This window comes from Mytilus trossulus, chromosome 14, assembly GCF_036588685.1.
Source record: "Mytilus trossulus isolate FHL-02 chromosome 14, PNRI_Mtr1.1.1.hap1, whole genome shotgun sequence".
Taxonomy (NCBI): domain Eukaryota; kingdom Metazoa; phylum Mollusca; class Bivalvia; order Mytilida; family Mytilidae; genus Mytilus; species Mytilus trossulus.
This window is the reverse complement of record NC_086386.1, coordinates 38299556-38353341: the sequence shown is the minus strand read 5'-3', so window position 1 is coordinate 38353341 and position 53786 is coordinate 38299556. Positions and strand designations below refer to the sequence as shown.

The window sequence follows — 53786 nt, the reverse complement described above, 5'->3', positions numbered from 1 at the left end:
TATGCATAACATATAATATACTTTGTTTAAACTAAACCATACAAATGTTCATACACTTCTAATATAAATAATCCAGTACGTATATGAAACATATATTATTTTAACTTGTATTATATTTTATATGCATCATCGATGTCTTTCATATAATTGTAGTTCAATTAAGTAAAACAAAGATTTGCGGTTACAACAAAAATAACCAAAATCCATGCAAGCTTAAGGTGGTAGACATTGGTTCAGGGAGATAACTCTTTACATCAGTAATGTGTTTGTAAAAGTCAAGTTTCATCAACGTATTTTAAGCATTTACCTGAAACAGATTGAAAATAATCTATGTAACATAGAAGCTTAGAATATATTAATGAAAATGGTTGACACAAACGTACTGATGATTTTAAGAGTTATTTCCTTTTAACAAGGTCTACCTCCTTAAAGGGCGATAAGCCAATACGCAATTCATTAAACAGTCAAAATTAGAAGTATAAATAGCTATATCATGTAAACTACACTTCTAGACCTTGTCAGATAATACTGATCAATAAAATACCACAAGTCGACAATAGTTATTGTTCTTTTGAAATGTTCATAACGTGATAAATAATTATTATCAAAATAAAATTTGAAATTCAAACAATATTTTCTTTCTTTTTAAATTCCATAAATAGGAAAGTTTGTACCTCTACAGTTACTGGTATGACTTTAGTATACATTTTGTCCCGTATAAATTCTGATTATTTTTGGCTTTCTCTAGTAACATTTAGAGCAATTCGTAATCTAACAGCTTCTCTTAGCTGTTCTAGTTTGTCAAATCCCTTGAAAAACTTCCTATCTGTCTTTGACTTCATTCTCAATTTTGTGATACGTCTCTGATACTCTTTATGCTTTATTGTCAATTCCCTGTAAGAAAAAGTATAATGGTCATATTTCAGACAACGAGAAGTGTCTGGGTATTTTCAAAGAATATTTGTGGTGGCCAAAGTATTAAATCTGTTTTTAATTAATTAATTAATTGTTATTGATTTAACCTAGCAAAATGCATTCCCCTCATTAACAATAAATACTTCTTTTACAATTCAAACCAAAATACATTGCAGTCTCACTGACTAATTCTTACACCTCTCTATCATAGTAAACAATAAGTAAATTTATGCTCTACCTGATGTTCATTTTGCTAGATTATTTATAAATTCAGAATATATATATTAATTGAATATGAAAACTGTGTTATTATGTCTTAAAAGTGTACATTTTACTGTTTAGTTGATCTCAGCAATTTGAATGCTGAATTTGTCTAAGTTACCATTCTCGTAATATCATTCTCTCATATATATAAATTTTGATTAATGGCTTTTATGTGGTTTGTTTTAATATGTGTCTACCTAAATATTCCATCAGTTTTGTCTTGAATCAATAAGGATTATATTGAGCTTTCTCGTGTAACATTTATTTAAATACTTACTCAAAATCTACCTGTCCGTCCTGATTTATGTCAAGTTTCTTCATTAATATATCAAGTGCTCTACTACTAAGGGGGAGATCAATGCTCTAAAAATCAAAAGATTAAAAAGTAAAATACCAAAAATACCAAACGCCCAGGTGAATTCAAAACCAAAAGTCCCTAAGTTAACGGCAAAACCAAAGGCTGAAACATATCAAACGAAAGGATAACAACTGTCATATTCCCGCCTTGGTACAGGCATTTCCATGTAGAAAATGAAGGACTAAACCTGGGTTTATAGCTATATTTCTATGAATTTAATACACTAGTGACCATTCAAAGATAGTATACCATTCACAGTTAAGGAGTTCCAAAAGAAGACAACTTAATATTGATGCTAAAACAATATTATTGGCTAGAACTTCGCTTGGGGCGTGATCATGTCATGTTATTCGAAAATCACCGGTCGTTACACGAATTAAAAGTCATACAATTCATACTATGAACAACGGAATAGCTTTAATCTAGATTTATGTTTCAACGCAGACTGTCTATACGTAACAGCTGTTTTGTTTGGTACTTAAATTGAAAAAAAATTCTTACAATTACACTAGAAACATAATAATCTTTTGTGTTGTACAATTTGATAACGTTTGCCTTTTTGTGTTCTTGTTATAATATTCTTCATGAAACAATAACAATGATCGTTTCATCGAATTTGCATCTTTTTGTACTCTTTGACGTCGCAAGTTTTACTAGAACAACTACAAATGTATCAAATCGCATTTCATTATTAGACCGACATATCTTATTCACCATATACTTGTAGTTCAGGTAAAGGTGTTTTCTTTTTCCAATTTGCATTGCTATCTTAGTTTATAAAATTTTTCACAATATGCACAAACTTGCAGTTTTAATTTTAGTATATGTGATAGCATTGTGTAAGATTGTCAAAATTTCAACAAAATCTACAAGTTCACTTAGCTGTCGATTAAAACACAACGAGAATGCAACGTTAGAACTGAACTATATATACACCAAGTTACCGTCATTCCTCTCTGAAATTCATCTCTCGTCAGTGTATCACTATGGTCTCTATCAAGATTGTGTAATAAGTCAATTAATCTCAGATTCTTTTGCTTCATATACTCAAACAGTATTGTCATTGGATCATCTGTATCCAGTACACTCGTATGTTCTCCTTTCGTGATTTCATCGTGACGCAATACAACACCGTGTTTAACGCGTATATTTCTCTTTTCTTTCACTTCAGTAAGTAATTTCATAAAACTGTCATCAACTAAAATGTCCTGTAAATATACACCATATTTGAACAACAGTTATCGAAGGCACCAGACCTACAACAACGAAAATAATTTGAATACGATATTTGTCGATTAAATTTATTTTAAAAAGTAATCCAGATGATTTAATAGTATTTCTACATGATGAGTTGCATCATTGGTTTTCATACCGCATCTTCTTGATTTTATTGTTATTAATTTATTTCTTAATGTCGTTTTACAGTTTGAAAGAAATGTATCCAATAACATTTACATGACGAAAAGCTCAAATTGGTTGTATTTGATAACAATGTTATTATTCAATTTCAATGTTATAGGCAACATGTACTTACAGATAAGTCTAAATCTTCAATTGCCGATTCGGAAATAAATATAGAGCGTAAGACATCTATTGCACCATCTGTTGTTAATGGGTTGAACCCAATCTGTAAAAGAAATTTTAAGTATTCAAAATTAAAGGTTTTACACAGCTTAAATTGGGAGGATTCACACACGTTTTTCAATAACACTACCTATACTATCTAATTTGATAAACGTATTTATTGTATCGAGCAAGATCGATGTAGGAAGAGAAAACGTGCAGAGAATTCTACTGAAACTTTTCATCTTATCTATTATCCTTGCTAAATGAAATTATTTCTACAAATGTGCATGTGCAGCCGTAATCTACGTTTTAGAAGATTATTCAGTGGAACGAATATACATATGCTCCTAAATCTTGAACACTCACCTATTTATTGTAATTTTACTAGCCGACATTATTTGGTTATGGACACAAATAATTATCTCCATTATTTCGATTTCAATATTGAAAAATAGTTGGATTGCCAATGACTTACCCTAAGTATCTTGAGAGTTTTATTTTTGCCTACTCCTGGGAGCAGTTGTCTAAATGCATCTAGAGAAATTCTGTTCGAAGTCAAATCTAGTTCTGTTATTGTCCTATTGTTTAACAGTGTTTTGCCCATCTCGTAACAACCTTCCATACCAAAACCATTCCATGCTAGGTTTATAGACTCAATTGTATTATTTATCTGAAATTGAAATAAAGGCAATACTGTTCTTATGCTGAATTTACTTGTTCATTGCATAGAATAACGAAGGAGCAGTTGAGAAAAGCAGATGATTGAATACTCAAATAGGAAGATGTGGTATGATTGCCAATACGACATCTATCCACCAAAGTTCAAATGAATGAAATGTAATCAGTTATAGGCAACTATACGGCCTTCAACAATTAGAAAAAAAACCATGTCGTATAGCCGGCTACAAAAGGCCCCGACATTACAAATATCAAACTATAAAAATGTGAAAATATTCGTCAAAATAGACATGATAAATGAAAGTTATTAACGAAAAACAAATATGACAGACATGAACCAACGACAATCACTGAACGACATGCTCCTACTTTGCAATAGTCACATGAAAATTGAGGCATCTTTAATCATTTTTGTTAACGCTCAACCCACCCCTATTCTAGGAAAATGGTGTATCAGTACAACATAAGATCAAACTATAAAAAAAAACATGAAAAAAGTTTTACTTATTAATCAGATTAAACAGATCGATACAAAGAAAAATAATTAATAAAAACTGAGATCGGACGTTGCAAGGTATTTATAGAACCCTTACAATAAAAAAAAACAACACGAGGTAGAGATCTGAAAGTACTCGCAGTACTGACAGCTATGTCAGAGCCAATAACAACTTATACAAAAATCATGAATTGAAGAGTAGAATATCAATTAGTACAATTCCAGCAGTTACAGAAATAAATGACCTTGTGTAATACTAAAATATATGTATCGACAGATTGTAGTACTGTGGAAGTGCATATGTGTATAACAAAGATCCAACTACGCTGGTGAATTGATAACTCTTAATGCTAAGTTTTTTCAAACATGTTAAAAGTTTGATTAGTTTACCCGGATCATATCTAAATTTCTGGGCTTGGTAAATAAACTCATCATAGATACCAGGACTAAAAATTTTATATACGGCAGACGCGCGTTTCGTCTACAAAAGACTCATCAGTGACGCTCGAATCCAAAAAAGTTAAAAAGGCCAAAAAAGTACGAAGTTGAAGAGCTTTGAGGACCAAAATTCCTAAAAGTTTTGCCAAATACAGCTCAGGTAATCTATGCCTGAGGAAGGAAAGCCTTAGTATTTCAAAAAAATCGAAATTTTGCAAACAGTAAATTAATAAATATAACCATATCAATGACAATTCATGTCAGCACAAAAAATGCTGACTACTGGGCTTGTGATACCTTCGGGGAAATAAATCTCCACCAGCAGTGGCATCGACCCAGTGGCTGTAAATAAACTCATCATAGATACTAGGACTAAAATTTGTATATACAGTTGAAGAGCTTTGAGGACCAAAATTCCTAAAAGTGTTGCCAAATACAGCTAAGGTAAATTATGCCTTAGGTAGAAAAGCCTTAGTTTTCATGAAATTCAAAATTTTGTAAACAGTAAATTAATAAATATAACCATATCAATCACAATTCATGTCAGCACAAAAAGTGCTGACTACTGGGCTTGTGAAATCCTCGGGGAAATAAATCTCCACCAGCAGTGGCATCGACCCAGTGGTTGTAAATAAACTCATCATAAACCAGGACTAAAATTTGTATATAGGCCAGACGCGCGTTTCGTCTACACACGACTCATCAGTGACGCTCGAATTCAAAAAAGTTAAAAACACCATCCCCGTAAAAAAAGTTAAATGACCATCCCCGTAAAAAATTAAGACGTGCTTTTTTTTAGTTTGAAATAATTCGTATACAGGTACAGCAAAACTTGCAAATCAAATCTGTGTATCTAGCGACGAATTTAGGTTGCATATAAATTGTTGTAAAGAAATAACATAAGTGACATGTCAATACGTAGGGCTTAACAAGTAAACTGCGAGCTACTGCTCACTGATGATACCCACGCCGCAAGTGGATAATATTAATAGTGTAAAAATATGCAAGTGTTCGGTAAACAGGAAGTTGTCAAGTGATCAATCATAAAACGCATCACATGGTATAGCTGACTTATATAAATCCTGAAACAAAATTTCAGAAATCCTTGTATTGTAGTTCCTGAGAAAAATGTGACGAAAATTTTCGACTTGGCTATCATGTGTAAAATCGTACAAGTGTTCGGTAAACAGGAAGTTGTCAAGTGATCAATCTGAAAACGCATCACACCGTATAGCTGACTTAGATAAACCCTGAAACCAAATTTCAGAAATCCTTGTATTGTAGTTCCTGAGAAAAATGTGACGAAAATTTTCAACTTGGCTATCAAGTGTAAAATCATACAAGTGTTTGGTAAACAGGAAGTAGTCAAGTGATCAATCTGAAAACGCATCACACGGTATAGCTGACTTATATAAATCCTGAAACCAAATTTCAGAAATCCTTGTATTGTAGTTCCTGAGAAAAATGTGACGAAAATTTTCAACTTGGCTATCATGTGTAAAATCATACAAGTGTTCGGTAAACAGGAAGTTGTCAAGTGATCAATCTGAAAACGCATCACACGGTATAGCTGACTTAGATAAACCATGAAACCAAATTTCAGAAATCCTTGTATTGTAGTTCCTGAGAAAAATGTGACGAAAGTTTCATGGGACGGACTGACTGACGGACGGACTGAAGGACTGACGGACTGACGGACAGACAGAGGTAAAACAGTAAACCCCCCCTTTTTTAAAGCGGGGGTATAATAAGGGAAACAGTAGAATACCGCTTATTGAAAGTCATAAATCAATTTAGAGAGAAAAAATCCGGGTTACAAACTGAAACCGAGGAAAACACATTAACTATCAGAAGTAAACAACAAAACAACAGAAACACTGTAGAGGAATTAAAAACAGAGGACATTGATGAACAAAGGAATTGTTTTGTTGTGAGTTATGCATCAACTTAGACTTGAAATAAGCTTGATTTTTAACTAATAAAACATTTGCTATCATTAAACATTGTTATCACATGTAGAATGTGCGCTTTTGTAGATTTCATACCATAAAATGAACAGGAAAAAAGGAGTTCCATGTATACTGTTTTTGCCACCAGAAAACTTGGGTGTACACTACATACAAGGAATAGCCCACTTTTCTTAAATTAAAATATAAAACTTAACCTTTACAAATAACAGAATATATTTAATATTCGTAGTCATTTTCAGTTAAAGTTTTTGTTGATGAAATGTCTTATCTCCATGACAATTTTTGGCGGTAATTTGTTAAGTATTCCATGTATTTGTTAAAACATTTTACCTGTAAACAGTAACATAAAGAGACAGCCCCTCGTTGTCGAAGATGATTCCAGCTTAGGTCCAGATATGTTATTGTATCATTGCACTCTGAAATCAAGAATAAAAGTTAAAAATCTGAATTTGTACAATATAAATGAGGATATTCAGGATATCTAAAAATAATTCCCTAAAAAATATCATATGCAATTAACAGACATACGATTCATCGGCAAATGATATCACTTGAAATAGGGGAGGAAGATGGTGGATTTAACTAACTCTCTCAATTTATGAAAATAGGTTAGCAATATCGGTCGTTACATTAAATAGTGAATATACCAGATAATAATAACACATGTGAGGATGGAGAAAGTATTGTCAATATTTTATTTTTATTATAGACAGAATAGCATATAGAAAATCTGCCACCGATTTTAGACATGAGTCACAAACACATTGGATTGGTGAATCAATTTAAGTTTGTGATTGTAATTAGTTATCAAAGGTACCAGGATTATAATTTAGTACGCCAGACGCGCGTTTCGTAAAACCTATGTTGTGTCGATTCATTCGTTCTTCCTCACAATAGAGTTCGATAAGTTTTTGCGTAAGGAGTAATCCCACTGATACTGAAGACCGCATAAGGATTGATAACATACAGGAACATGTCGGATTAAACGGATATAAAAAGACCAAATGATATGTTACTTCTGAGAAACCCCATGTGTTAAGTACAAAAAAAAATATTGAGTTCAAAAGCCAGAATTCTTTATTTTCGGCCGTACTTTTTATATCAAGTTCAATTGGATATGTGATTTGTGAGCACTCATGGAAATTTGATTTATTGAGTGATAGCACATTAATAAATATAAAAACACATTGCCAGATAACTTTTCGTTATGCATTAAACAACTTTCACTGTAGAAGAAAAGACAGTAAGATTTGTTATCGAATATCTTAACGACCCATCTATGTATATATGTCGTGTACAAGTTGCGATTTTGTACAGGTTATAACATGTACAAAAAAGTTGTACATGTTATAACTTGTATAATGCAAAAATACAAGTTATAACATGTACAAAAGTACCTCATACATGTTATAACCTGTACAAAATATTGCTTAAAAATGGGTTTAACTTGTACAAAATTTAAGATAAATCTTAATGAAGTAAAATATACATTTAAATTCACCAATGCATAAAGAACAACAATAAAAAGGCCAGAACGTGTCTTTTTCCGTAGAGGAGAATGATCACAAAGTTTCAGGAATATTTGTTTCATGACTTATATTGGCAAAATGTGTTTTCATGTAATTGTATGTTTTATGCAGTCCATCATGGCTTAAATAAGTGTGACACTATTTACTATAAGCTTGCATTTCCTAAATGACAATTACATTAAATACTAGTTCTAGTAACTAAATTCTTCCCAAAAATTTAAGAACAATGCCTAATAATTTTGGGAAATATTCCTCCCTCTCGTTGTATAGCATGCAAAGACTTAAACAATGTCTTTTATGCTTAATCTGTAAAAGCAAGAGAGAGCTGAAATAGTTTTTATTGGACCACGCTTCATTATCAATGTCTTTGGATCTACTCAAACATTTTTGGCCTGCAGCATGTCACTTATGTAAATTTATAACTCATTTTTTTTATAAACTATAAGATCATTGCATGAGGCGAATGTCATTTTGATGTTTTAAATATATATCCTCTACTTTGAAAACATGTTTTTGTGGCCTTTGGATGTTGTCTGCTTCATAGGAGGGTTGTTATCTTTTAGACACATACCCCATTTGCATTCCAAATTTTATTTGTAGACACATCTGTCCTGGCTATCCTCTTATGTCTTTTAGTGTCAACTAGAATGAAAGTATTTTACTATTGCCCTCAAAGTGGGCACTCATAATTATAATTCATCAAATAAAGATATGACCATAGATAGACATAACAGGATCATAAGACATGTTCTAAGATATATCATAAGATATGTCCTAAGATATATTTTATGACAGGTCTTAGGAATGCTTCGTAATACCGACCCTGGCCATTAACTATATCAAAAAAGGACAAAATACACCAACATGAAGGAATCATAAAAAAGTTATGAAAATATTATTGAGGTTAATAACGTCTGTTACGATAATAGAAACATATCCTTATTTTTCGATTTTGTACAAGTTAAAACCATTTTTAAGCAATATTTTGTACAGGTTATAACATGTACGAGGTACTTTTGTACATGTTATAACTTGTATTTTTGCATTATACAAGTTATGACATGTACAATATTTTTGTACACGTTATAACCTGTACAAAATTGCAACTTGTACACGACATATACATATAAGTCTGAAAATTACACCAATATATGTATATCCCGTTCTGATTAAGGATTGTTCTATCAAAACAAAAGAACATCTTCATAGGCTTTGTATTTTCTGAACATTTTATTAACTGGTAAAGTACGTGTTTTATTATCGTATTGCTACTGGGTAATTGTAATCGCTTATAATAAATGTGAAAAATAAAACGTAAACACTATTTATGTCCTTAGCACTCACACAATTATTTTCTGAAGGGTAATGCATTTGGAATACCATACTCATTGACCATGTTTGCATGAGAAGTTTACTCACCTAAAGCTTTACCAAGAACAATTCCTCCTTCCTCTCGAAAACAATTTTTACTTAAAGATAAAGTTCGTATAGACTGATTTTTCTGCAAATAAAGATAATATATGTTATTTATAATGCAACTATTTGTACCCATTGCTTACAAAACAATAACCGTTATTGACATTATTATTATTGTTATTATCTTATTCAGATTATTACTACTTTGTAAAATATTTAGTGTGTCCTCGTTGAATATATATACGACTTCGAATTAATTTCACTAACTTGCAATCATAAATGCTGTTTTTGCAAACATAAAAACATAGAAAAGCTATGATACATCACTTAATTATTGTTTCTAATTTTGTTTTTGTTTAATGAGATCGTTAAACAAACATATAAAATTCTCTACTTACTTTTACTAAATTTGAAAGATGTACAGCATCACCTTCAGTAAATCCGTTAGCTTGAAATATACAATTAAAATGTTATGTGAATTTTGAGACAGCGTAAATACAGAAAGTCTTTACGCTTAATCTGTTGGATGTTTACTGATTGATACTATATATTATGAAAGACTATGTTCTCATATTGTGCTGTTACATCTGTGCTGAGTTGGACTAGGGGTGAGTGCTCGCATAAACTTTGAGGTGTAACACGCCACACAAATAATGTGCCTTTGCCAAGTCAGGAGCAAGTATTTCAACATGACAGACACGAGTTACCTTTCATACCAATTTGGCTCAGTGTAATTTTTTGTGTAAAGGCCTGAATGTGTTTTTTTTTATCACTTTAAAAAAATAAAGGTCACTGCTCACATATGAAAAGTGCAATCCCATAATGTTTTAGTACTTTACACGATTTAACAAACAATTTCAGCAAGTAATAAAACAATTTTAAGTATTATAATAAAAGCGGTAAAGTGGATTAATCAGATGTTATAATCACTTTGTACTGTCTATTTTACCTTCAAGCGTTCCGTGAAATAAACTTTTAGTACTATGATAATGGTGCCGTTTTAATTTTAATATGTCTTTTTGTATCAATATAAAATTGATAAAACATTATAGTTTGGTTTGGAAATCAAACGCTTTTAAATCTTCCATGTTGTTATTTATTAAACAGCTAAGAAATTAATATTTCGGTCGTTATATGATGTCAAACGTAACGCGCTTGTAGATTGATATATTCGATGTATTAACAATTGTTAATCGAATTGTAAATTTTGAACAGCAGTGCACTAATGTTGTCATTGTTTATCTGATGTAACAATTTGTATGTAAATGTTAAACTTTTTCAACAGTCTTTTGAATTGAAAACAAGTTCAAATGCATTGAATGGATGCAAAATACATTAAAACATGAAATCCTGGAACATAATCAGAATATTAGAGAAATGGCAGTTATTTTGTCCTTTTAAACATTTTGTTGGCAGATTTAGGATAGAAGAAGCATTTACTGCAAAACTTAATTGTTAATGTCAAATAAATTTCTAGAAAACATACCAAACCACGCTGATAAATTTGTGTTACCTATGAAGTTTAAAACTTTTTAGCAAATAGTATGTCCGTCCAAAGCAAAAGTCACACAGAATTTATTGAAAGATTGTTTTTTTTCTAAACAAGAGTTACTTCCAAAATATAGAAGGACTTGTAAATGTAATGCGAATGAATAAAACATAATCACTTGAACAGAACAACATTCTTCAACAGCTTATTTTAATATATGTATTTGCGGTCTACGCATGATTTATTGACAGTGCTTGACTTTGTCAGTTTTTATAAACCCCGTAGTTTTTAATTTGCCTATGCTATTTCTAGTTCGATGTCTCAAAATCAAATTTGGCAATAATTTTCATTTTTAAATTGTCATTTAATTTGTATGCTTCTTTTTCAGTTCATCCTTTAATTTACAAACTGGCATTCGTTACAGTTGTCATTTTAAATTGCCTGGGATTTAAATTCAAAAGTACCTCCCAGATTTTCTATGAAATATTTTGAGTAAATGAATATTTAATTATCGTTTACATTATACCAATTATGGTATGAGATTGAGGATTGTATAATTATAGTGGTTGGGAACTTTTGTGCGAATTTATTATACACTAAATTCAACTGCTGAGGTGGTTAATAGCTTCACTTCCTGTGGGTTTCATTTACATTGTACATACACTTCAGTGTACGTAATGCACGATTTTAACAATGGGTGTCATTTTAATTATACAAGCACTTAGTCAAATTATGCAGGATTAAAACAAACAGCGAACCTGGTTAAATAAAATGTAACGCGCAAGTCCTTAACTGATGTAATTTTTGTCGTACATATCCAACAATCCTCATTGAAATCAGTAGAACGTAATGCATATTTAAATGTAGTATTTTTATCGTAATGCTCCTTCCTTTGACTGAACATTATGCATAACTATTTGCTACAATTGATTGTCTGTAATATATGATTAATTAAAACAATTAGATAAAACATCAGTGACAGGTAAATATGCCCAATTGTCTCATCACTTTACAGATAAATAATAATGATACATTGCTTTGATCAATCAACTAGGTAGCAATGAAAATGTATTTTCATTTAAGTTCCATTAAATTTTAACTAATATAATGCAAAAATTGATTGGTTTTAAATGACATTATGTGTTTATGGTGTTTGTATTTACATGTATGAACCATGCTTCAGCCCGCCACTTTTCTTAGCTGCCGGTTCTAAGTCCAAGTGTAGAGCCTGTGATTAAGTTGTCATTGTTTCATGTCTGTCATTTTGTATTTCTTAATAGTATTGTATAAATCTGGCCGTTAGATTTCTCGTATGAACGTTTTACACATTTCATTACGAATTTGTATTGCTGACATCACTTTAAGAATTTTTCTCATTGTAGAAGGTCGTACGGAAACCTTTAATTGATTATATTTTGTCATTTAATCTCAGGTGGAGTATAGGTATCTCATTTGCAATACAAGCAATTGTTTTTATCTGTATAAGGGACGAAACATCACGTTTAAGATACACCATAGTTGATAAATTCGGTAATATACTAAAATAATTGAGAATGAAAATGGGGAACATGCCAAAGAGACAACAACCCAACCATAGAGCAGCCAACAGCAGAAGGTCACCAACAGGTCTTTAATGCAACGAGAAATTCCCGTACCCGGAGGCGTCCTTCAGCTGGCCCCTAAACAAATATAAACTAGTTCAGTGATAATGAACGCCATACTAAACTCCAAATTGTACACTAGAAACTAAAAGTTAAAATATTGAAACACTAACAAAGGCATGTTTTGCGTTTGTTGCAAGACGATAACCGCATCTTATCTTTTTAATGTAAAAGCAACACCTAAGAAAATGATTATGAGATGATCCTCAATGACTTATCAACATCGTTTTTACACTGTTACGCTATTGTTAACGTATTATTAATGTTGAAGACAACAATTATATTTTATATTGTAAATATGATTAATTATTGTTTTATAACATATCATAATTGTTAAAGTGATGACTTATCTACTTTCCCAATAACATATATAACTACTAACACAAAATGCAGGCGTCACCTAAAACACTTCAATATTCGCAAACCATATAACTACTATATTGACAAAGTCATAGACAGGTCATTTCGGTCCACTTAATGCTAAAAGTAGCACTTTCATTTTTTAAGAGGTAAAGGACAAGGGTTTACAGGTTTAACAGTTTAAGAGGTGTTTTTTTTAATAAATCTCAAGGTATAAATATGCAAAGAAACATTCTTGACAAAATTGTTAAAAGCAATAATGACTTTCCTTTTATATATAATATAACTATAAAAGATTACGTGATATAAATAGTTAATCCATTCTTGAAACAGAAAGTTTTTAGCTATTAAAGTTTATTAGGGACTACCAATATAAGTCTGAAAACTATTGAACATACCGGGGCAAGCGAATTTATCAATTACTTTAATTTTGAAATTGAAAATATCAATTACCGTACATCAACTAAGTGCGATAACTTTATAGTTTAAATGAATTTCTCATTATAATGAATAATGAATAAGACTTCTATATCCTAGTTATCAGAAAACAAAGCGTGCTAATGGAAAATATTAATTTGAAAAAACACTCTAATTTCACGTCTGACATGAAAATGAGTTGTATTTTAGCTATAATATGCAATTAGCGATAGATATTAGATTTTTTCCCACAGAAAGTAACCAAAGTTACCGTGCAATAAATTCCAATATTGCACTAAATCTTCAAAATTCATGACGTCATCAACGACAAAATCTTAGTTCAAACCCGTTTTTACTTTCAAATATTATATTGTTATACAATAAAAGGGTAATTGCATGAAAATTTGGGAATATTGTCCCTCGTAGAACATATATTTGCACTCGCAAGCTCGTGCAATATAAAGTTCTACTCGGGACAATATTCCCCAATATTCATGCAATAACCCTATAGTATACCAATACAGTAATAATCTAATGGAAATAAAGTTGCGTATAGTCAAACGGAACTTACTTTCCAAGAGTTCATTGACAAAATATACAGAAACGAGTTTTAAATCATGATATGAACCATTTGACGGTCGAATAAATCTTCATGCATGTCAAGGTTCAATCACCAATATCATGAGCAAGTACATTAACGTTACCAATTTTTATTGCACGAGATGAATATTTTGATAACTGTAGTCTTTTTTTACTGACCCAAAGAAACAGAATGTGATCCCGAGAAGCTGAACGTACACGTTATTATTGCCTGCTTCAGTGTGTAACGGTTTAAAAAAAAACTAGGAAGGTTTCATGTTATTCGTGGCTATTAATAGGTACCAGGGTTATGATTTAATACGCCAGACGCGCGTTTCATCTACATAAGACTCATCGGTGACGCTCAAATCAAAATAATTATGAAGCCAAACAAGTATTTAACAAAAGAATTGCAAGTAGGTCTCATGATGATATGTGACAAGTATATCTATCTAAATTATAATCCTGATATCTTTGATAACTATTGTACTATAATGTCAGAGCTGCAAATTTCAGCGGAAAGTTTTAAGTATCTTAAATATCAATATACTCTAGTACATAAACTAAATCAGGCAGTAAACGTTATGTGTAATCAAAGTCAAGTTAGCCTTTTTCCGGAGAACTTACTGCTACGGTGAATTAGATTACTAGTATATGATGAATATTTCTTAAAGCAAACCTCTACATCAGTTTTTGCTCTTATTATCGATATGGTGTTTTCTTCTACTCAAAGAGTTATTAGGTACAAGCAGCAATGTCACCATGTTTAACTGTAATCGGCGTTATAAGGTCACCATAACTATCTTTTGAAATTGGGTTGCAATTTCAATTATTTTCTAAGAAGTTACTTTTAAATAGTGTAAATGATTAGACTTGTATATACCATATCGATTTATTAAAAATTCTATTATTCGAAATTTACAAAACATGTTTGCATATACATTGCTAAATCATGTATGCCAACAAACCTTTCAATATCAGAGCAAAATCAATATAAGGCTAGTTCGTTTACAAACAAATATTATGTTTTTGCATTTCGATACCAATCAAATAGTTGGGGCTTCATTAAATAAGATGTAAACATTTCTCTACATCTTCGGTTTACAAAGCTAATTAATACTGGAACTAGTTCCATATGAATGTTATTCATTCGAGTCCAGGAAGTGTTATAGCATTAGTAAATTAAAAGAATCAAGGCAAAAATTTCACACGAAATTTTACAACTGAACAAATGCAAGAATTAATATTCAGAATAAAATCTCATTCCATTCCATACACCTGAATAATATCTAAAAAAAGATAAAACGAAGTTCCGTTTATCTATAATCTGACTTGAGTATAATTTATAATGCACAGTCAAGCATGAGGAAAGTTTCGACGACGTCAAACTTCAATCATATATAGGATACATGTTAACGTTACAAGACGTTTCTGAATCTTTCATTTAGATATAGGAAGCAAAATATAAATTAAACATATATGTTCAGACAGAAACAGTGTGCATTTTATCTACACATACATTGTTCCCATATAAAGATTGAATAGATACCGGTGCTGGTGGGCTGAGTATCATCATTCTACGGCACGGAATTCATGAAAAACACACCTTTCATATCCTTTAACAAATTTTGTTATTATTTACATACTTAGTTTCCAGTTTCATCTGGAATAAATCATTGTAGATGTCTTTGGCACTTCTTTTGCCGATGGTTTTGGTTATGAGTGTTTTCGATTAAGGTAGTAAAGAAAATTTCGTTTTTGTTCATTTGTATTGTTAGGTTTTAGAACAATTGCTTGTTTCTGAATCCTTTATATTAGTTCATTGTATAATATCGTTTAATGTTGATTTATTAGAATATTAAACTAATGAAAGTTTATCTGTATCAAGCTTTTTTTTTCATCATGAATACATCTTAAATAAACGAGTTATCGAAACCTATTAAAAGGAGTTTAATTATCTTTGTCAACATTTTATGTGCTGCAGGGATCTCATTTATCTTTTCGATCTAATCAATTTAATTCTCACGGCATTTTGAAATTACTTTTATTTAGAAAAAAATATACAAAAAATCCATTGGTCCTTAAATTTAAAACAAAAAAAACGTTATCTTCTGTTTTGATTTTTCTGATATTGAACTTGTAAGCTCGAATCTCTAATTTGGTATTGAATTTAACATTTCTAACTTAAGACATTGAATCTGGAACTATCCTTCTATGATTTATCATTTTTTTTCTCCATGGCGTATGCTTGAACTTCTCAAAAATATATGTTTAGCCATAAAATATAGTCTAGTTAATCGTGAAATGATAAATGATTGAGCAATGACATTGTACAAAGAAAACCCTCCAAATAACAATATTGATAACTAAATTGTTTTAAATGCTCGTAATTACGGCAACATAACGAAACATATATTGCTGGATGTAATATCCTGCACATGTATTGAATAACACTTCAAATTTGGAACTAAATCAATATCACTATGTACTTTCAACAATAAAATCATGTTTATTAAATGTTAATTTTCATGCCAAATAAGATTTCATTAAAATTGGAAACATGTAACACCACTTCCCTCGAAGTTCGTTCTTTATACAAGTCTAACTAGCGTGAAATGTATTGTTACATACATACCTCGGTCTACTGACCGAGAAATCATCAGTTTTCAAAATGTAATTGTATTTTCTAATGTTGACGGGTTAAAAACGATAGTGATCTAAGGCTAAATAAAAGTATTGGCTAAAATCGAAGTTAATCGATCCTTTCCCTTTTAACTAGATACAAAGGTACGAAGGAAACCGTGATGAGCAACGTATGCTTGAAAATATTGTTTAAACTACGAATACTCCACACATATAGGGATTCTGTCTTTTGATAAAAAATAATTTAAATGATTAGAGGGAAAGGTATGTCTTGAACAAAACTAAACAAGGACATTCAATTTACCTAATTTTAGGGAAAACAATACAATTAAACCGTAGTGCACTCAATATTGCATTTATCAAATAACTATTAAGCGATATAAACCGGTCGCGATACGGTGTAGATGAAAACAACGGTTCTTGCAGGTTAAGTAGTTTGTATAATATTAAAAAAATATTTGGACTGTATTCTAATCAAATAAAGGCAAAAGTAGTATACCGGTATCCAACAGTCATAAATCGATTGAGAGAGAGAAAAAATCCGGGTTACAAATTAAAACCTATGGAAACGCATCAAATATCAGAGGAAAACAAAGGAACAAAAGAACACTAAAATGCAACAGAAACAAACGCCAACAGCCATTGAAATGAACTTTTTGATATAAACTACCATATTCTTTACTTGGAAGAGGAAATTTTAAGAAATACAAATGGTTTCATGGCTAGGCAAACCTCTCGTTTATATAAAAATGTTTAAAAATATCGCTAAAATGACTACACTATTAAGTGACAAAAATACAGAGCAAACACACACAGGAAAACTTATTATAGAGAAACGCAAAAACAAATAATGCAATAATCGATAAAATTTACAAACCACAGAACATCTACGTACTTCTTCCTTAAACGAGAGACACACTGGAACATCACAAACAGAGAGGCACTTACGTAACGAACATGTAATCTCGAAGATTATACAACTATTTTTTACAATACCAGTCTTTTTTTTGTCTTGGTAATGGTGATATTGAAAGGCAATTTTATAATTATTTGGACTACAACGATAAGACATTACACGTTATCCAACCGAAACCATAACAGAAAACTTCAAAAATAAATACATGATTGTTGGGTGTACAAATTACTGAAACACGTCGTATAACAACGCAAATGCAGACACGGTATAACAGTCATTCTCAATTTTACAGACATATCGTATATATTAACCAATTCGAGATGGTGTACATAAAATGTACGGAATGTCATTTTTAAACTATCCTCCTCATAACACTGTTGGAACCGTCTCTACGTAACAAGCACACCCCTGTATGTCAGCCTGTATAGTTTCGACCATAACGTATCAATTGAAATATGAAAATATCATACGACGGATCAGAGGGTATGTTACTGCTGAGAAATTTGAATTTTGTAAGTTGAAATCATCTCGATTGCTAGGGATTTTAGTGTGAAGTCGACAATAACTGCTATATAATATAAAACTCACTCAAACATTCGATTTACCCTTGGTTATAAATCGATTGTGTTTAAATTTTGTAATCTCTAATTTTTCTTTGAACTGGTTTGTTGACAGATGTATGTATTTTCACTGTTCTTTATTTGTAAAGGTTTGTCTGTATTTCTACAAATTTTGATATATGTTCTGGAAATACTACTTCATTTTTATATGGTTGTTTAGATATCATTCCAACTTTTTATGGTTGGGGTTGGAAGCATCATTCCAATTTTTTCATCATGAGCTTGTCAGTTGCGAAAAGCATAATTTTGTGCAAACAACATAAACAGGGCTGAATTCAGATGTGAATGGTTTCACGATGTTCAAATCTGGCATATTGGCATAGAAATCCTTTTAGTTAAAAGGCCGAAACTGAGTTAATCGGATAAACGCCAGTGATGTCTCGGTTTTACTCGTTGTTCCCCATATTGCTCCGTCAATATAACAAGGATGTTCAATGTCGTTGTTTCTTAGGAGGTTCTGAGCGAATTATGTTTCATGAGTACAAATATATCTCATAAATTAACTATTACTCTTTTCAGTTTATATATATGTTTTCATTGTTTTTGTCTCAATAACATAAGACAAAAAAGAGAGTTTAAAGATTCAACTCTCAAAACAGTACCTGAAGTTATTATAAGTCTGTTCAAAATAGCACTGTTTTTAAAAGGTGATAAATAAAAGAAGGTATTGTAATTAACCAAGATAGTGAGTTGACACTATAACCTGTACAATCATTTGCAAAAATACGAGGACTATTATAAAATTGAGAATGGAAATGGGGAATGTGTCAAAGAGACAACAACCCGACCAAATAAAAAAAAACAACAGCAGAAGGTCACCAACAGGTCTTCAATGTAGCGAGAAATTCCCGCACCCGGAGGCGTCCTTTAGCTGGCCCCTAAACAAATATATACTAGTTCAGTGATAATGAACGCCATACTAATTTCCAAATTGTACACCTTTATTCGAATTCAATGATGACAAGACAAAAAGTTATCATTTAGTCAGTACATAGGAAGGGACTAAACTTAAATGTTTTTCTTTAGGGGCTAGCTGGGCCCCTAAGATGTTATTGTCAGGGACCCACTTGAAATTTTAGGAGCCCACTATTCTTTATACTAAAAGATTAAAGAAATCTGAAAATTACTTTTTATATACTAACTAACGGTGTTCCAGCTTGAATCTCAGGGTAGAAGGGTGCTAGTTTTCTAAAATGGGCACTTAAGGGCAAAAACACATATTGTAAGGGTACTTTGTATAAATTACCTTGAATATTGCTAGCTATAGGATCAGCTGGAGAACATTAGTTGTATTTAAATCTTATTCAGGAATTAATATGTTCTTTAGACATAGAACTTACCAGATATATCTAGTTTGGTTATTATTCTGTTATTCGATAAGGCTCCATCGAGTAACACAGCACCTCCCGTCGATAGGTTATTGTTACTTAAATTCTACAATTAAACATCATTGTTATAGCTAAGATATTAAAATTATTCATAATCATATTCTCCTTATAAAAATAAGTTCCCAATACATAACATAGTTGTCTGGAGATGACGAGGAGAGACCAACTTTTCCGGCAGCTAGTGTTTTCACATAGCGAAACTGTAGAAAGGAGAGTAAAAGAGTCCAGGATTTCTATAATAACTCAATGATCACACACAAGGAAAAGTTTCCCATCTCCCAAATCCCAGGAATGCATGGACCTAAGACAAATTTGGCAATTTGGTCAGAACGTTCCATTCCGACTTTTACATTAGAATGTATAAAGTAAAATCACACAAGTACTGAACTCAGAGGGAATTTCAAAAAGGAAATCTTCTTATTAAATGGTAAAAATAATGGTTTTAAACAACTGTCATTTTCTTGACATGGTAAATAAACTCATCTTAGATACCATGACTAAATATAGTATATACGCCAGACACGCGTTTCGTCTACAAAAGTCTCATCAGTGACGCTCGAATCCAAAAAAGCTAAAAATCCAAATGAAGTACGAAGTAAAGCAATTTTCAAAAGTTTTACCAAATAAACATTGTCACGGTGATATGAAATATTGTCTAATTACTAAAAAGATTTACAAAACATTTTTTTTCAATTTTATCATTTTCTCTTAATTTGATAAATCTAAATAAGAAAGGTCAGTGTTCATACATGTAGCCTTGTTAACTAGATAAATAATTTTCAAAACATCAGACTTTTAAAAAAGAAATCGTGTAATTTTTTCATGTAAAAGAATTGCGAGAACTTATAAATAGTATATACAATGTACTAAATATAAGAATGAAATGACTACTTACTAAATCAGTAATAACAATATTTTCTTGCAATGTTTGTAAGATATGCGCCAGTCCCTCACTGGTTATGTCGTTATTAGATAAGTTCAATCGCTGTACCGTTGTGTTACTCTGCAAAAATCAGAGTAGAAGTTTAATAGGTATAAACACAGTCAACAGCAAATATATTGTTTGTCCCTATGTGAAATTTTACTTTTTTGTTTTCGTTTTTTCATATTTTTATTACTATCAATACGTCCTATGAGAATATGGATATGAGCGGAGTCCTTCATTTTCTGTTTTTATTGAATGGTAATAATATTTTTCTTTATCTTCAAAAATATACTTATTCTGTAAGATTCTCTGACAATGATTTTAAAATTAATATATGGTGTAATTAGATGATTTCGCTATTCAGTACATCGTGAATTTCTGAAATCAGTATTCAGTTCCTACATCATTTTCAAAGTTTATATATACTCTTGCATCTCGCTTTCAATATTCTTAGATATTTGCTGATTTCTTTCTATTGATTATTATTTTGGCCATCACTGTGCATTCTGTATATCCCGTTATAGCTTTCTCTTAATACTAATTGTATTCTATATTTCGTTATACTGCAAGACTGGAATGAAAAATGAAGAGTTCTTTATCTTTATTGAGTTGATGTTTTTTTATCCTGAAAGTTTTTAGGAAACTTGAAAACGTGTTTTATTAGAACCTGCAAACCATTTAAACAAAATGGAATAAATAATAAAATTAATGATCGGTTTCAAATTGATTAATACTATTAATGTATTAGAAATATGATACAATGACTGATTTCTTGAGGTTTTGCGGTACAAATTGCATAATAAAGACAATGGACTAAAAAATAACACTGACAGTCTTTGTCCCAAAACAAATGATCTATCGTTTGATATTTTAACTGGTCTTTCTTTTTGTTTTTAGAATTTAAAAAACAACATTTGATATTCGATTTTAAATAATGTAATTGTAGTGCTCAGTGTGTGCATCAAACCAACACAGAAAAACAGTCGTGAAATCTCATCAATATAAAGTTTGTAATGATATATTTTCTACAAATTGCTTCAGGTTAAAAATCAAAGTCGCTATAACAATACAAAGTTCATCAAACGTTAATTGATTTAAAAATATAGATTGATTGATTGGTGTTAAATGCCACATTCAGTACTATTGCGCTATTTTATTGGATTATTTTGTATTGGAATAGGAATCAGCTTTATTTGAAACGTGTTATGTTTTTGGTTGAAGGAACATGCTGAATAATTTTTGCAATGCATGTACCTACCACTAGTGTGATTGCTACTGACTTCACTACTACGTATACTAGTACCCACCACTAGTGTGATTGCTACTGACTTCACTACTACGTATACTAGTACTCACCACTAGTGTTATTGTTACTGAATTCACACCACCGTGTACTTACCACTAGCGCTTTTGCTACTGACTTCAAACCATCATGTGCAAACCACTAGTTTTATTGCTACTGACCACATCATCGTATACCTAACAATAGCGCAATTGCTACTGACTTCATACCATCGTATACCTACCACTCGTATTTTAACTACTGACTTCACACCATCCTGCGTCTACTCCTAGTGTTATTGCTACTGATTTCACACCATCGTGTACCTACCACTAGCGCTATTGCTACTGACTTTACACCATTGTTTTCCTACTACTAGCGCTATTGCTACTGACTTCACACCACCGTGTAACTACCACTAGTGTTATTGCTACTGACTTCACACCATCGTGTAAAACCCACTAGAGTTATTGCAACTGACTTCACACCACCGTGTACCTACCACTAGCGCTTTTGCTACTGACTTCACACCATCGTGTACAAAACACTAGTGTTATTGCTACTGACTTCACACCACCGTGTAAAATCCACTAGTGTTATTGCTACTGACTTCACACCACCGTGTACCTACCACTAGTGTTATTGCTACTGACTTCAAAACACCGTGTACAAAACTGAGTTCACATCATCGTGTACCTACCACTAGAGCTATTGCTTCTGACGTCACACCACCGTGTACCTACCACTAGTGATATTGAAACTGACTTCACATCATCGTGTACCTACCGCTAGTTTTATTGCTACTGACTTCACACAATCGTGTATCTTCCTCTAGTGTTGTTGCTACTGATTTCACACCATCGTGTACCTACCACTAGTGCTATTGCTACTGACTTCAGACCAACGTGTATCTACCACTAGTGATATTGCTACTGACTTCACACAATCGTTGATGTACCTCTAGTGTTGTTGCCATTGATTTCACACCACCGTGTACCTACCACTAGCGCTTTTGCTTCTGACGTCACACCACCGTGTACCTACCACTAGCGCTTTTACTTCTGACGTCTCACCACCGTGTACCTACCACTAGTGAAATTACTACTACCTAACAACACCGTGTACCTACCACTAGCGCTTTTGCTTCTGACGTCACACCACCGTGTACATACCACTAGCGCTTTTACTTCTGACGTCTCACCACCGTGTACCTACCACTAGTGATATTACTACTACCTAACAACACCGTGTACCTTCCACTAGTGATATTGCTACTGGGATCACACCACCATGTACCTACCACTAAACACCGTGTACCTACCACTAGTGATATTGCTACTGGGATCACACCACCATGTACCTACCACTAGTGTTATTGCTTCTGACGTCACATCACCGTGTACCTACCACTATCATTATTGCTACTGACTTCACACCACCGTGTATCTACCTATAGTGTTGTTGCCACTGATTTTAAACCATCGTGTACCTACCACTAGTGCTATTGCTACTGACGTCACACCACCGTGTACCTACCACTAGTGTCATTGCTACTGACTTCACACAATCGTGTATCTACCTCTAGTGTTGTTGCCACTGATTTCACACCATGGTGTACCTACCACTAGTGCTATTGCTACTGACGTCACATCACCGTGTACCTACCACTAGTGGTATTGGTACTGTCTTCACACAATCGTGTACCTACCACTAGTGATATTGCTTCTGACGTCACACAACCGTGTACCTACCACTAGCGCTTTTGCTTATGACGCCACACCATCGTGTACCTACCAGTAGTGTTATTGCTACTGACTGTAAAACACCGTGTACCTACCACTAGCGCTATTGCTTATGACGTCACACCACCGTGTACCTACCACTAGTGTTATTGCAACTGACTTCTCACCATCGTGTACCTATCGCTAGTTCTATTGCTACTGACTTCACACAATCGTGTATCTACCTCTAGTGTTGTTACTACTTATTTTACACCACCGTGTTCCTACCCCTAGTACTATGGCTAATGACTTTACATCATCGTCTTCCTATCCCTTGGGTTAATGCTATTGATTTCACACCATCGTGTACCTACCACTAGTGCTATTGCTACTGACTTCACACCATCGATGCCCAATCCGTGATGTGATAAATCTATATAGGTTCTTTTAAGTCGACGAAAAAAGTAGGTAGATGGTACTTTATCAAAATAACGACATGATTTGACATAGACTTGCTGACAAAGTATTGTACTATGTTTAACTGAATGATTTCCCGGGAACGACAACGATTGGTTCTCATCTGCAAAAGAAAAGTCGCGGAAGTAAATTCGATAGAATAAAGCAGATTTGTAATATAATAAATAATACAATGTATATCTAGAATAAAATAGCATGGTTATCTTTTATTTTGGTAGTGTATAAAAACTATCTTAGACTTGATATTGATATCTGTAATCTAAATTATAAGGGGTTAAAAAAGGAGACGGTATTCAATTCACTAACTATTTTTATTTTATCAACATGTCGAAATTAAATTTATTTCGTTAAATCCGTTTTTAAGTGTTTTTACAACCAATTGTAGACTTCGGGGTTAATCTGATTGTATCGCAATATAGGTGTGAACATTTTAAATTCTATTTTGACAATAATTCTGTAAATCATACAATTCAATCACTTTAATGAAAGTCACTTCAAAATTTGAAGATTGAACTGTTTCAAGTGTTTATGGGACTTCTATTATTGATAAAATTTATTGCTGGCATGACCTCACATAAATGTCGTTAGTCATCACGAAATTAAATCATTGACTGTCCCGAAAAGGTCGAATATTTCATATTGTAAAAAAGATGTGAAAATTATGTAATTCATCATGAAAAACTATCATACTAAATATGATATTGCATTATCATCATGAATTGACAATTGGTATTTTAAACATGTTTTTCTATTCTCGGCTATATACCAGTGCTCGTTTTGTATTTATTTGTAAACGTTTTTGATTAAATATGAATTTTAAATAAATTAGCATTGTTGTTGTCGAAATCTTTCTACAAAAACATCATTTAAACAAACTATAGAATAAACATTCACCCTTAATATATATATATATGCAATGCATCATTCAAAAACGTATCAAAATAAAATGTGCATGAATGATTATACTTAAAATGCAGAAAGACGTTGCGGATTCAGGGAGAGTATTTTTGTATGGGGACATAATTTATGGTTTGAACCTCCCTTTTATATGACTTGTATGTGTTGGGTTCCCCTTTTAAAAATGGCTTGATCCCTATCCGATATAGGGTTAAAGGCACAGCCAATGTGTACCAAAGTAAAACACATATGATACACGCGATCAAATGGCGCCTCAATTTTGGGTGTTATCTGCTCTTTCGTTGAGTTATTGTCTCTTTGACATATTCCCCATTTCTATTTTAACTCTTTCTGTTTATATTAATTGGATATAAAAACATGTCATATTTACAATCCCGACAGAACTAAATACCAAACAACTCACCATCGGAGGATGTAGAATCAGAAGACGAGTAATCAGAGTCTCCTAGATCTAGAAATTCATCATCAAATTCATCCTTTTGTGGAGGCTTTGCTGGCTCAGACTTTGGGCGTGTGTAAGATTTGAAACGAATCCTTCTATTTCTGAAATAGCAATGGTAAATTTAAAAAAAAATCAATAAGTATCATACATTTAGTCACTTATAGCAATATCACTTACGTAGTGTATATAAAAAATGCAGTATAGATGATTATGTTGTAATTTGTACGTGTCTTTTTGGTATATTTCATCTTTATGTCTATTCTATTCTATCATAAAATGATTTTTTGTTATACCTCGCAGAGAGATATAATATGCCTAACCAAAAGGGTTGACCGGGGTATAGCATATGTTTTATCAGATGATATATTACCAGCCACGTCTTGTCGGAATAGGGACTTAAAAACTGGCGAATCGTGTGGCTATAAAACTCTACTATTAACTCTAGGCTTACCATTTATGTATAAAATCGTTCGTAGGGCGACATGACATGAACGTGATTTCCTGTACAATGTTAGAATTATCACAGTCTTCAATATTATACGATAAAAAGAAGTTTATTAATTGAGCCATGAACAGAAATGTTTTACAATGTTCAATTTGATTGAGTCGATATTGACTGAAACTACTAGATATTTTACAACGAAATCATGGTTTTTCAATTAATGTAATTTATCGCTTAAACTTAGATTTTTTATAATCAACCTCAATAAAATTGAGAATGGAAATGGGGAATGTGTCAAAGAGACAACAACCCGACCAAATAGAAAAAAACAACAGCAGAAGGTCACCAACAGGTCTTCAATGTAGCGAGAAATTCCCGCACCCGGAGGCGTCCTTCAGCTGGCCCCTAAACAAATATATACTAGTTTAGACAGAAATGAGTGAATTGTTATACGGATCCACCACGACAGGCCTAGCTGCCATTTGGACGTACAGCGGCCGATATCAGAGTGATCAACTTCTAAATCTGCAAAAGTACTTTGAGCTAGCTGTTTAAGTAACCATACATGCAATAGATTACACATTGTTTCTTATATTGTTTAACAGATAAATGTTTCTTCTGTAAATTTTAGTGAATTTTTAATAATTTTTATAGAACACTTACATGTTCTTTTCCGAATCTTTTGATTGTTTAGTAATGGAATTTTAAAGGACAAGGTACGATAAGGTCCGTTTTTGGCCCGCCCTTTTTTCTCATTTTTCAAATTTTGTTTTGGAAAGCTACTTATCAGGTTAAAATATTGTCTTAGATTTGAAGTTTTCTTATCATACCTTGTCCTTTGGTAAAATTGAGTAAGCACGCATTCAGTTTACTTGAGCTACAATGATGATTGTTAGAAGAGATTTCTATAAAGCAGTCAGTATTATATAGATCATTGATTGCTTTTAAAGAATATACCCTGAAGAATATTCCATTAGTTGTTTTCTACATTATACACAATATAGCTAGGAATTATCAATACCCGGGGATAATTGGAGCCAGTTTTCTTCAGAGTTAGTTATAACACTAAAACAAAAATCAAACATTGTCTTATCGGGGCCTTTTATAGCTGACTATATTCGGTATGGGCTTTGCTCATTGTTGAAGGCCATACGGTGACCTATAATTGTTAATGTTTGTGTCATTTTGGTCTCTTGTGGATAGTTGTCTCATTGGCAATAATACCACATCTTCTTTTTTATAAACTCATAGAATTACGACAAACAAGTACCAAACAAATCATCACTTCCAATGCAATGATAATTGACTCGAGGTTACATAATGTAAGAAATATATGATCTTTTACATTGCTTATGTTTGACGATTATGGTTCAAGAAAGATCTCTATCAAGACAATACAGCCGAACATGATGAAATGAACGAAAGCACACATCTATTGTCAGAAAACACAGTGAGATATCCTGTTTCTATCTACATGTGTTTCTATTGTAAATGGTAGATTCAGTTTAATTTCGATGATCGAGAAGGTGTTAATAATAATTCCCCGGTATTTTCAATATTCAATGTTTTGATAACCTTCAATCATATTTTTCCACAAAAAAAGGGGGAACATCACACACTTGCACATAACCATGGTTCATGTTGATATATTCGTATGTTTTTAGCGAATATTTCTTATTCAATGGCACAGACTGTGCTCACTGAATGTTGTTTGCTTTCTTCTATTTGTATTTTGGGGTGTTATTTTTTTCCATCCTTTATTTTAATGATACTTTTTTTTACAAAATTGCAGGTCTTTCCCCTTGATTTGGAGTTGACAAATTCTAATTATTTACACAAAAGGAGATGTGGGATGATGGTCAATTATTAAATCTACTACTGAATATACAAACACCATTAAGGTATACAATACAAACACCATGTAAACAAAAGTCAATATTTAAAATAAAACAGTATTTCCTTTCAATACTGATAATTTGATGTGTGGAGGTTATAAAAACAATTAAATTAAAAACTAACCTTGATGCTGGTTCCATTAAAATGTCCACTTTTACAACATTTTTAAAAATACTAATGTCTTTGACTACGACTGATCCGCCTGGTTTTATTTAAATTGTCTCGGCATATTACACCTTGAATGTTATTTGCATCCTGTGATCAATACACCATCATTTAAAGTAGACTTAAAACATTGTGTTCGTGGTAATCTATTGAATTTTAAACAGCCCTGTAGGTTTTACACTTTCCTGTCGATAATCACAACAAACCAATATTTATATTACATTCCATTAGAAAAGATTCACTGTGTTCAATTCTTTCTTTTTTTCATTAGTTTTCTTTTATGAAGATCTGGAATATTCATAAAGATTATGAATATTTTTTCTTCTTTTTTTGTTTTCTAAGCTACAGTTTTTACATAATTACAGTGTTCAAAGGTAACAGTTTCTGTATCTTAATACGTTACAACTTTATTGAAATGCATCTATTACTAGTCTCCTCATTTAGAAAGAGGGTTATTTGCAGTATTGTTCTCTCAGAGTGAGTCGTAAGAATAAAAAAAATTAAAAATCACAAAAATTCGATCTTAGCACACGTTACATTGAAAACAGTAACCGCTTTTATATCGTAAATAAGAATCTTATTGGTCTTTACGTAGTTATTACTGAAAATATTTCAAAACGGTCCATGCCAGAAAAAAGCATAGAATACATGCTAGCAAATAAGCATTGTATACATGCTAGAAAATAAGCATCGTATACATGCCAGAAAATAAGCATCGTAATAATGGTTACCAAAAAGAAAATTTGAGGCATGCAAATGCCAGAAAATAAGCATCATATACATGCCAGAAAATAAACATCGTATACATGTCAGATAATAAACATCATATACATGTCAGGTAATAAGAATCGTATACATGCCAGAAAATAAGCATCGTAATAATGGTTACCAAAAAGAAAATTTGAGGCATGCAAATGACAAAAAATAAGCATCGTATACATGCCAGAAAATAAACATCGTATACATGTCAGATAATAAACATCATATACATGTCAGGAAATAAGAATCGTATACATGCCAGTAAATAAGCATCGTAATAATGGTTACCAAAAAGAAAATTTGAGGCATGCAAATGACAAAAAATAAGCATCGTATACATGCCAGAAAATAAACATCGTATACATGCCAGAAAATAAGCATCGTAGTAATGGTTACCAAAACGACAATTTGAGTCACGCAAAGCCTACATCCTGTCGTAGATTCCAAAACTGTGTAGTTATATTTTGTAATGGTCTGCAGAACTGCACAAAGTATAATTATATACCTTTGGATAAAGGGAGCTTAAAATGTACATAATTAACAGGTAGAAAACAAATAGTGTATTCTACTAAAGGGGTTTCAAAAACCTTAAAGTAGAGGAAATTACATGAAAGAATGATACTGCATACTTCATAAAACTTATAAGCGGACAAGCAAGGCAGTATGTCTGCAAATACTGATCACTATATAGATAAACATTGGGGTTACATGTGATAACCGTACTAAAAGAGATAGAAAGTTTGGATGTCAATAATTTTTATGAAGTGCTTTAGCCTCTATTTTTCACTGGATTTCCGCTTGTAAGTATCTGAAGCAGATATTTTAATCTGCATTGAAAATCTATAGTTGATTGCGATCAAACAGCGTCGTTTTATTCGTTTTGAAAGCAGTCCTGCAAAGGCTTTTTATATCAACTATTGTGATTTTATAATTGTCACCGTCTTCTCAATTAAATATATTTTTGTGAATATAAAACGACTATAATTATGATGGTGTCACAAAGCTTAAGAATATGTTGTCCTTATAATCTACTATAGAATAAGTTATTGAACACATTAATTGCAGTCTCTTAAGAATCAAAATAAATGAATTCCTAATAATATAAGATAATTTGACTAAATCAACACATCATAGTTATATTGGTGACTGCTTATGCTGATATAAAATGTTCTCGGATAATAAAAAAACTTTTTTTCCCATTTGAATTAAAAATGAGTTTAAAATTGTTTCACATCATTATAATAAACTTAAATCTTCTAATTTTGTCTTCCGTTACTAGGTCATCAAAAAGGATAACCAGACTCAGTGGAAAAATACGGACAGCAAACACATTGAGGGAAAGAAAGTAAGCTGTGTTACCCAAGAAGGTTCACAAGAATAGATTGGAGGAACTTCCGTGAATTTCAAAGTTGCGCTATGCTTTTTTTATTCGAATTAAAGGGAATTGTAAGATTTAAGGGTTTTGATTAATATAACACATAATGCACAGTAAAGCCTTTTCTTTATGTTTCCGGGTTATAACCAATATGAACTAGTCTTGAATAATCTTGATAGCAAATAAATTAAGGATTGGCAGATATGCACAAGCACCTGTCTCAGAAAAAGCGTTTTTCCTATATACCTTTATGTTATATTAAGATGTAAAAGAACAAGTTTCTGTGCACATATTTCACCAATAAGGTGATCAGACTTTTAAAACAAAGGGACGAAAGATACTAGAGGGACAGTCAAACTCATAAATCGAAAATAAACTGACAACGCCATAGCTAAAAAAGAAAAAGACAAACAGACAAACAATAGTACACATAACACAACATATAAAACTAAAGAATAAGCAACACGAACCCCATCAAAATCTGGGGGTGGTATCAGGTGCTCCAGAAGGGTTAGCAGATCCTCCTCAACATGAGTGTCTAAGAAAAATTGTAAATGATGTTATGCTCTTATCATCAACTGGGGGCTCTTCAGAATCTTAATTTTCTCTTAACTTCAATTTCATTTTTTTGAAACAATTAGATATCTTATTGTTTTATATCCAGATTTCATTATTAGAAATTATTTTTCATGATATTATCATGATTTACAATAATTATTAAATTACGCTGCTTAGCTATAAATTGTTTTCATTTGCTAATGCTTCGCAATGACCATAAAGTCGAACTATAAGAGGGCTCTTAAGATCTATGTCTTGTAAAAGCTGTGTATATATAAATTATGAATACAATTTACACTCGTACAATGTATCATATAATTTTTATTCATCGCTGACCTTTTTGAAAGTTTAAATAAATTTATTATTAATATTTTAACTATTGTTATATATAAAACAGTGAACATCTTCAACATAAGGTTTTTGTTTACTATAAATACACGTTATTGGTATCATAGAGATAAAAGTGCAACCTTTTATGGACTACATGGAAACCAAAATATAAAATCGAGAATATTGATATTTTAAACAAATCAAATATTTAATCAGGACAATTTCAGCAGCAGACCAAATGCAAACATGTCTCTTAGAGTGCATTTCTTTATTAATAAAATTAACTTAAAAGGTAAAAAAAATCTGCTTGTACCTTTATCTTTATATGTAATTATCTATAACTTCTTTTTATAGTTTGCTTGTGTGTACATTTGTGACCAAAAATAATTTCAATGCAGGAAAACAAAGAAGCTTTGAAGTCGTTTTCCAAGCACTTTGGTACAATTTCCTCAATACATGTTGCAAAGATTTTAAAATAACAGTATTATTTAAGTCATACCTTGATGTTTATAAAGTGTTTGCTTTTAGAAATAATTCTGCAGTACAAATGTGGGAAATAACATTTTTGAAGAGATCATGAAATCCTAGAAATGATAATCATTCTTTTGTAGCAAATCGTTATGATATCATACGTATACGCAGTATTCAGCGTGTTCAGTTAGAGATTTTGCCAGTCAAATTTATCATTGGATTGCAATATCTGCACAATCGTCAAAATCATAAATGCATTAAAATCTGAAACGTCATTGTAAACACGGGAATATACCAATGCACGTGTAAAACAATATGCAATCCATAAGAAAAATGTTTTCATAAAAATAAGAAAATATGGAATGATTGTAGACTACTCTTCAAGAAAATGAAATTAGCAGTACTTGGGGGAAAACGTCGTTCGGTTTGACTTGACTGTTGGTATAAAGATTGCCATTGAGAATTTAAATATTAAGGTTGAACAAAGACAATTAACGATCACTCTAGAAAGGAATTTTTTTGGGTTTATTTTTCAATTTGTTTATTCTAAACAAATATGGATTGTTTACATATAATATGTCGTCTACCGATCTGCAGGTACTATACAAATATATTAATCAAGAGGTGTGTCAATGGGTCTTAATGTTATTTAACATTAAACTGTGAATCGAGCAGTAAATGAATAAGACATATAACTCCCACTTGAAAATCAAATACTAGACAGTAGTTTTTAACAGATATCTCCTAAACGAATAATGTCTGTCCGAAATCGGGAGCCATCAATTCGGTGATGGTTGTCATTTGTTGCTGTTTAGCATATTTGGGATTTTTTTATTTAATGTTTTGTACATATATCAGTCTATTATTTTGTATTGTCGTTGAATAGTTTTACATTTGTTATTTAGATGCCTTTTATATCTAACTATTTGGTTGCTAAAAAGGCTTTGGTTATTGTTAAAGGTCGTACCATGAACTATTATTGTTTTTTTCATTTACGTCTCTTCGTCTCTGGTGGAGAGTAGTCTTTTTGGCAATCATCTCACATGTATCTATGATGAGTTTATTCACAACCACTGCCGGGATCGATGCCACTGCTGGTGGAGATTTATTACCCCGAGGGTATCATCAGTCTAGTAGTCGGCACTTTTTAGTGCTGACATAGATTATCATTGATATGGTTATATTTATACATTAACTGTTCACAAAATTTAGAATTTTTGAAATACTAAGGCTTTTCTACCTCAGGCATAGATTACTTTAGCTGGATTTGGCAAAACTTTTAGGAATTTTGGTATTCAATGCTCTTCAACTTCGTACATTATTTGGCCTTTTTAACTTTTTTGGATTCGAGCGTCACTGATGAGTCTTTTGTAGACGAAACGCGCGTCAGGCGTATATCCAAAATTTAGTCCTGGGTATCTATGATGAGTTTATTTACTACCACTGGGTCGATGCCACTGCTGGTGGAGATTTATTTCCCCCAGGGTATCACAAGCCCAGTAGTCAGCACTTTTTAGTGCTGACATGAATTATCATAGATATGGTTATATTTATAAATTAACTGTTCACAAAATTTAGAATTTTTGAAATACTAAAGCTTTTTTACCTCAGGCATAGATTACCTTAGCTGGATTTGGCAAAACTTTTAGGAATTTTGGTATTCAATGCTCTTCAACTTCGTACATTATTTGGCCTTTTTAATTTTTTTTGGATTCGAGCGTCACTGACGAGTCTTTTGTAGACGAAACGCGCGTCTGGCGTATATCCAAAATTTATTCCTCGGTATCTATGATGAGTTTATTTACAACCACTGGGTCGATGTCACTGCTGGTGGAGATTTATTTCCCCCAGGGTATCACCAGCCCAGTAGTCAGCACTTTTTAGTGCTGACATGAATTATCATAGATATGGTTATATTTATAAATTAACTGTTCACAAAATTTAGAATTTTTAAAATACTAAGGCTTTTCTACCTCAGGCATAGATAACCTTAGCTGATTTGTCAAAACTTTTAGGAATTTTGTACTTCAATGCTCTTCAACTTCGTACTTTATGTGGCCTTTTTAACTTGTTTGGATTCGAGCGTCACTGATGAGTCTTTTGTAGACGAAACGCGCGTCTGACGTATATACAAACTTTAGTCCCGGGTATCTATGATGAGTTTGTTTCTTACTTTTATGAACAAATATATTACTTAACAAAAATATGATAGAGGCAAATTAGTGTACTGAATGTGAAACACACGTCTGTGTGTTTGTTTATTACAAATTACCTGGATGTTTAGGAGAGAGTGTTGAGATCTCATAAACATGTTTTACCCCGCCGCATTTTTGTCAATTACCAAGCCTTTGTTTGTCTTGTGTGTTGCTTTTTGTGGGTTTTTTGTTTTTGTTTTTGGTTCATTTGTTCTCCATATTTAATTCACCATTATGATAATGAAATGTCAGTACCAAGTCAGGAATATGACAGTTGTTTGCAATTCGTTTGATGGGTTTGAGCTGTTGTGTTTGTCATTTGATAAGGGACTTTCCGATTTGAATTTGAGTTCGGTATTTTTGTTATTTTACTTTTTTCCACTTTTAAATACTCATTTCTCAAAATCACTTCAAAACATAGATTCAAGAATGATTGTAGTTTAAGATAAATAGATAGATATTCTATATATAAATAATATATTTTCTAATTTAAATGACCTTATCAACTGGCAAATAAAGACAATGCATATAAAACAATCAATCATGACGCGGAGTGGTGTGGTCTGACGAATATTTTATAATGTTAATATATATGGTGCATTAAGAATTCCTTTTTAATATTTAATTACAGACCAATTTATTCATCATTTAAATTTTCAAGTGAAATAGGTATAAGTAAACACTGCTTACTCAGTCAAATCAATTTTCACAATTATACACTCTAAGTTTAAGATACTCTAAAATGCAATCGTTTGATTGTGCACTTTGTAATTATATATAATGGCTCAAAATGGATGTATGGTGTAAAACGTAGAATGGTAACAATGTTTATGTTCGATCTTGGGTTTACATGAGGCATACATCAAAGTCAAATTGTAATTGGATTCATATTTCTTTTAAATAACATTATTATAGAATAAACAAGAATGTGTTAATAGTACACGGATGCCCAACTCGCACTATCATTTTCTATGTTTAGTAGACCATAAAATTGGGGTCAAAACTCTAATTTGGCATTAAAAATTAGAGAGATCGTATCATAGGGCAAATGTGTACTAAGTCTCAAGTTGATTGGACTTCAACTTCATCAAAAACTACCTTGACCAAAAACTTGAACGGACGGACGAAAAAACAGACGGACGGACGAACGGACGCACAGACCAGAAAACATAATGCCCCTCTACTATCGTAGGTGGGGCATAAGTGGTGCATAAAGAAAAGAATAATAAGGATCTAGCACAGTTAAGGATGCATTTCTTTCTAACACTTTAACGATACAAACGGCAAAGCGCGCACATGTTTGATCATGTTTTGATCATGTGTTTCTAACATACTTTTGCAAAGTTAACCTAAACTTTGACAAACTATTCACTCGCTAGAAATGCGTCTACGGTTTGTTGTTCATCGATCGTATGTTAGAACAAATGCTATTTTTTTCTAACTTTAACCTGATTAAAGGATGTATTTCACATTTTCAATTTTGTTCATAAGTCTGTTTACCAACAACTTGTGGTTGCTATATTGAAAGTTCAAACGGGGTCAGTAAATACTAATTAAACGCTGTATTTGTTTCTACTTTTTGTAGCGTTTAGTAAACGGCACACAACGTTAATACAGACCGATAATAATTCCACCTTGCTGTCATACTATTCTTTGTTTTCATGAGTTTATGATTTCTAAGGCAAATTCAACTCGAGCACATATACAAGTTTAGGGAATTTTAAATTTGTGAGTAACAGCCCTTCGGACTTTTATTCATTTTGTGAGTTTATCGTCCCGGTTTACACATCATCTCTGAAGTAACCTCTAGAAAAAGTAAGTTTAATCCTTCGATATTTTGTTATATATATTAGTTAACTTATATGTCCAGTTTGGGATAACTAAATTAAGAATAAGTGCTCACTCTTTAAATCAGGCATGAACACTGACATTTAGTCAAGTAAATAATTTGAAAATAAATACATATGCATGTATAATGTAATTTTATTATTCTTTTATTCACAATATATATGTGGGTTTTAGCTTGATTCTGACCAATGCTTATATTCCAATTATATATGAACATGCCTCTATTATTGCTGTTGTTACTAATTATGTAAATCAATTGTATCTGATTTTATGCCCTTTATGGGCCCTGTAATTTGGGAAATAAAAATATTCTATTCTATTCTATTATATTCTCTCTCTCTCTATATATATATATATCCTTCATCAGCATGATCAGATGTCAAATAATTTTTTATATCTTTTATATGTGGTACTGAGTCGTCACTAAACTATAATAATCTTGGCATGATAGTTATACAAATTATCACCAATCAAAACTCTTGTATATTTGTATTCAATTTTGATGCAGTTCTGGAGATGATACTGAAATTCCAGAAAACTGTACTAAATCATTAGTAACAACAGAGACATATACTACAATTGTATTAATATACGTCTCTGGTTACAGCAAGGATTTGTATAGTCACTATACAAATCCTTGGTTACAGTTAGCCTGGAAACATTGCAAGTGTTGGTATCAATTGACTCATTTTATGTTTTTTCATTAAGCATTTTTTGGGTCGAAATAAGTTCTTGAAAGCTTTAATTTGTTTTCTATGTTTGTTAATAAATGTGATTCATCAACTTAATTATGTATATATATAGATAATATCAGAGACATGTATTTATATGTCTCTGATAATATATACTTAAAAAATATCAACTACGGAAATTTTGCATGCGTTATTCGCATCCAGTTCAGTTATTAGATTTATCAAATATCACATGATTATTTTATCACATGATAAGAAAATGCCGGCAAAATTGATTTTGTTATTTCTGATTATTTGTGTTGTTTTCTATGAAAATGAAGGTTTTAGATTCCCAAATAAGAAAAGCAATTATTTGAAAAGCAATAATAGCACCAGTGGATACTTTTATAAAACTTTGTACTTCAAACAAAAGGTAATTCGCTGGTTAGCATTTCAAATTGACACTGACAGCCGAAAAATTGGGAAACAAGACGTTTCGGCCTTAATGGTGGATTTGGCCTTGGCCATTTCTTCCAGAAACCACTAGATTGTTGTTGTTTACTTTCGCTGATACATGTTGAATATCAATTTTGTCAAGCCTGCGACTTCTAAAAAGCTTTATATTAATATGAGACAGGCATTACCTTAATAGACGTATTTACAATGTACACTTGTATGCAAATTTGTCCGCCATTACATAACATCACACAGGTTCCCGTAAACTTTGACTTCATAATTCAAAACATATGACGTCATAACCAAAAAGTGATTGTTGCTTGACGTCAAAAGGTTATTCGGAGGTGATGTAAGGTCATTCGGAGGCAAAATACAGCTAAATACCAAAAGTGTAAATACGTTTATTAAGCCAAATAATTATTGATGTCTGGCAAGGCTATTTTTATTTTATTTTTTTCTGGGGAAGGCGTCCCTGAAAACATACCCAGAAAAAAAATCAAATAGCCTTGCCAGATGTCATAATTATTTGGACTAGCATTACCTGTGAATGGGGACAAAGTCTGTATGAATTATTTTTTTAAAAATTCAAACATATTAATAAAATAATAAAAAAAAAACGGAAATACCTTACATCCTTATTGTGTCCGATTTTGGGGTTGTTGTTAGGGATTTAGTTGTGATGATATTTAAAAGTTATGACGTCATATTCAATGTAAACAAAGAAACTCTGTCATCATGGTCACCAGGTAATGTTTTTTCATTAATATCAAACAATTATTAAGGTTCATGTGGACCCTATGGCTAACATGGCCGTATTTTCACCTCAAAATTTACTCTGAGTACAGACAAACCTGGGCATATGTAAACAAATTCAGGCATTGCATGCCCTAGATAAATGAATTTTAAGTATGTTTTATGTTTTAGAAAAATAAAAACTTACCAGGTTTTTGCCGTGCACTTTTTTTCATTCCTCCAGAAGGTGCCAAAATAAACTAAGTTGGGAAACAGGTTTGAGAACTTCCCCACAGGTAAAAATTAAAGTGAGCATTTTTATGACATGGACATATTTGGACAATAGATACCTGACAATAATTTGTTATTTAAACTGTGTACCTGAGTGGACCATATCAAGGTAAACTCAACTGATTGTTAATTTTATTATCTTCTGCAGAGACGAAAAAAAGTGTACGGCATAATCCAGTTAAGTTATGAATTTTCTAAATCATACAATGCATTTGAATTCTATTTATCTAGGGCATGCTATGCCTTAAAACTTTTCCAGATGCACAGGTTTGCCTGTACTCAGAGAAAAATTTGAGGTGAAAATACGGCCATTTTAGCCATAGGGTCCACATGAACCTTAAAAATGAATTGGTATTGATTTCTTTCCTTAAATTTTACTAAACTGATAAATATGTATATTATTCAAAGTCTCATGCACATAAGACTGGAAAAGGAAGTAGATCTCTACACAGATGGGGGAATTTAAAAAAAATCTGAAAAAAAGTTAACGATTTTGAGCTCATTAGTCAGTCATGTTGTCAGTTAGTAGAATGAATGTTACTGAAAAATTTCCTGATTTAAATTTTTTTTTTTTTTTTTTTTTTTCTACCGTAATTGGGGACCTCATCCCCATATTATAGAAGGTGGAAGACCTGGAAGCTTCATACTTTGTATATGGATGCCTCATGTTACGAAGTTTCCATCAGTTACATGTCAAATGTCTGTGACCTCATTTTCATGGTTCAGTGACTACTTGAAAAAAGGTTAAGAAGTCTGTGCCTCCATCTGTTCATTTGTTCGTATGTTCAGCTTCAGGTTAAAGTTTTTGGTTAAGTTAGTTTTTGTTGAAGCTGCAGTTCAATCAACTTGAAACTTAGTAAACATGTTTCCATATGGTATGATCTTTCTAATTTTAATACCAAAATTAGATTTTTTACACAATTTCACGGTCCATTGAACCATGTTGAAAATGAAAGTGCAAGTGGGGCATCCTTGTACTTTGGACACATTTTTGTTTGTAATGTCTTCATAGGTATAATAACAATAAACAGAATATCATTGGTCATCTGAACTCGATTGATTTTTTCGCTGTGACCAGTGTCATATGGTATTTTGAACCCCATAAAAATTGAACCTGGGGTCAAAATACCATGCTGTAAAATGACCTGGGTCATTATACCACATGGTATTTTGACCCCTGGGTCATTTTTCACATATGGTAATTTTAACCCCCCTGCAGTATATTGAACCCCCCTGTTTTTTAGAAATAGTATTGCAGATAATCTAATTTACAATTTATTGGCTATTATTTTTTTTTATTTGAGGTTTTGAGTAGGGGGGTTCAATATACCGCAGGGTGGTCAAAATACCATGGCTAAGTAAAATTTTCAAAATATCTTTTCCAGCATGTTTAATACATGTACATACAAACTACTTATAAGAGTATTATTACTATGTTAATGAGTTTAAAAAGTTTGAATTTTTGAAATTCAAGGTCTATAGTAGGGGTTCAATATACATTTGTACCATGGTAGGGTGGTCAAAATACCATGGAAATGTTTTTTCTTTCCAAATATCTTTTCCAGCATGTTAAATACATACAAACCACTTGTTGGAGTTTTATAACTATGTTAAGGAGTTAGAATAGCTAGAAATTTTGAAATTTAAGGTCTATGGAAGGGTGGAAGGGGGTTCAATATACCGCAGGGGACCAAAAACCACGGCTAAGTAAAATTTTCAAAATATATTTTCCAGTATGTTAAATACATACAAACTACTTGTTGGAGTATTATAACTATGTTAAGGAGTTAGAACAGCTAGAATTTGTGAAATTAAGGTATATTGAACCCCCTACCATAGATATACCATAAATAAGAAAATAGACAAAAATATATAAAAATTTACAATGAAAACAAAAAGAGTGAGGCTAAACAATTATCTGTAACCATGGTAACTATTGTTTACAATACAGTTTTCTAGGATTAGCAGTTTAATTTATCATATTGATATAAGGGAGCTACCATTTGATTTTTAGGGTTGTGTGTGTGTGTGGGGGGGGGGGGGGGGGGTGGCTAGGATGAAATTTGAAAAAAAGGCAGGATGAGCAACTTGGCCCCCAGAAAAAAACAGGATGACAATTTATGTAAAAAAAGTCAGGATAAACTTTAAGTAAAAAAAAAAAGGTAGGACCGTAAAGAGTAAAAAAATAAAAAGTCATGACAGGTTAATAACCACCCAAAAAAAAGTGCAGGACAAAATTTTTCATCCTAGCCCCTCCCCCCTAAAAATCAAATGGTAGCTCCCATACAAAACAAAACAAAGCTTCTTGCATTCAATATCATTCCAAAATTTTCTAAACACTGTGGGAAAGACACATTGACAATGTTAACAATAGAAGATTATATTATTACAAATACACCCCCCCCCCCCCCCCCCAAAAAAAAACCACATTCCATTTCAAATTAATACATACAATACAATAATTTTATTTCTTCAGGTAGACCATTTTGGATTTAGTAACAATGATGAATTTCAGCAGAGATACCTGGTATATGGAGGATTCAGGCCAACACAGGATGGGGGACCAGTTTTCTTTTACACTGGTAACGAAGGAGACATTACTTGGTTTTGTAACAACACTGTGAGTAAAAGAAAGATTTTTGTGAATGTAAAATAAAGTAATTGGCGTATATTCAGCTATAAAAGGCCCCTATATGAAACATGTGAAACAATATATATGCAACACACAACTTGATTTATACAATACAATTTATTAAAGAAATGGAGCGATGATTAACTGCACATGCTGTATGTCACTGTACATGTACATGCTGTGCAGCCTTAAAATGAGCAAAATCCATACTTCAACTGCAAGCTGTGAAGGAGACACTGAACAGAAAAAACATTTCTTAATTTAGAAATACATGTACATGTGTTGGTAACAAAAACATGTAGATAAATGTCAAGGATGAAATGAACAAACCTATATCATAAATTCATAATACCCCTATAGATATTTAGAGACCCCTTTATTGTTTAGAATAACAGACAAGTGTCTATAATGTATTGTAAGGTCTAAATCGTTGCGTCTAGAAAATTATGATATATATATTAAACAGTTATCAAGTACATATATATCATGACATAGGTTGGAATATTTGGATTTAAGCAGAATGTAATATAACTTATCTCAGAATTAAAACATATTGTATGTCTTAACTACTTATGTAAATGACAATTGTTTTAGATGTCTAACTGATATGAAATCTATTTACACAATATTACAGGGCTTTATGTGGGAGTTGGCCAAGGAACTGAAAGCTATGGTTATATTTGGTGAACATAGATACTATGGACAGTCATTACCCTATGGTAAAGAATCATTTAAGGTAAAGTATATCAGCCATCCTTATAAACATGATAAAAGGGATTTTTAAAATATTCATTTCTGTTCTTTAAAATATTTGTGTACAGATAGACATAATTTGATTTACTTTGAATAATTTTTTGGCTGATGTCTTTTCCACCATTCTATTCTTTCAAAATAGTAGTACATTTAGTTTTCTCGAACCAATATGATGATGTTCTAAGCTTGTTCATAATTTTAATAAGACTAAAAGACACTTGTGAAATGCGTATTGGATTATAATGATATTTTTAAAACTTGTATTGTCATTTGCTTATAAGCTTACATAAATAATTACTATAAACAAATAATAACTATAAATTATTTTAAAAGATGTCTGACTTAGAGAACTATTCTGCCAGGTATAGTTGCTTTATTTTTCCATTGGCTGTTACTAAATTTTTATAATTTTGGACCAATTATATTTTTGTTTTAGATTATTGATGTTAGACATTGTTTGAAATCTTGTGTTGTGAACCTGATGTGACATTATAAAATCAAACCACAGAATACAATAATGTCTGATCTGTCTAATTTCATGTATAAACGCAATAGATTGTTGTGATCTCAATATCTCAAATCAGGGATTATATTTAATAGGTCAGTGGTTTGAATTATATTTTAAACATATACATGTATCATGGTCAAGGGTATGATTAGTTGTGACTCATAGAAAAATCTATTACAGTGATTTGACTTTGATCATTGGTATTTTAATCACCTCATTTAGGCTATTTTGAGGCGGCCAGATTTTAGGAGGAACAAGAGTGCTCAGAGAAAACCACTGACCTTTGATAGGAAAACTGACAATCCTAGTAAATTAAGATTGGAGTGCACCAGCATGAGCAGGGTTCAAACTCACAACCTCAGTGTTAACTGGCTAGTGCTTACAGTAGTAACTACTTATACCACTGGGCCACCAAGGCCCCTCTATAACAGTGTATGATAAACTGTTAGCCATGTTCCTAAGAAAAAAATATTTAAATAATAATGTATTCATTTATTTCAGGACCCTACCAAACTCCAGTATTTGACATCTGAACAGGCCTTGGCAGATTTTGCAGTATTTATTGATTATTTGAGATCAGACTGGTACTTTGGACAGAAGGTACCAGTCATTGCATTTGGTGGATCATATGGTGGCATGTTGTCTGCTTGGTTCAGAATGAAGTATCCACACTCAGTACAAGGGTATTTTTTTTAGAAATAAAACAAGTCAAACCATGAAACTATATAGATTTAATTATTATAAACCTTAAAATTTGAAAAATCTAAATCTTGGGACTTGATATCTGAGCTCTGACTTACCATATTATCTCCCCTTACTATATTCTTTTCTACCTAGCTATTTTTTTAAGCAATTTTCAAGTTATTAAGACTGACATTTTTTTTTATCTAAAGTATCAAAATTGATGATTAGTAAGATGTTTTGTTCAATTTACAACTGCACTTTTAGATTTTTAAGTATTCCTGAGACTCAATGAAAAAACATACTACATGTACATTAACTTATCTGTTTAAATATACAGGGCTTTGGCAGCATCAGCTCCTATCTGGCAATTTACAGATTTAGTAGATTGTGGAGCATTTTTGAAGACAGTCACTAATACATTTAAACACCATAATCCTACATGTGCAGACAACATCAGGAATTCATGGATGACTATCAATAAAGTAGCTACAACAGGTAACAGCTTTCTCTTGAATCATAATGTACTATGGCAAATTCAGATATGATTGCTTACATTTATTATTGTGATTTTTGAAAAAAAGGATATGAATGCAAGATTCATTATTGCCATTTCAGGAAAAGCTGCATATAGATATATATATGGACCATAATTTGGTATTCGGCCTTTGGTTTCTTTTTGTATCCTTTTTTATAAGTTCTAAAATTTTAACTTTTATTTTGTGGGTTGTGTTGGTGTTAGAATAGTATGAATGGAACAATTGAGTTTTTCGAGAAAAAATTAATACATTTTGATTCACCGTTTACGTGACATGAAACCAAACAGGAAACCAATCTTTATTTTCTTTATTTTGCACAATATAATTCAAAAGGCATAAATAAACACCATTACTAGTGTTACTTGCTTCATGTAAATATTTAAAATCTATTTTCAATGTTATATTAAAGTTTTTTTTAAACCTGACAGGAAACCATAAGAAACCGAAAGCATTTTTTTAGTTTTATTTTATTGCAAAATCTGCTTAAAATAATCTGAACAGTATACTTTTTCTTAAAATCCATCTTAAATGTAACAGTATTATAAAACTCCTAAATATGTGCTTGTTTTGAAAACAATTAGTACAATTTATTCAGAATTTTCCATATTTTCTTCATTGATACAGGATACCATAATCGTTGTATCTTGATGTTTAAGCCAAAAAAATGTATTTATATTTGGTTTTGATATTCCAGTTATATACAATTTATTCCAAATCATTGGCAATGTAACATTCTTTAAATCCAGTAAAGAAAAAAAACTTTTAACTTGGAATTAAAATCTTTAAAATAGGCACAATGTGATACTTGTGACCTGTACACCATCTACATGGTTTCCACATTTTAACCTACTTTAGTGGGCTAAAATCAATAAAGTACTTCCTTTCAAGTCATGCATGGTAAAAGTTTACTTCTCCTTTGACAAGTTTATTGCGTTTCTGATAAGTGTTTGCAGAACATGAATAAAAAATATTAATTAAAAATTGTGACAAAGATTCCAACTTTGTACATTCCAAGTGTAACGGTATATTAACATGTATTTTTTATTAAATAATATTTATTCACCTAAAATATCCAGTAATATTTACTGCTGAAGTTAAATCAATCCAACGAGCATTGGTACAATGATAAGAGACGTAATTTCGATTGATTTTTCCAAGGACTCTTCACGTCATTATCGGGAAACGAAGTGTGTTCTAACGTCTGTCAAATATGAAATCGATTTTGTCAAGTCATTGGGCATTTATTTTCACACAGGATCGTATGTAACATTATGCACATAGGAAAAATAACAGACCACCGGCGCAATCTCTTTGACAATTGTATTTTCCTCTTTTAAACAAGACGAAACAAATCTACAGATTATGTTTGCTAACATCCCGTTGGTAACAAAAACAATGTTTAGACCCAGTATTTCGTACATCCGGCCATAATGGCGTTATCACATGTTAGTCACATGTTTCACGTATGACTGGAAATGATTAGAACTTAAGGACAAAAACAATTTTAATAAATAACTGGACTTCTGTTTCGTGTGAAATGTAACGCATAACGATAACGTAATTTTCTTACTTAATTATTACAAGATCAAAACAAGAATGTAAATCATCTCGTATTTACCTGTTTGAAAATCTCGCGAGAGTTCATATTTGCATATTGTTTTTAAGAATTCTATTACAACAAAGCAGATTACATCATCTAAAAATTGCGTTACGAAATCGGACACAAAAATCACGCCACTGTTCTTACATCTGCTACATAAATACTTATAGTTCTCGGCATTTTCTTCTGACTATTCTTATTGGTCCATGTTCTTTGTTATTTGAAAGCAAAAGTTACGAATTTGCCGGTGACGATTATCTACAAATCAGTCAGCGTTATGCTCTTCGGAAGCAAAAAGTAACGCGAGAAACAACACAAAAATACGGTTGTAGAATCTTTGAAATTCGTATATTTTAATTTTTTTTCTAGGGAAGAGTAGCATACACTTGTATGTTGATAAAAATAATGGCATCTTTAGATGTAGTTGCAACTTTTCTTACAGTAATTCACATTTTATCACTTTTCTATAGTTATAGGAAACGGAGCCCAATAGCAAATTATGGTCCATATAGAAGATGTGATATGAGTGCCAATGAGACAATTCTCCATCCAAGTCACAATTTGTAAAATTAAACATTATAGGTCAAAGTTTGACCTTCAGCATAAAGTCTTGTATCACACCAAATAGAAAGCTATAAAGGGCTCCAAAAATGGCCAGTGTAAAACCATTCAAACAGGAAAACAAACTGTGTAATTTATAAAATAAACCAAGAAACATGAAACATTTAAAACCACATCAACAAAAGACAACCACTGAACATTACTGAAATATGCTTCAGATATCAGAATGCAAATTCTTATTAATGCAATATGCACCCAGTTGCAATAAATTCTGACTCTACAGTATACTTATGTATACCTGTAGCAAACAATGATAACACTAAGCAATTCCTTAACCAGGTGGTTATTTGACTGCTGCAATGCAAATTTGATACATTGTGTCACTCAAAGGCAACCCTGTGATAACTATAAAAACATGCATAGAGTAGAATGTCTTTTTGTAATCTGTATGTATAAAAAAAATATCTTGTATAAAAAAAAATATCTTGTATAAAAAAATATCTTGTATAAAAAAAAATATCTTGTATAAAAAAATATCTTGTATAAAAAAAATTATCTTGTATAAAAAAATATCTTGTATAAAAATATCTGCAATTGGGTTAATGAATAGTTTTAATTTAAAAAAAAATAATACTACAGTTATGAGAAGTTAACAAATAGAAAAAGTTGAAAACTTTCAGCAAGTCATTATTATCATAATGCCAATAATTCAGATATTGCTTGTGCATTTTCTCTGCCAAAAAAAAAATCAACACACAATATTAGGGTTATTTTTTTGCATTTTATGAAAATGCATCATGGTTTAATATTTAATAAAAAAAAATGTCAGTTCTTTTTAATGTGATTTCAACACATTTTTTCCAATAAAACATCACAACATTTCTGTAGTATTAAACAATAATGATTATTTTATATTTTTTTAAAATAAACAAAATCAAAATCTCAATGAATAGAGTTTTCATTTTTATTATCTATAATAATGGTTTTTACATTCATATCATTTGAAACCACTTTGCCCTGTTTTGTTATATTTCTGTTTTGTGTTATATTTTAAAGTGACTGGAAGAAAAACAGTCAGTGACACATTTAGACTATGCAAGCCTTTACAATCTATGGAAGATGTGGGTACATTCAAGGCATGGTTACAAGAAACCTGGGTTGATTTAGCTATGGTTGATTATCCATACCCATCAAACTTTCTGGAACCATTGCCTGCCTGGCCTATTAAGGTAATTAGCATGTGTTTGTAAATTCATTCCAGAATGGAACAAATTTTTTAAAAAGTGAAAAATCAACACTTTCCAAAAACCTGCATGATTCTGGTAAAAATGACACTGAAATATTAGTGGCTTTCATTGATGGGTTTGAAGAAGGGTTCTAAAGGTTCAGTACCAATTTCTTTTCAAAAGATTGGTGTATATAACTTTCCATTGGATATGAATGGTGTTAGATTACAGTGTCTGTGCAACAGTTACCGTTACATTTCAACTATAAGTGTATGTTGACATCAATCGAGAACAATGTTATTTTAACTCTTTATTTTAACAATTATTTACTTTATATGTGGTAAAAATATATATTTTACTGTATTTTACAGGAAGTTTGTTCTTATTTGTCAAAACAATTGACAACAGATGTGTCATTGTTACAATCAGTATATAAGGCAGTTAATATGTACTATAACTATACTGGCCAGGCACCCTGCTTAGATATTAACCAGGAGGCAACACAGGATTTAGGAACAATGGGATGGGACTATCAGGTATAGATATTTGTTTAAACTCAAACATATTGTCCATTATTGCATATGAATTAAAAAGAGGTGTGTGTAATGTTAATAGTACAGAAACCCAATAACACAATCTAATTAAAACCTAACTGACACTAAGAGGTCAAAATACAGGGTTAAACAGTAGAAAGGTTTTTATACAATAAGTCAAGCTCTAATTCAAGCCAAAAACTAGTAAAACATGATAGTTTATAAATTAAATTGGCTATACATGTATTAGATCTAGCATCAATACCAAATTCCTAATAATGACAACAAAACACATATGGTATTAATCTAGGGCTGTTAATTGAAAATCATGACTAAGGACGTCCACAAGTTGTTTATGGACAATCCCATCCCACTTTAACATTGTGTATGTTAATTTGGTATTTCAAAAACACCTTGAGCTTTTAATATAAGATTGAATATGATATGCCTCCTTTCTTCCACAATTAGAGATGAGATATTTGAAATCAGCCTTTTAGTACTAAAATGTGTGAATTATTTGGATTATTTCCCTTTGTTCAGAATGAATGCAGAATACTGGCCAAAGAGTAAATAATAATCAGTGAAAAATACCATAACAAAATTATGGATCAACTTATACATATAAGCCTCCATCAATGCATGGTTATAAATGAAATTACCATGAAATACATCAGATTCTAAAAGGAATGAAAAGGTTGCATATATATACTCTTCATCATACAACATCTCATCATACAACATCTCCTTATTTTATTATCTAAAGTATTTTCAATAGACAGAAAATATGTTAACAAAAGTATATGAAACTAGAATTGCCATTGCAAGCAATAACAGATGTCACCCTGGTTCCCCAATTGCCACTAAACGGCAGCCATTTTGATTTTTTTTTCATCAGTGAATGCAGATATATGCATTACAAAAGATCTTTTTGACGGTTTTCAAAGCATTATGTACCTTTGTCAATTTTCAACAATTATGCTGTTTCCATGGCAACGGCAGCCATTTTGAAAATTCAAAAGGAAAAGGCAACATCTTTGTTTGTAGTTAACCAATTTTTGTACAGTTTCACTAAGTTTTGAGCTTTTTGATATTTTGTCTTGTTTCCATGGTAATGGCAGCCATTTTGGAAATTTCAAAGTGAAATACCACATCTAGATTTGCCAGACAACATTTCGGTAAAAATTTATACATTTTTAATAAATTTTCAAATTTTTGATATTTTTGGTCAGTTTCTATGGCAACATCTTAGTTCCAATGAATCTCAAAATCATCAACAGCATGTATATAGAGGACAGCTACATTGTATAAAAATATGATGATTAATTATTTTGTGATAGTTAAATTATTCACCAAAAACTAAAACTTCAATTTTTCACTCTTTTTCTGTTTCCATGGTAACAGCAGACATCCTGGAAATGTCAACCCCTGATGGCACATCTGCACATGGGGGTTAACATTATGGTACACTTCTATCATCATTGGTCCATGCAATTCCGAGAAATAGTCAAGATAAAAAGTGTGGAATAATAATAAAAATAAAAACTATAAATAAAAAAAAGAATCGTACAATAACAATATATCACTCGACCTCTGAAAGTACAAAACTTTACTCAATATTCAAGGAAAATGGCAATAAGCTACTCTTTTCATACAATCATGACAAAATGAGAACAGCATATTTTCCAAAGTTTTTTTTTCAATGAAGTGTTTCAATCTTTCTCTCACATTGGTATAGTCTTTAGTGAAAAAGTTATTATTTCATGTAAAGCAAATACTTATCAACCAACCCTGCTTTTCATTACAATTATTGCAGCAGTAGCAATACATTTGAATTCATACTTGTATGGATTGTTGTGTGGTATTTGTGTCATCAAAGTTTACTTTCAGATTTTCCTGTGCACTTTAGACAGACTATTTATCGCCTCAACATAGCCTTAGTGTACTTGTTCAGGTCTTGAAGGCATAAAACTTTGCTCAGTGCTCTGAGCACAAAAATCATGCTCGAAACATGAAATCCAGCAATTTGATTGGTCGATTTTTGAGTACAAAAATCATGCTCGAAACCTTTTTGACCGTGAGGTCTGGTGCTTGGTAAAGCAGTCATCAATCAATCAACATTTTCTTTTTATTTAACAACATTTCTTTCTAGGCTTGTACAGAAATGGTAATGCCAACCTGTTCTAATGGTAAAGATGACATGTTTGAGCCAGTAGAATGGAACTTTGATGATTATGCCAAACAATGCCAAAAACAATGGTCAGTTACACCTAGACCAATGTGGCCAATTATACAGTATGGAGGAAAAAATATAACTACAGCTTCAAACATAATATTTAGGTACGAAAAGTTCATATGATTGAAACACAGATATTGGTGTACTGTAACACATACTGATGGTGCTTGTAAATGATGTCCAATCACATGTCAGAAAATAAGCATTCTAGTTTAAGTAGACTTAAGTTTTAGAAAATTAATTTGTAATCTTCATGTTCCAAAAGACCAGCTTTTATTGTTTTATTTCATTTAACTTTATGAAACAAACATTTTTAGATGGAGAGTTGTCACTTTGGTACTTTAACCACATTTCCTTATATCTAATTACGATCCACAGCTGCATACATTCTGATAATTTTTGAAGATTTCCTGTCGATTCATCATTAAGTATGGGATATCTTTATTTTGTATTTATTGTGTCGGTGAGGTTAGTTTTAATGTTAAACAAATTAAAAAATTATATAGATAGATAGATAGATATTTTTATTTTTAAAGTACAACTTGGTACATATACATGAAATACAATATATTACAATTTTAAACATTAGCAATCAATTAACATGTATATGTATACCAACCAGCCTTTAGAGGCTTATGATGCACTGTCATTTATGCACAAAAAATTATATCAATAGATTTCAAATCCATTAATCATCTTAATCCTTATTATATCAGAGGCTTAATTCTTATTAGATACAATGTAGTTTCAATATATCAGTTGTGTTTGATAATTAAATGGAAAAAAAAAATATGGATAAAAGTAACTTAATAATTTTGGTTTGATAATGTATGAGGTATACAAGGAAAATTTGGAAGATAGGAGTTGTCTCTCTATATATAGGTTGCAATGCAAAAGTACAAAATAGAAATCAAATATCCATGAAAGATAGAATTTCAAAAGTTTCTTTCCATAAGAATAAATGAATCCATTGTATTTTCCTTCCTTTTCTCTGTTTACAGTAATGGTTTATTAGACCCTTGGTCCTCAGGAGGAGTAACAGAATCTTTATCAGCATCACTACCTGCTATCATTATACCTGATGGGGCTCACCACCTAGATCTCAGAAGTACTAATCTCAATGATCCCAAAGATGTCACTCAAGCAAGACAGAAAGAAAAAGAGATTATCACACAGTGGATAAAGGACTTTTATAAATAATTTATCTATTACATACTTCAATTATTTCTCTTAGTGCATAAAATTTTTTGTATTGTTCTATCCATAATGGTTAAAGGACTAGTCTTAAATGTCTTATTTTTGCTGGTTATTATTTATTTACTTGTTGAATTTTTAAAATATTTTATAGCAAATAAAATTTGCTTGACCAATTGTTTATGAAGTTTTACAGTGACATGCACAGATCTTTTCCTTACGATTTGATAGCTTGCTCAATTTCAGATAAGGTGAAAATGCTGTTATTAGTTCTTATTTTTATTTTATTTTTTGGGGGTAGGGAAGTTAACAGTTTCCAAAGCAGTGTCAAAAATAGTGTCAGGGAATGAAAAATAATCTTAAATAGGTTTTGGTTTGGAAGTTGAAAAACTATTTCAAAAAGCCTATAACTATTTTGTATACAAAAAAAAATTAAACAATTAAGTTATTTCATTATAGCTACTTTAATATGTGTAAACTTTTCTACTGTAGATGACCTGAAAGTTAAATATATACCTTGAATAAGAAAATATATTTCAAGAACTGCTGTCAGATAATATTCATTTTTCAAATTAATGAGTGTATTTATAAGGACAGTGATTGAAAAAGGATATTTGCTTTTTTTCTGTCTGACTTACTGTTTGAAAAATATATTCATGATAATATGATCAACACAAATAGAGTCCCTCTGCATGTCTTAAATGGTATATTATCATAATATGTGACCTCAGTACAACTGCTAATATTGTCGTTTTATTAAACTTTTATTGATATTCAAACTGGTGCTTAATGAAATGTATTTTGCTACTTATCTTAATAAATTATTTTATTTAAATTTTGCTGCTTTATTGAGTGTGAAGCTTTTCTAAAAAAACCTAATTTCATTAAACTAATCCCCTTTTGGCAACACAGATAAAAAGGCTCAAAGCATGAGATAGACCTTTGCACAAATAAAGCTAACAAATGAGACTTGTAGGACGTTGATTTGTGAATCAATGAGTAATTCTCTTGGTCTTTTTAAAGATGCTTACTTCAGTACTTTTATATTGGTGTTGATACAGTTTTCTGAAATCTGGAAAAAAATATGCCTAGACTTTATGGATGGTAAATTTTGACATGGTTTTAAATATTTCTAGGAGTCAAGTCACTTTTGATATGGTAACCCAACCAATAAAACAGTCAAACACAAGGACAGTTTTTTTGGTGTGTTATTCTCGCTTTTTTTAGTTGTAATCTCTGTCCTGCCTTTTTATTTTTCACTCTATCCGGTCCTGCTTTTTTTTTAGTTTATACTGACTTTTTTTTACATAAGTTGTCATCCTGACTTTTTTTTTGCAAGTGTCTCATCCTGCCTTTTTTTTTTACTGAAAACTCCTGTCCTGCCTATTTTTTCAAATTTCATCCTAGCCCCCCACTCCATAAAAATCAAATGGTAGCTCTTTTGTGCATCCATAAACTGTTGGATACAGTGGATTTATATTGATATAAAAGTAAAAAGTGGTATTATTTCCAATGAAACACCTCTCCACTAGAGACCAAATGATGTAAAAATTAACAACTATAGATCACGATATGGCTTTCAACTATGAGTAATCTGCATAGTAAGCAAGAAAAATCCAGGAATGACAAACATAAACAATTGAACTGATAAAACTTACTGGCTGATTTACAAAACAATAAACAAAAACAAATATAACTCACAACAACTAAGAACTTGTTGAAACCTTTTGCCTGTTTTTCTAATGATTGAATTCATGTTGAAAGTCTGTAATATAAAAGTACTACTACAAGTATCACATAAACTTAACATTATCAATGATCCTTGAAATTGAGGTCAGGGTCAGATGAACAATGTCAGACTGACATCTAACAATCATTCCAAACACCTAACATACTGGTACAATTGCTTATAAACCATGAAAAACAGATAAAACCACAAAATCTTTACATTTTCCACAGAACATGAGGTCAATGAATCCTGCCAGACACATGTACACCCTGCACTCATTCTATACACCAAATTTAGTGGACCTTTTAATATTTTTTAGTTATTGATAAATGGACACAAACACAAAAGCCTATCATGTACCAATGAACCATTAAAATTAAGCAAAGGTCATATGAACCCAGCCAGACTGATATGTACACTTTACAAGTCTTCTGTTAACCAAATAAACCTGACCTTTCTCTTGTAGTATTTGCAAAATAGACCAAAGCATAAAAACTAAACATTGTCAAGTTAACTATGAAATTACAAATGTAGGTCAAATGAAACCTGCCAGTCAGACATAAACACCTTACAATCATTCAATACACCAAATGTAGTTGGCCTACTGCTTACAGTATATGAGATACACATTTAACTTCATACTTTAACCTTGATCACTGATCCGTGAAATAAGGTTGAGGTCAGGAGAACTGTTCTCAACAGACATGTAGTCCATGCACCAAATATAGATATCCATTAATATATGATAGATGAAAACTTCATAGCATAAGGTATAAAACATCCAGGATTTTAAGCTATTGACATAAAAGCTTTAAATAAATGTTTGAAGCTGTCACAACAGGATTGTAATCCCAGTCTAGTATTCTGCGACTATCCTTGCAAGCTAGACAAAATCCAAACCATGCAACTTTTGCTTAAGGCGAGGCAAAAAACACTCATCTTCTTGTGACAGGCAAATTCAGAATATGATGATGTATGAGCACCAATGAGACAACTCTCAATCCAAGTCGCAATCTATAAGTCAACCATTATAGATCAAGGTAAGGTCTTCAATGCAGATGTTTGTAAATGTTGGCGCTAACCCCTCATCCTAACCTGGGACAGTGGTGTAACAGTACATCACAAGGTACATCTCATATAAATTGAACCTGTAGTAAAAGACCACCTGTCTTAAGAAACCAGTTTTGTGCTTTACCTTTAGCCATCTCTTATAACACATGAAACAGGTTTGACAGTATAAGATTCATGGATGACAATATTAAAGCTTATAAATGAATTGAGATTTTTATGCTGGATTTCCAAAATTTCTATCTAAATAAACAACAATGAATGACAGTTGTTTTATCATATTGGCTATGACTAGAAAGCTCCTGAAGAAGTAAAATTACTGCAATTGTAGAACATATGTTGATACGTACACCATCCAATTTATTTTATATTCTGTATGTATGACATGATGCTTTGCAATTTTGTAATTTTGGTCTGTCATGTTATAGGATTCAGAGGGAGTCTAGCTTCTAATACAGACTAAGCAGAGGCAGATATAAAGGGTTTATAAGGGGCCCTGGCCTCCCTGTGGAATAAATTTGGTTGATTATTTAGAGAATCACTGAAGCATGACAAGAGCCCACCACCTTAGACGGGCAGTACCCCACCTAAAGAAAATATCTGGATTCACATCTGCTTTACTCCATCAATCAGCGTCATGAGTATTACATCATCTTTGAAGTCATAAGCATTCATGTTCAAATGTATTTTAATTGCTAATCTCAATCTGAAGAATAAATTAATGAATTTGAAAAACCAACAATGAATTATCTCTTTGTTTTGGTCCCCTATAAAAAGTATAACTGACTTACAGTAAATGTTATGGGCTAAGTAACAGACAAATTGCTATTGAAGAATTTATTAACATGTACAATATATCACAACTGAATATT

General features: G+C 31.6%; 2 protein-coding genes across 2 annotated transcripts; one reads left to right on the top strand and one right to left on the bottom strand.

Annotated features, from left to right (window-relative positions):
• Positions 1–675: 675 nt before the first annotated feature.
• Positions 676–28196, bottom strand: LOC134696138 (leucine-rich repeat-containing protein 74A-like). Its single transcript, XM_063557774.1, has 13 exons — positions 27930–28196; positions 25430–25569; positions 24006–24211; positions 20599–20706; positions 19656–19749; positions 10029–10078; positions 9634–9715; positions 7016–7101; positions 3579–3773; positions 3072–3164; positions 2482–2745; positions 1457–1542; positions 676–894 (listed from the first exon to the last, which is right to left on the bottom strand). The coding sequence occupies exons 1-13, from the start codon at positions 27944–27946 to the stop codon at positions 729–731; spliced, it is 1587 nt and encodes a 528-aa protein (XP_063413844.1). The 5' UTR covers positions 27947–28196; the 3' UTR covers positions 676–728.
• Positions 28197–36439: 8243 nt separating this feature from the next.
• On the top strand, positions 36440–50952 carry LOC134696726 (lysosomal Pro-X carboxypeptidase-like). The gene is made up of 9 exons (XM_063558651.1): positions 36440–36611; positions 40134–40277; positions 40924–41025; positions 42052–42233; positions 42572–42729; positions 45988–46160; positions 46529–46693; positions 48840–49027; positions 49925–50952. Exons 1-9 carry the CDS (start codon positions 36459–36461, stop codon positions 50121–50123), a joined length of 1464 nt encoding a protein of 487 aa, XP_063414721.1. The 5' UTR covers positions 36440–36458; the 3' UTR covers positions 50124–50952.
• Positions 50953–53786: the final 2834 nt, after the last annotated feature.

Coding starts and splice junctions, on each gene's coding strand:
- LOC134696138 (XM_063557774.1), bottom strand. Junction 9,716..10,028: donor ATCTTTCAAATTTAGTAAAA/GTAAGTAGAGAA, acceptor CTTTATTTGCAG/AAAAATCAGTCTATACGAAC. Junction 3,165..3,578: donor AAACTCTCAAGATACTTAGG/GTAAGTCATTGG, acceptor TTTCTTTTACAG/ATTGGGTTCAACCCATTAAC.
- LOC134696726 (XM_063558651.1), top strand. CDS start 36,459: ATGCCGGCAAAATTGATTTTGTTATTTCTGATTATTTGTGTTGTTTTC. Junction 42,234..42,571: donor TATCCACACTCAGTACAAGG/GTATTTTTTTTA, acceptor TTAAATATACAG/GGCTTTGGCAGCATCAGCTC. Junction 49,028..49,924: donor GCTTCAAACATAATATTTAG/GTACGAAAAGTT, acceptor CTCTGTTTACAG/TAATGGTTTATTAGACCCTT.